General features: G+C 39.1%; 2 protein-coding genes and 2 non-coding genes across 11 annotated transcripts; all 4 read right to left on the bottom strand.

The window, feature by feature from the left end:
* Positions 1–31,304: 31,304 nt before the first annotated feature.
* On the bottom strand, positions 31,305–48,138 carry TTC5 (tetratricopeptide repeat domain 5). Of its 2 annotated transcripts, XM_007990632.3 has the most exons (10): positions 48,044–48,138; positions 43,939–44,071; positions 42,708–42,919; positions 41,361–41,511; positions 40,864–40,955; positions 38,929–38,985; positions 38,243–38,389; positions 37,840–38,054; positions 34,165–34,309; positions 31,305–31,917 (listed from the first exon to the last, which is right to left on the bottom strand). In XM_007990632.3, the coding sequence occupies exons 1-10, from the start codon at positions 48,092–48,094 to the stop codon at positions 31,798–31,800; spliced, it is 1,323 nt and encodes a 440-aa protein (XP_007988823.3). In that variant the 5' UTR covers positions 48,095–48,138; the 3' UTR covers positions 31,305–31,797. The 2 variants fall into 2 exon arrangements, with proteins under 2 accessions (XP_007988823.3, XP_037843556.2); XM_037987628.2 differs by lacking the exon at positions 34,165–34,309.
* A 2,557-nt stretch (positions 48,139–50,695) lies between these two features.
* On the bottom strand, positions 50,696–71,702 carry CCNB1IP1 (cyclin B1 interacting protein 1). Of its 7 annotated transcripts, XM_037987627.2 has the most exons (9): positions 71,648–71,702; positions 68,663–68,810; positions 66,180–66,257; positions 64,974–65,088; positions 62,568–62,646; positions 58,692–58,907; positions 56,653–56,986; positions 54,241–54,574; positions 50,696–52,191 (listed from the first exon to the last, which is right to left on the bottom strand). In XM_037987627.2, the coding sequence occupies exons 7-9, from the start codon at positions 56,947–56,949 to the stop codon at positions 51,989–51,991; spliced, it is 834 nt and encodes a 277-aa protein (XP_037843555.2). In that variant the 5' UTR covers positions 56,950–56,986; positions 58,692–58,907; positions 62,568–62,646; positions 64,974–65,088; positions 66,180–66,257; positions 68,663–68,810; positions 71,648–71,702; the 3' UTR covers positions 50,696–51,988. The 7 variants fall into 7 exon arrangements, with proteins under 7 accessions (XP_037843555.2, XP_037843554.2, XP_037843552.2 ...); XM_037987626.2 differs by lacking the exon at positions 58,692–58,907 and having other exon boundaries at positions 68,614–68,810; XM_037987624.2 differs by lacking the exon at positions 58,692–58,907.
* On the bottom strand, positions 63,226–63,373 carry LOC119620380 (small nucleolar RNA SNORA79). Its single transcript, XR_005236913.1, has one exon. It is a non-coding gene; the product is annotated as a small nucleolar RNA SNORA79 (small nucleolar RNA).
* Positions 65,914–65,990, bottom strand: LOC119620382 (small nucleolar RNA SNORD126). Its single transcript, XR_005236915.1, has one exon. It is a non-coding gene; the product is annotated as a small nucleolar RNA SNORD126 (small nucleolar RNA).
* Positions 71,703–72,089: the final 387 nt, after the last annotated feature.

Here is a 72,089-nt window from a genome sequence, read left to right as displayed (position 1 = left end):
AACTACCATATAATCCAGCAATTCCACTTCTTTGTATGTATCCAAAGGAATTGAAATCAGGATCTCAAAGAGATATCTGCACTTCCATGTTCATTTCAGCATTATTCACAATGGCCAAAACATGGAAGCAACCCAAATGTTCATCGATGAATGAACGGATTTTTTAAATGTGGTATAAACACACAATGGAATAGTATTCAGCATTATAAAGGAAAGAAATTCCAGCATTTGCAACAACAGGAATGAATCCGGAGGACATTATGCTAAGTGAAATAAGCCAGATACAGGACAAATACCACATAAATGATGAATGCAAAATAGTTAAATTCATAGAAGCAGAGAGTGGAATGGTGCTTGTCTGGATTAATGGGAGAGTAAAATAGGGAGGTATTAGTCAAAGGGTACAAAGTTTCTGTTATGTAAGGTAAGTCCTAGAGATCTACTATATAGCACAGTGCTTATAGTTAACGATATTGCTTTGTATACTTAAAATTTTGCTGAGAGGGTAGATCTTATGTTAAATGTTCTTATCACAAAATAATAATGATGATCAATAAGTGGATGGGAAGAAACTTTTGAAGTTGATGGATATGTTTACAGGCTAGAATATAGCAATGATTTCACAGATGTATACTTCTCTCCAAACTCAAGTTGTATATATTATATACCTACAAATGTTTGCATGTAACATCATATCTCAATAAAGTACTTTTTGTTCATCGAAGTTTGTTCTCCAAATAAATGAAAAAAAAAACTCAGCTCCGCAAATTTTCTACTGTATGACAAAACCTGGTCTTAACTATCTACCTGTGCTCTACTCACCTCTAATGGCCATTATGCTTCCGTGGTATGCCTAAGAATACACAGGAAAAAACCTCAACCCACCCAAAAGTAATATGAAAAGGAGTATAAGCCAGGTATGGCAGCTCATGCCTGTAATTCCAGCACTTTGGGAAGCCGAGGCAGGAAGATTACTTGAACCCAGGAGTTGAGACCAGCCTAAGAAATATAGTGAGACCCCATCTCCGAAAAAAAAAAAAATGTAAAAATTAACTGGGCATGATACACACGCCTGTAGTCCCAGCTATTTAAGAGGCTGAAGTGGGAGGATCTCTTCAGCCCACAAGTCTGAGGCTTGCAGTAAGCTGTGATCGCACCACTGCACTTCAATCTGGGCAACAGAGCAAGACCCTGTCTCAAGAAAAAAAAAAGAGAGAAAGAAAAGAAAGAAAGGAAAGGGGTATATTGGTTAATAGAATTTTCTAGTTAATTGCTGGCCAGAAAAAAAAAAAAAAACAACTTTGATACTGAGTGTTAAAGCATTCCAGGCTGGGTGCAGTGGCTTTTCCCTGAAAAGGGAAAATCACTTGAGACCAGGAGTTGGAGACCAGCCTGGGCAACATAGCGAGGCCCCTGTCTTTAAAAAAAAAAATTAGCCAGGCATGGTGGCGTGTGCTATCGTTCCAGTAACTTGGGAGGCTGAGGTGGGAGGATCGCTTAACCCTGGGAGATTGAGGCTTCAGTGAGTTGTGTTTATACCATTGTACTCCAGCCAAGGAGACCTTGTCTCAAAAAAAAAAAAAATCTAAAGTCTATTTTCCCACCTTTATACCTTATTATGTTGAAAATAATTTAATCTTTTACCCCACAAGAACTCAGGAAGTGCAACATATCCAGACAAGCAGTGAACAGGCAATCAAATGATGGGGGTGTCCAATCCCAGCTCAACACCAACTAGCTATGTGTCCTTACACAGGACGCCTGACCTCTCTGGTCTCAGCTCCCTTATCTGTAAGATAAGAAAGTTGAACAAAGTGAATTTTCTACGATTGCCTACACCCATGTTTCCTCAAAAATGTAATATGTCTTATGGTACATACAGTGTAAGGGAGGGAAAACAGATAAGTGAAAAACCAATTTTAATTTAGTGTGGGAAATGCTATAACAGAGTAAATACAGAATGCTGTCAGAGCACATGAGAGGAGCACATAACCCAGTTAAGTTCTAAGGTTGTATGGGGAGGTGATGGGGAAATTGTTAAGGAGAAGTAACATCTAAGCTGCTGATACCTACTGGGTGAAAAGGAATTATCTGATGAACTGAGATGGAAGAGAAGGAACAATATTTACAAAAGATCAGAAATGAAAGTGAGTAAGCATTCAGGAAACTAAAATTAGTTCGTTTTGGCTGGAATATGCAGTGTAAGGAAGAAATGTCAAAACATAAGAAAACAGGGGTAAGCATGGGCCAGCTCGCTGAAGGTAATATACATCAAAATGAGAACTTTGGACTTTATCCTAAGACCGACGAGAAATGTTTGAAAGGTTTGACTCAGGAATGATATAATCATTTACATTTTTGAAAGAATAATATGACTACAGGATAAAGAACACACTGAAGAATAAAGGTCAAGGTTTCTTTTGTTGTTGATTTTTCGGACAGGATCTCATTTTGTAGCCCAGGCTGGAGGACAGTGGAATCATCATAGCTCACTGCAGCCTTGACCTCCAGGGCTCGCTCAAGTGATCCTCCCACCTCAACCTCCCGAGTAGACAGTGCTACAGGCACACACCACCACATCCAGCTAACTTTTTGTATTTTTTGTAGAGATGAAGTCTCACTTTGTTGCCAAGGCTGGTCTTGAACTTTCGGGCTCAAGCAATCCTCCTGCCTTGGCCTACCAAAGTGCTGGGATTATAGGCATGAGCCACCATGACTGGCCAAAGAACACACTGGAGAAGAAAGGTCAAGAGTAAATGGAGGGGACAGGTTATAAGAGTATTGCAGCAGACAAAAGAGGATAGGACGGTGACCTAATCTCAGACAGTGTTTCTCAAAGTATGGTCTGCAATGAGAAAAGAACAGAAATTGAGAGAAAGCTTTAGAAACTTTTATAGCAATTCAACATTGTGGTAACATCCAAGCACACGATCAGTGGTCTCTTCTCCTTGAACAAGATATAAATAAGTTTGGGTATTGTAGTACTATCCATTTATACTAGTCATGCACAGTTGAACTGCATTAAAACATAATATTTTAAAGTTGGCTTGTAAACTATAATCCAAACATAAATAAAAATTGAGAAAACATATACTTTATTTTTATAGCTTATTTTCATAATCCTTTTAAATGTTTAATTAGTAGTATAAATTTTGGAAATATAATTTATGTTATTTATTTTTAATCCTAATTTATTTATGACAAAATAAACTTTACTGGACTCTTTTTCTAGAAAAGATACATCCTTTCTGAATGTAGTCATTGTAAAAAACCAAACGATAACAATAAAATGGTTCCCAAGAAATGAAGACTAGTCCATACTAGTTTTACTCAAAAGTGTGAGCCATCATGTGTTTTTAATGACATAGCTATAGTTGAGTGTGAAGTACTAAAACCACAGTGTGTTACTTGGCAGAGATATATTGGCCAATGATGCAATGAAACCATCAAAAATTAAGCATCTTTTGCATACAAAACATAGAACTAAGTTCAAAACCAAAGAATTTTTTAAGCAAACATTACTGAATTAAAAATTTTTTTAAAGTAAAGGCTCATTATTCCATATGAACATATGGAATATGTCCTTATGGAACATATTTGAGCAATATCTCTTAATAATGCTCAAATATGCTCCATAAGAGCTTTATCTCTTAATGCTTTGAGATCTTATATAAAGGCATTTGAGTTGCTAAACCTAAGAATACATATACGATTCTGAGTCATTAAAGATCTATCAAAGATGATTCCCAGCAAATCTTGGATGAATCAGTGGCAATGAAGATAGCTCAACTACTACTTTTTAATGACTCCATAGCTCAATGTGTTAAATAACTAGACCATATGATGGTTGTGCAACAGTATGAATTTGCTTAACACCACCTGAATTGTACACTTAAAGGTGGTTAAGTTGGTAAATTTTCTGCTATATGTATTTTACAACTTAAAAAATGAAAAAAAAACGACTACAGAATAAAATTAGCAAATTATATTCCATCAACTTGGTGAATACACAACTACTGCTAAAATAGCAATTATTTTTGTATATATGCAACCTGCTTTATTTTATTTTTTAATTTTATTTTAGGTTCAGGGGTACATGTACAGGTTTGTTATATAGGTAAATTGCATGTCACAGGAGTTTGGTGTGTATACTGTAATATACAAATGGCAAAAAAAAAAAACATGAAAAGATGCTCAACATCATGTCATTAAAGAAATGCAAATTAAAACTACAATTAATTGCCACTACACACCCATTACAATGGCTAAAATCCAAAAGCCTGACAAAAATAAATGCTGACAAGGATGTAAATTAGCAAATTCTCAATCATTGTTGGTGGGAATGCAAAATGATACAGCCATTCTGGAAGACAGTGTGGCAGTTTCTTATAAAACTAAGTATACACTTAACCATATGGCCAGCAATCATATTTCTAAGTATTTACCCAAGTGATTTTAAAACATGTCCACAGAAAAATCTATATACAAATGTCTATACCAGTTTTATTCATAGTTACTGAAAACTGGAAGGAACTAAAATGTCTTCAACAAGGAAATGGATTAGCTGTAGTATATCTATACAATGGAATATTACTCAGCAACAAGAAGGAATAAGCCACTGAATCATGTAAAAATACCGCCATAGATGATCTTAAATGCATTTTAGAAAGTGAAAGAATAATCTAAAAGACTACATATTGTATGAGTCCATTCATACAATAATATTCTGGCAATAGCAAAGCTATAGGGATAGAAAACATAATAGTAATTGCCAAGGGATAAGAAAGGAGGCCGGGTGCAGTGGCTCACGCCTGTAATCCCAGCACTTTGGGAAGCTGAGGTGGGTGGATGATGAGGTCAAGAGATCGAGACCATACTGGCCAACATGGTGAAACCTCGTCTCTACTAAAAATACAAAAATTAGTTGGGCGTGGTGGCACATACCTGTAGTCCCAGCTACTCAGGAGGCTGAGGCAGAAGAATCACTTGAACCCAGGAGGTGGAGGTTGCAGTGAGCCAAGATCATGCCACTGCACTTCAGCTTGGTGACAGAGTGAGACTCTATCTCCAAAAAAAAAGAAAAAAGAAAGAAAAAAAAAGAAGGGAGTGGCTGACGACAAAGAAAATGCACAGGAAAATTTTAGAGTGAAGGAATTATTTTGTATAGTACTGGGGTGGGTAGCAGATACATAACTCCATGCATGTGTCCAAACCCATGGAACTGTACATCACAAAATGTGAACTTTAATGTATGCTTCTAGAAAAGAATAAAGCAGGATGTAGGGGAATCCAAAGATGGGATAAAGACTGTGACAAATGAATCTAATCATATCACAAATAAGTGACATATCTGCACTGACAGGGATAGGGAAAAGAGGCACTAATCTAAGTAACTTCAAAAAAGGGTGCTTTGATTGGAAATTGTAAGGCTAAAGATAAAAGCAATTGTACATAAATACTGTGCTTTAGTTGGCTGATTTCTTTATAGTGGTGTGGTTAGCAATTCTGAAACTGCATCTGAAACTGCATCTGAAACATCTTCAAAAGTATGCTATGGTTAAACAAATAAGTAAATGATTAGTAGATGGTAGAATCCAGGTTCCTCAGTTTCTGATTGCTGCTGTGATATCATTTGGCTCTGTGTCCCCACCCAAATCTCACATGTTGCATTGTACTTCCTAGTGCTGGGGGAGGGACCTGGTAGGAGGTGATTGGATCATGGAGGGGGCGGTATATTCCCCCTTACTCTTCTCGTAATAGTGAGTTCTCACTAGATCTGATTGTTTGAAAGTGTGTAGCACTTCCCCCTTTGCTGTCTCTCTCTTCTGCCACGTGAAGATGTGCTTGCTTACCCTTTACCCTTTCATCATGATTGTAAGTTTCCTAAGGCTGTCCCAGCCATGCCACCTATACAGCCTGTGGAACTGTGAGTCAGTTAAATCTCTTTTCTTTATAAGTTACCCAGTCTCAGGTAGTTCTTTTTTTTTTTTTTTTTAGATGGAGTCTTGCTCTGTCGCCCAGGCTGGAGTGCAGTCGTGCAATCTCAGCGCACTGCAAGCCCTACCTCCTGGGTTCACACCATACTCCTGCCTCAACCTCCCAAGTAGCTGGGACTACAGGTGCCCGCCACCATGCCCAGCTAATTTTTTGTATTTTTAGTAGAGACAGGGTTTCACCATGTTAGCCAGGATGGACTCGATCTCCTGACCTCATGATCTGCCCACCTCGGCCTCCCAAAGTCCTGGGATTTACAGGCATGAGCCACTGTCCCTGTCTAGGTAGTTCTTTATAGCAGTGTGAGAATGAACTAACACATGCTGCAACAAATTACCACCAATTTAGTGGCTTAAAACAACAAACACTTATTTATTATCCTGTAGTTCTGGAAGTCAGAAGTCCAGAATCAGCCTCACTAAAGTAAGGATGTCCAGGTTGCCACTTGAGGCTCTGGAGAATCTGTTTTCTTTGACTTTGCCAGCTTCTAGAGCCACCTACATCCTTTAGCTAATGGCCTGTTCCTCCATCTTCAAATCTAGCAACATAGGATCTTCTAATCTTAGTATCTCTCTTCTCTCTCTCTCTCCCTCCTTCCATCCCTCCCCTGCCCCCCTTTAGTTATCACATTGCCTTGTTTGTCTTCAACTCTCCTGCCTCCCTGTAATAAGGACTCCTGTAAATACATTGACCCACCCAGATAATTCAGGATAAACTCCCACATTACAATATCTTTAGCCTAATAATATATGTGAAGTCTCTTTTGCCATATGAAGTAACACATCTAAAAGTTACAGAAATTATAATGCAGACATCTTGGGATGGCCATCTTTCAGCAGCCTACCAGCCCACCAAAGAGAGATATTACATAAAGCAAGAAAACAAAGCAAGAATAAACTCTGTGCTACCAGTTAGAGTCAGAGATACCCTTATAAATTCATATTTAGTGTAATATAATATAGAAATAACTATAGAAAATATAGATAAATATAGAAATAACTATAGACATGTGTATATACATGCATAATATATGTATAAAGACATATATCATGTAGTTCTGTCTGCCGAAAGTGCCTAGAAGCAATAAGCACACTCAGCACCCTGATCTTGGTTTTTAAATACCATTCTTCAATAAAAGGTAGTAGAGCTCCTTCAAGAAATGACTGTTTCTAGGGCTGGGACAAGGGAAATACAGAATGAACCCAGAGAATTTTGTAGTACCAAAAAGCACTCAAAACTCAAAAGGATAGAAACACATGAAGGTGATACAAGAGCCAATCTAAAAGAGCTCTCAAGATCAAAGCTGGAACAATTTGAGCAAGAAAATAATAATGTAGTATTGGATTATAATCCAAAGTATGAAATAAATATATGTAAGTACACACTGGTGTTAATAAATGACTGAATAAATAAACAGAAAAAGGGAGACAAGTTTTCCTTACAGATGACTTCCAAATAATATATGTATATTCTCCACCAGGAGATAGAGCTTAATCCCCTTTCCCCAAAGGTGACCTAGACTTAGCGACTTACTTCCTAAGAATATGAGGGAAAAGGGGAAATAGTAACTTTGCAGTGGAGACACATGGCAAACACTACATTGACCAAGTGATGAACACTAACATCACCAGTGATGTCATGTGATAGTGTTTACCTCTGTTATGGTGCTGATATGGTTTGGATTTGTGTCCCCACCCAAATCTCAAGTCATATTGTAATCCCCAATGTTGGAGGTGGAGCCTGGTGGGAGTTGATAAGATCATGCAAGCAGAATTCCCCCTTTGGTGCTGTTCTCATGACAGAGTTTTTATGAGATCTGGTTGTTGAAAAGTGTGTAGCACCTCCGCCCTCTCTCTCTTTCTTCCTTCTGTTCCAACCATCTAAAACATGTCTGCTTCTCCTTTGCTTTCTGCCATGATTGAAAGTTTCCTGAAGCCTGCCCAGAAGCCACGGTTCTTCCTGTGAAGCCTGCAAGACCATGAGCCAATTAAACCTCTTTTATTCATAAATTATGCAGTCTCAGGTATTTCTTTATAGCAGTGCGAAAACTAATACAGATGTATTGAGAAAGGCACTTCTTCTGCATGGTCTCTTTCCCCAGAATCCATAACTACAGTATAATCATGGAGAAAAACATCAAACCCTGAATGGGGATCATTCTACACAATACTCCTCTGGACTGTCAAGGTCATAAAAAAACAAGAAAAGACAGAAACTTTCACAGACTCAGATGGAGAGACATGACATCTAAATGAAATGTTGTATACTGGATCAGAGCCTGAAAGAAAGAAAGGGCATTAATGGAAAATTGGTGAAATCCAAATAAAATTCTGGAATTTAGTTACTATCAACATGCCAGTTAAGTAGTTAGCTTCTTAATGTACCATAGAGAGGGAAATAGAAGTTATTAACAGTGGGGGAAACTGGTAAGGAATATGTGGGGATTCTCTATATTATCTTTGAAATTTTTCTGTAAATATAAAATTATTCCAAAATAAAAAGTTTATTTTTTTTAAAAAAAAAGACTTACCTGATATTTCTGATCACGTGAATGATCTCATTCAAAAATACCAAGGCCAACATTAATTATATTAATGTACTGAAAATGTATATAAATTCAAAACAAAAGACAACTTTTAAAAAGTAAGCTTAAAGTGGTTTACTAGGCCGGGTGTGGTGACTCACACCTGTAATCCCAACACTTTGGGAGGCCAAGGTATACGGATCATTTGAGCTCAAGAGTTCAAAACCACCCTGGCCAGATGGGTGGCCATCTCTACAAAAAAAACCCATCTCTACAAAAAAAAAAAAAATTACCTGGGCATGGTGGCACACATCTGCAGTCCCAGCTACTCAAGAGGCACAAGAGTGGCTTGAACCCAGGAGCCAGAGGTCACAGTGAGTAGAGATCATGCCACTGCACTCCAACCTGGGCGACAGACCAAGACTCTGTTTCAAAAAAACAAACAAACAACAACAAAACAGTGGTTCACTAGTAATGTTAGTCACTTTTATTATTTGAATCCTGAAGATTTATTAAGACTAGTAGAGCAATACTGATGTGTGCCTGAGGGAAATCTTAGCCATTTTTTTATACTTGATATAAGAAAGTCTGATTCACTATTAATGTAACGTTAAAAGTCTCCTCACAAAACTCTTTAACATTACATTTGTCAATGACAGGAAAAGAAGAGCTATGAGACTTAAGGCATAATCATACCCTCAGCACAATCCATAAAAACTGATTTATCCAAGTTCTCATTAACAGAAAGATGTCCAACTACTATTATAGCAAAATATAAAAATCTAGAAAAGGCAATATATACCTTCTACCACTTGTTACCATGTACTTTAAGAAAAGTTCTAATCACTGGTGATTATCTAGAAGTTGAAGAGATCATTACTTGAAGTTTCTATCAGGAATTGTATGAACCAAACCAAGCATAAAAACTAATATTAAAAGTCACATATTTAAAACTTATGCCCAGGCACGGTGGCTCATGCCTGTAATCCCAGCACTTTTGGAGGGCAAGGTGGGCAAATCACTTGGGGTCACAAGTTCAAGAGCAGCCTGGCAATATAGTGAAACCCCGTCTCTACTAATAATACAAACATTAGCCAGGCATAGTGGCGTGCACCTATAGTCCCAGGTACTCGGGGGGCTGAGGCAGGAGAATCACTTGAACCCGGGAGGCAGAGGTTGCAGTGAGCCAAGATCATATCACTGCACTCCAGCCTGGGCCACAGAGCAAGACTATATCTAAATAAATAAATAAATAAACTTACATACATATAAACAAGCTCAGTTTTTATTGAAAATGTGGTCCAAGTAGATGTGGTCAGTGAAAAGAAAAAAAAATGGAAATTATTTTATTTACAAATTTTATAGAAATTTAAAATTTAATACATCTTAATTTTTGTTATGAATTTAATCATATCGTTATATTTTTCTTCTAATATAAAAAGAAGACATTTTTCAATATCTCTATAGAGATGCCTCCAAACCCCTTCTAGTTTACTCCACCATGTCAAACATCATTTGCTTAATGCACTATTTTCTAAGCACTGCCTTAAGGAACAGCAAGTCTGTTCAGTTAATGAGTCTCTATAATATCCTGGTGAAATTAAGTTACTCTAATTCAGTTTCTCCTCCAAGAATTGTTCTTAAAGATGAATACATTTATAGCTTTAAAACTTTATGAACTCAGCTGGGCACAGTGGCTCATGCCTGTAATCCCAGTACTTTGGGAGGCCAAGGTAGGTGGATGATTTGAGGTCAGGAGTTCAAGACCAGCTTGGCCAACATGGTGAGACCCCCCATCTCTACTAAAAATGCAAAAGTTACCTAGGCATGGTGGTGCATGCCTGTAATCCCAGCTATTCAGGAGGCTGAGGTAGGAGAATAACTTGAACCCAGGAGGTGGAGGTTGCAGGGAGCCAAGATTGTGCCACTGCACTCCAGTCTGGGTGACACAGTGAGACTCTGTCTTAAAAAAATAAATAAATAAAAGAAAACTTTATGAACACTCTTGGGAGGTTGATCCTATCCAATACAATTTGACTGTATTATTCTGATTCTGTGCTCTCCTCAGTTCTGTAAACATACTATCCCTGGGCAAGCTTTTTTTCTTTTTTCTTTTTTTTCTTTTTTAGACAAGGTTTCCTTCTGTCACCCAGGCTGGAGTGCAGTGGTGTGATCATTGCTCACTACAGCCTCCAACTGTTAGGCTCATGCAATCCTTCCACTTTAGCTTCCCAAGTTACCGGGATTTCAGGCACACACCGCAATGCCCAGCTAATTTTTTTTTCTATTTTTTCATAGGGACGGGGTCTCCTTATGTTGCCCAGGCTTGTCTTAAACTCCTGAGCTCAAGTAATCCTCCCACCTCAGCCTCCCAAAGTGCTGGGATCACAGGTGTGAGCCACCATGTCCAGTCTTCTATTTTCTCATAACAGTATTTACTACAACCACCAACTCAATGCATCCCTTGGTTTAATAAGATTTTCTCATATTTTTTAGAATAAAATTTGCCATCATTTTGAGGTTTGACTTTGACTGCTTACTTTTTCCTAGGGTCTTGAAAGATACTATTAAGGAAACTACCACACTGGTTATGTTCTAACAGTATGAATAACTAGAAATCCAAATAAATAAGTGGTTTACTAAAAGGCTGGATTAACACAGTTTTATCCTCAATTATATATTTTTCTATAAAACAGGAAAGTATAAACATCAAATATGTGAAAAACTGCATTTAAAAATTAAATCTAAACACTTAAGGAGAATTAGGCACTGTATTCACTAATCTAAATAGAATTTAATCTTTCTTGCATTATATTTTCATGGGTTTAAATAAGAAAGCAATTATTTTCACTTTCTTACTTTGACATAATAACCCCACAAAACAGCCTGGCATAAAAGTACTGACTTGGTGGCAAAAGACCCAGACTTAAGCCTGGGCTTACCATTTACCAGCTCTATGACCTTATTTCTCTTCAAACCGTTGTACGGCTATATCAAATACTAGAGAAGGTATTCCATAAACACTTATGACTTTACCTAGGAAGTAAAGTTCTCCTCTTTGCTCACCAACTTATGAGTGGTGCTACAGCAACAGGCAAATAAGGAAAAGGAAGGGTATAGTTCTCCCTCCCAATAGTTCAACCATCTGGCAGGGCAGATGGTTGACCAGAAACAGAAAATGACCACATCAGAAAAGGAGTACAAAAAGAAGCAAAACTAGAGAAAGTGAAAAGGATAGTGGGTTTACCCCCTCACAGGGATTCCATATATCCTGGGAAGCATTGCTTTGTCCTTATCCACACTGGTCAACTATGTACTCTCCCATTCAGTGGGACCATGCTCTAAAATCTTAACACCCTGGATCTATTTCTATATTTATCTGCTGAGATTCTGGTGTAACCTCCTCTACAGCCATCCTGCCCTGAGCAAAGATAAACAGGACCATGAAGCCTTTTCTGTTTGTTTGTTTGTTTATCCTGTCTATCAATATAAATATGTAAATGCATGAAAAAATGTGAGAATCTAATCTTATAAATCTAAAGTGAGCAGGTATAGAAAAATATGCATTCAGAGAATTATAATCCACAACAGAATAATGTTTATTCATTAAATATTTATTGTGTACTATAAATTGACACTACACTTGAATTAGACACACATTTTGGAAAGATATATTTTCTATCTAGAAGACACCACAGTATTGTAGGAGATCTTTATAGTTTACAAATTCCTTATACATTACATAATGAAAATGTATACATACGATTGCTTTATCCAGAACACAGTTCCCAATAAACACTGATGAAACTATGTATAGACTGAGATTTTCGTGTCTTTCTTGGTTTTTTAAGCAAGTTTATCTATGGGCTAAAAACTGCCCTATCATCCAGTAAAAAGATTACAATTCAACTCTCAACAAGTGTTTCCCAAACAGACCTTAACTGTGACCTGGCCAGAAAGTGTTGGTAATAAAGCACTCAAAGTCAAACCTACTGCATTGCTTGTCCAAGAACAGACTAAACTGGGTACCAAGAATATTCCTTTAATACTATTCATTTGTCAAAACAAAGGTTACAGGCCAAGGACAGTGGCTCACACTTATAATCACAGCACTTTGGGAGATCGAGGCAGAAGGATCACTTGAGCCCAAGAGTTTGAGGCCAGCCTGGTTAACATAGTGAGACCTCATCTCTACTAAGAATTTTTTAAAAATTAGCCAGGCATGGTGGCACATGACTGTAGTCCCAGCTATGTGGGAGGCTGAGGTAGGAGGATTGCTTGAGACCAGGAGCTGATGGGTGCAGAGAGCTATGATCATTCCACTGAACTCTAACCTGAGTAACAGAGCAAGACCCTGTTCCCCCAACCCCCCAAAAAGAGGTTACACGAATATGCTTGGGTCTGCCATAGATATATTTACCCTCTATTGTAGCTTTAGTATCATTCTAAAATCATTTTTAAATATCCATTTTGAAAGGTAATCCACGGAGTAAGGAGTCAACCTGAAAAGGCTACACACTCTGATTCCAACTTTATGACATTCTGAAGAAGGCAAAAGTATAGAAACAGTAAAAAGATAGAGGTTTCTGGCAAGGAAGCCCTGGGAGGCATAAGAAAAAAAAAAATTTTTAATTAAAAAATGAAAAAAGAGAGTGGTTTCCGGGGTGAGGGAGGAGAGGAGATGAGGACAGACAGGCAGAACACACAGGATTTTACAGCAATGGAACGATTCTGTGTGATAGTTTAATAAACACGTCAGGATACATTTCTCAAAACGCATAAAATGCACAACACCAAGAGTGAACTCCAAATAAACCATGGACGTGGAGTGACAATGATGTGTCAATGTAGGCTCATGAATTATAGCAAGTGTGCCACTCTGGGATGGGACACTGATAATGGGGAAGTTTGGGCATAAGGTGGGTGAAGAGGTATATAGAAACCCTCTGTACTTTCTATTCAATATTGCTGTGAACCTGAAACTGCTTTAAAATACAAAGTCTATTTTTAAAATAATTTTTTAACATGTAACCCAATAATAATATTGGCCAAACCTGCACAACTAGATTTACTTTCCTTTGGGCAGTGACAAACAGAAGCAGACAAGGTAAGTTTTCCACAAGGCCTTTTGCTAATAGAGAAGCAGTATGTAGACCAATACGTTGAGGCTCACCTTCCTCAAATGATAAGATTTTTCATCTACTCTTGTCTCCTATCATTCGCCTCCCCGGCTGTGGACACATGAACCAGATACCTAATCTTCTCCCCTCTCTGCCAGCATGAACAAAAAGTTTCAAGCTGAACACAATAGTTGCCAAAGTCTAGAAGATGTTGGCATTATTAAAGCCGTCTCTGCAAAGGCAATGCCCAAAGGAACTCCATTCTCCCAGGCCTAATCCAAAGGCAAAGTTTTTTTAACAGATTAGAAAAGAAAGTTGAAGCAGCAGAGTCACAATAGAACCTAGGGTCCCTGAGAGCCAGTTTAGGGCTCTCTGCAGCAGCTCTGCCTTGGTTGATTAGCAGGAGTTGGAGTCCCCTGAGAGCCAATTAGAGGAGGAAGTCAGGGTGAGGGAGGGAGAAGTGATTCTGTCAACTCCCAATTAAAAGTGAGTGGATCTCACAGCACAGAGGGACAGTGACTCACAGAGGGACTGTTTCATCAGCCAAAGTTCCAATACTAACTCCCTGAACACGAGGAAGGGCAAAGGGAAGGAGTGAAGGAGGAAGGTGAGGTGTCTCACACTCTGGCAAGCTTCCACTTCCTATCTCAAGTGAATAGATCTCTTCATTAGCCGTGAAGGAAACCCCAACGCACTATGAGAGGAATTAGCCAGGGGGCTGCTGACACACAGCCGGACTACCAATTCAGAATCAATCTTGTCAGGTCAGATCCCATGTGACTCATTGTCTTTTGTGTAGAACAATAAAACTTCCATGACTACCCTCCCCTCCATCTCACACTTACAAAATAACTGATGATTTTCAAAACATGTTCACAAACACTACTTGATCAATTTCTACAAAATCACTGAGTTTTTCCAGGTTTGTGTAAGTATTTTCATCTAGCAATTTAAAGAAGTTAATAATGAAGTTCAAGAGATGTTCCTAAAATCACACAGGCAGTGTTATTTGTATAGTTTTAAGCAATATACCACTACGCTTATATAGATAGAATATCTCCGGAAGAAAACAATAACATGGCGTAGTTACTCCAGTAAGGGAAGTAGAGGTCAGGGGTGAAAAGGAAGCTTTTTCTCTGTATAGTTTTTAATAACTTTTCGATTTTACACCATTGTACATATAACTTCCTGAAATAACCGAAAAAGAAAGTTACAATTAGGGAGCAGAAAACTGTAATCCAGTTCTCTTTCCCACTGTACAGCACCATCTCCTATGGGGGTAAGGAGTAAGAACGGTTTGCTTTTTCCTGTATCTTCCCACATATGCCCCATTCCATCACCTCCCTATCCACACAGACGTGTAAAATTTTCTATGAGAACTTTCCCATTATTGCCTGCTCTATGCAAACCTACCAGGAGCTGAGAGTGTGCTGAGAAAATCAACCAAGTCCTAGGAAAATTTAAAAGGTGACTCTGACTTCTACAGAAACTAATCTAACAACACAATTTTCATTTTGAAATTAAAAATAGCATCTTCATCCAAATATCTTCTGAGAATAAATAAATAAATTAACACTTCTTCAGCATAAAAGATCAAGATTAGAAAGAATGAAGGCAACAAACCTGCCAGTACCAGGCACTGTGGTTCCCCAGTACTCAACAGGCTGACAGGTCACTGACAGATGAGGAACAACCTGTCCTAGATATCATTAAAGGAGATTATTGGCTTGATGGAGACACAGGCTCCCACAAAAAGAAAAATGAGAGGATGTCATGGGAATATATTACAGTTTAGAGGAGCAATTTGAAAATGTAAATGAAATGGACAAATTACTATAAAAATACAAAATATTAAAATTGACTCGAGAAAAATTGAATAATTCAAATCAATAAACATCAAAGAATTTAAATCAGTAGTTAACCTTTCTATTTAAAAAATGTGCAGTACTGATGACTTTACAGGTAAATTCTACCCAAAAAAAAGAAACCAATTTTATATAAACTCTTCAAATAATCACACACAGGAAACACTCTTTACTCATTGTATGAGGTGAGCTTATATTCGATACCAAAATCAAAATAGAATACACTAAGCAATAAAAACTAAACTAAAATCGCTTGTCACCCACAGACACATAAACCTAATTAAATGAATACAGCAATGTATAAGAATATATATGTCCTAGGCCGAGTGCAGTGGCTCACACCTGTAATTTCCAGCACTTTGGGCAGCTGAGGTGGGTGAATCACTTGCAGTCAAGAGTTCGAGACCAGCCTGGGCAACATGATGTGAAACCCTATCTCTACTAAAATAAAAAAATTAGCCAGGCATGGTGGTACATGCCTATAATCCCAGCTACTTGGGAGACTGAGGCAGGAAAATAAATCGCTTGAACCTGGGAGGTGGAGGTTGCAGAGAGACAAAATTGTGCCACTGTATTCCAGCCTGCAACAGAGAGAGATCCTGTCTCAGAAAAAAAAAAGAATAAATGTATCTTGACCAAGTAAGGTTTGTAACAAGAACACAAATTTGATTTATTGATTGAAAGTTGAGTACTCTAATTCACTGCATCGACAGGTTAAAGAACAGAAAACAATCATTTGCCATTTCAATAAATACGAAAAAGCATTAGATAAAAAAAGATAAATTAGATAAAATTTAAAATTTTTTATAAAAGCTCATAACAAACTTAGTGTCTAAGAGCAATTGTATGTAAAGCCACATAACAAACATCTTATTTGACAAGAAAATGTTGAAAGTATTTTATTTAAGTACAGAAACAAGACACAGACGCTTGCTATCACCATTTCTATTCAGCATACTAGAGGTCCTAACTAGTACAGGGAAAAAAAACTAAACAAAAGCTAGAACGATTGCAGAAGACCCCAAGTGGTCATTATTTATATACAGAAAATCCAAATGAATCATCAAATTATTAGAATTAAAGAGTTCTAAAAAGGCTGTAGCTACAAAAAAAATAAAATACTAACTGTGTTTCTATTCTGAAGCACAGTTAGAAAATTTAATTCTTAAAAATGATACTACTACAAAGGACACAAACTCATCCTTTTGTATGGCTGCATAGTATTCCATGGTGTATATGTGCCACATTTTCTTAATCCAGTCTGTCACTAATGGACATTTGGGTTGATTCCAAGTCTTTGCTATTGTGAATAGTGCCTCAATGAACATACATGTGCATGTGTCTTTATAGCAGCATGATTTACAATCCTTTGGGTATATACCCAGTAATGGGATGGCTGGGTCATACGGTACTTCTAGTTCTAGATCCTTGAGGAATCGCCATAATGTTTTCCATAATGGTTGAACTAGTTTACAATCCCACCAACAGTGTAAAAGTGTTCCTATTTCTCCACATCCTCTCCAGCACCTGTTGTTTCCTGCTGGAAACCATCATTCTCAGCAAACTATCGCAAGAACAGAAAACCAAACACCGCATGTTCTCACTCATAGGTGGGAACTGAACAATGAGATCACTTGGACTCGGGAAGGGGAACATTACACACCGGGGCCTATTATGCGGGGGGTGGGGGAGGGATTGCATTGGGAGTTATACCTGATATAAATGATGAGTTGATGGGTGCTGAGAAGTTGATGGCTGTAGCACACCAACATGGCACAAGTATACATATGTAACAAACCTGCACGTTATGCACATGTACCCTAGAACTTAAAGTATAATAATAATTTTTAAAAATGATACTACTTACAATAGTAATCCCAGCACTTTGGGAGGCCGAGACGGGCGGATCACGAGGTCAGGAGATCGAGACCATCCTGGCTAACACGGTGAAACCCCGTCTCTACTAACAACACAAAAAACTAGCCGGGCGAGGTGGCGGGCGCCTGTAGTCCCCGCTACTCGGGAGGCTGAGGCAGGAGAATGGCGTAAACCCGGGAGGCGGAGCTTGCAGTGAGCTGAGATCCGGCCACTGCACTCCAGCCCGGGCGACAGAGCAAGACTCCGTCTCAAAAAAAAAAAAAAAAAAAAATAGTAGCAAAAACTATAAAGTGGCTAGGAATAAATCTAATAAAAGCCAAAACAAACTTTCTAGAGAAAGTATACAATTATATCAAAAGACTAAACCAGAAAGAAATAGAAATCCTGAACATATCAATAAAAAGTAGTAAAATTGAATCAGTAATAAAAAGCCTCCCAAGCACAACTAAAAATCCCAGTACTAGACGAATTCACAGCTGAATTCTATGTAATGTACAAATAATAACTGGTACCACTCCTACTGAAACTGCTCCAAAATATCAAGGAGAAAATCTTCCCTAATTCTTTCTATGGAGTCAGTATCTCCTTGATACTAAAGCCAGGTAAGGACACAAATAAAAAAGAAAACTACAGACCAATACCTCTGATGAACATAGATGCAAAAATCCTCAGCAAAATACTAGCAAACCAAATGCAACAGTACATCAAAAAGATGATACATCATGATCAAGTGAGTTCTACTGCAGAGATGCAAGGATGGTTCAGCCTGTGTAAATCAATAAAGATGATTCATCACATAGACATAATTTAAAAACAAAAACCCTATGATCATCTCAACAAATGCGGAAAATAATTTGATAAAATTCAGCCTCCCTTCATGATAAAAACCCTCAACACACTAGACATAGAAGAAACATACCTCAAAATAATAAAGGACATTTTTACCAAACCACAGCCAACATAATACTGAATGGGGAAAAACTGAAAGCAATTCACCTGAGAACTTAAATAAGACAAGGATGCCAACTTCTACCACTTTTATTTAACATAGTATTAGACATCATTGCCAGAGCAACCAGGCAAAAGAACGAAATAAAAGGCATCTGTGTTAGGTTGTTCTTACATTGCTATAAATAAATACCTGAGACTAGGTAATTTATAAACAAAAGAGGTTTACTTGGCTCAGAGGTCTGCAGAGTGCCCCAGCATGCCTCCAGCATCTGCTTCTGGTGAAAGCCTCAGAAACTTTACAATCATGGCAGAATGTAAAGCAGAAGCAGACATGTCATTGGTGAGAGTGAGAGTAAGAAAGAAAGAGAAGTGTCACACTCTTTTAAACAACCGGATTTCATGAGAACTCATTATCTCAATGAAAGCACCAAGTTATTCATGAAAGATCTGCCCTCATGACCCAAACACATCCCACCAGGCCCTACCTACAACATTGGCAATTAAATTTCAATATAAGATGTGATTAGGACAAATATCAAAGCTGTATCTTTCCACCCCTGGCCCCTTAAATCTAACATCCTTCTCACATTCAAAATATAATCATCTGCTCCCAATAGTGCCCAAAAGTCTTAACTCACTCCAGTATCAAATCCAAAGTTCTAAATCTCACCTGAGACTCATCTCCTTCCACCTATGACCCTATAAATTCAAAGCAGGTTATTTAATCCCAAGATACAATGGTAGTACAGGCATTGGGTAAACATTACCATTCCAAAAGGGAGAAATTGGCCAAAAGAAAGGGGTAATAGGTCCCACACAAGTCTGAAACCCAGCAGAGGAGTCATCAAATCTCAAAGCTCCAAAATAATCTCCTTTGATCCCAAGTCCCATATCCAGGGCATACATATGCAAAACGTTGGCTCCCAAGGTCTTGGGTAGCTCTGCCCCTGTGGCTTTGCAAGGTACAGCCCTCACGGCTGCTCCCACAGGTTGCCGTTGAGTGTCTGTGGCTTTTTCAGAAGCAGGGTGCAAGCTGCTGATGGATCTATCATTTTGGTATCTGGAGGGCAGTGCCCTGGTGGAGACTCTGTGTAGGGGTTCCAACCCTACATTTACCCTCCTCACTACCCTAGTAGAGGTTCTCCAAGAGGGCTGCACCTCTGCAGCAGGCTTCTGCCTAGGCACCCAGACTTTCTCATATATCCTCTGAAATCTAGGGGGAAGCTGCCAAGTCTCCTTCACTCTTGCAATCCATACGCCCACAGACGTAACACCACATGGAAGCCACCAAGGCTTATGGCAGCTTGCTCTCTCCAGAGCAGCAGCATAAGCAGTATTTAAGGTCCTTTGAGCCAAGCCTGGAGCCAGAGCAGCCAGGAAGCAGGGAGCAGTGTCACAAAGCTGCACAGGGCAGCAGTACTCTGGGACTGACCCACAAAACCATTCTTTCTTCCTAGGCCTCTGGACCTGTGTAGGAGAGGCTGCCTCAGAGATTTCTGAAATGCCTTCAAGGCCTTTTTTCCCCATTGTTTTGGATATTAGCACTTGACTCCCTTTTATTCATGCTGATCTCTCTAGCAAGGGCTTGCTCCACAACCTGCTTGGATTCTTTCTCTGCCATATGGCCAGGCTGCAAATTTTTCAAACTTTTACACTCTGCTTCCCCTTTAAATATAAGTTCCAACTTTAAGTAATTTTGCTCCCACATCTGATCATAGGCTGTTAAAAGCAGCCAGGCCATATATTGAACAATTTTTGCTTAGAAATTCCATTCACTGCATACCCTAAGTTATCACTCTTAATTTTAAACTTCCACAGATCGCTATGACATGAACATAATACAGCCAAGTTCTTTGCTAGGGTGTAACATGGGTGACCTTTACTCCAGTTCCCAATAAATTCTTTATTTCCATCTGAGACTGATACGGTTTGGCTGTCTTCACCCAAATCTCATCTTGAATTGTAGTTCCCACAATCCCTACATATTGTGGGAGGGACCACATGGAGATAATTAAATCACGAAGGTGGTTTTCCCCATTCTGTTCTCATTATAGTAAGTTTTACAAGATCTGATGGTTTTAATAGGGGCTTCCCCCTTTGCTGGATTCTCATTCTCCTTCCTGCTGCTCATGTGAAGAAAGACATGTTTGCTTCACCTTCTGCCATAATTATAAGTTTCCTGAGGCCTCCCTTGCCATACAGAACTGTGAGTCAATTAAACCCCCTTCCTTTATAAATTATCCAATCTCAGATATGTCTTTATTAGCAGCATGAGAACAGACTAATACAGTACATTGGTACCTGAGAGAGTGGGACACTGCTGTAAAGATACCCAAAAGTGTGAAAGCAACTTTGGGACTGGGTAACAGGCAGAAGTTGGGACAGTTTGGAGGGTTCAGAAGAAGACAGGAAGATGTGGGAAGTTTGGATCTGCCCAGAGGCTTGTTGAATGGCTTTGATCAAAATGCTATAGTGATATGGACAATGAAGTCCAACCTGAAGTGGTCTCAGATGGAGATGAGGAACTTGTTGGGAACTGGAGCAAAAGTGACTCTTGCTATGTTTTAGCAAAGAGACTGGCAGCATTTTGCCCCTGCCCTAGATATCTGTGGAACTTTAAACTTAAGAGAGATGATTTAGGGTATCTGATGGAAGAAATTTCCAAGGAGCAAAGCATTCAAAAGGTAACTCAGGTGCTATTAAAAGCATTCAGTTTTATGTATTCACGAAGATATGGTTTGGAATTGGAACTTATGTTTAAAAGGGAAGCAGAGCATAAAAGTTCAGAAAATTTGCAGCCTGATAATGCATAGAAAAGAAAAACCCAGTTTCTGAGGAGAAATTCAAGCTGGCTACAGAAATTTGCATAAGTAACGAGAAGCCAAATGTTAATCACCAAGGCAATGGGGAAAATGTCTCCAGGGCATGTAACAGGTCTTTACTGCAGGCCCTCCCATCACAGGCTCAGAGGACTAGAAGAAAAAAATGGTTTTGTGGGCCAGGCCCAGGACCTTGACACTATGTGCAAGTTTAGGGACTTGGTGCCCTGCTTCTTGGCCATGGCTTCAAGGGGCTAATGCGGAGCTCAGGTGAGTGCTTCAGAGGGTGCAAGCCCCACACCTTGGTGGCATACATGTGGTGTTGGGCCTGTGGGTATGCAGAAGTCAAGAATAGATGTTTGGGAACCTCCACCTAGATTTCAGAAGATGTGTGGAAATGCCTGGACATCCAGGCAGAAGTTTGCTGCAGGGGTGGAGTCCTCAGGGACAACCTCTGCTAGAGCAGTGCAGAAGGGAAATGTGGGGCCAGAGACCCCACACAGAGTCCCCCCTGGGGCACTACCTAATGAAGCTGTGTGAAGAGGGCCACAGACCTCCAGAACCCAGAATGGTAGATACACCGACAGCTTGCACACTCAGTGCCAGCCCATGAAAGCAGCCAGAAGGGGGAATTTACCCTGCAAAACCACAGCGGCAGACCTTCCCCAGGCTGTGGGGGCCCTTCTTGCATCACCATGACCTGAATGTGAGACATGAAGTCAAAGGAGATTATTTTGGAACTTTAAGTTTTAATGACTGCCCTATTAGATTTCAGACTTGCATGGGGCCTGTAACCCCTTTGTTTTGGCCAATTTCTCCCACTTGGAATGGGTGTATTTACTCAATACCTGTACCCACATTGTATCTAGAAAGTAACTAACTTGCTTTTGATTTTACAGGCTCACAGGCAAAAGGGACTTGCCTTGTCTCAGATGAGACTTTGGACTCGGACTTTTGAGTTAAATCTGGAATGGGTTAAGACTTTGGGGAACTATTGGAAGGGCATGATTGTGTTTTGAAATGTGAAGACATGAGATTTAGGAGGAGCCAGCGGTGGAACAATATGGTTTGACTATGTCCTCACCCAACTCTCATCTTGAAGTTTAGTTCCCACGTGTCATGGGAGGAACCTGGAGATAAATGAATTATGGGGGCAGTTTCTCCCATCCTGTTCTCATAATAGTGAGTGAGTTCTCACAAGGTCTCATGGTTATATAGGGAGCTTCCCCCTTTGCTGAATTCTCATTCTCCTTCCTGCCACCATGAGAAGAAAGATGTGTTTGCTTCCCCTTCCACCATGATTGTAAGTTTCTGAGGCCTCCCCAGCCATGCTGAACTGTGAGTCAATTAAACCTCTTTCCCACCCCACCCCCCCCCCCCCCCACAAATTACCCAGTCTTGATTACCAGTATTTTGGTCACAACCGTTGAACTAGTCTCTGAGAAGTTCCAAACTTTCCCTTATCTTCCTGTCTTCTGAGCCATCTAAACTCTTCCAACCTCTGTCCATTATCCAGTTGAAAGTTGCTACCACATTTTCAGGTATCTTTATAGCAATGTCCCACTCCTGATACCAGCTTTCTGTTAGGCCATTCTTGCGTTGCTATAAAGAAATACCTGAAACTGGGTAATTTATAAAGAAAAGAGGTATAATTGACTCAGAGTTCTGAAGGCTGTACCAGCATGGCTCCAGCATCTACTCCTGCTGAAGCCTTCAGAAACCTTAGAATCATGGCAGAAAGTGAAGCGGGAGCAGTCACATCACATGGCAAGAGCAGGAACAGAGAATGGTGGGGAGGTGCCACACACTTTCAAAAAGTCAGATTTCACAAAAACTCACTATCTCAAGGACAGCACCAAGCCGTTCAGAAGGGATCCACCCCCATCACAAAAGCACCTCCCACCAGGCCCCACCTCTAACATTGAGGATGACATTTCAATATGAGACTTGGAAGGAACAAACATCCAAACTATATCAGCATCCAAATTGGAAAACAAGAAGTCAAACTACTGGGTTGGTGCAAAAGTAATTGTGGTTTTTGCCATTTGCCTCAATTACTTTTGCACCAACCCAATATCTCTGTCCACTGATGATATAATCTTATACCTACAAAACTCTAAATACTTTTATTTAGAAACTCTTAGATTTGATAAACTAATACAGCAAAGTTTCAGGATACAAAATCAATATACAAAAATCAGTACCATTTGTATACGCCAATAACAATCAAGCTGAGAATCAAACTAAAAAAGCAATCCCATTTACAATAGCTACAAAGAAATAAAATATCTGCATCCTGGCTAACACGGTGAAACCCTGTCTCTGCTAAAAATACAAAAAATTAGCCGAGCGTGGTGGCAGGTGACTGTAGTACCAGCTACTCAGGAGGCTGAGACAGGAGAATGGTGTGAACCCGGGAGGTGGAACTTGTAGTGAGCCAAGATCGCGCCACTGCTCTCCAGCCTGGGTGATGAGCAAGACTCCATCTCAAAAAAAAAAAGAAAAAGAAAAAAGAAATAAAATATCTGGGGATATATTTAACCAAGGAGGCGAAAGATCTTTACTACAAAACACTGATGAAAGAAACTGTAGATGACACAAACAAATGGGAAAATATCCCATGCTCAGGGAGCAGAAGAATGAATAACATCAGAATGAGCACATTGCCCAAAGCAATATACAGATTCAATGCAATTCCTATCAAATTACCAATGTCATTTTCACAGAACCAAAAAAAAATCCTAAAATTCATATAGAACCAAAAAAAAAAAGAGCTTGAATAGTCAAAGCAACCCTAAGCAAAGAGAACAAAGCAGGAGGCATTGCATTACCTGACCTCAAATCATATTATAAAGCTATAGTAACCAAAACAGCATGGTACTAGTATGAAAATAGACACATAGATCAATGACATAGAAAAGAGAACCCAGAAATAAAGCCACATATCTACAGCCAACTGATCTTTGACAAAGTTGACAAAAATATATGTGGGAAAAAAAGGACACCCTTTTTAATAAATGTGTACTGGCAAAATTGGATTGCCGTATGCAGAAGAATGAAACTGGATCTCTATCTCTCACTATATACAAAAATCAACTCAGGATGAATTGAAGACTTAAATGTAAGATCTGAAACTCTAAAAATGCCAGAAGAAAATCTAGAGAAAACTATTCTGGTCATTGGTCTAAAGAATTCATAACCAAGACCTCAAAAGCACGAGCAACAACAACAACAACCAAAAAAATAGACAAATGGGACTTAATTAAACTAAAAAGCTCCTGCACAACAAAAGAAATAATCAACAGAGTGAACAGACAACCTGCAGAATGGGGGAAAATATTTGTAAACTATGATCCAACAGGGGACCAATATCCAGAATTTACAAGAAACTCAAACAATTCAATAACAACAGAAATCAAAAATATAATTTAAAACTGGGCAAGGGAAATGAGTGGACATTTTTCAGAAAAGACATACAAATGGCCAACAAGCATATGAAAAAATGCCCAGCTTCACAAATTATCAGAGAAATGCAAATTAAAACCATAATGGGATATCATCTTATACCAGTCAGAATGGCTACTATTAAAAAATAAATAAATAACATGTTGGAGAAGATACAGAGGAAAGGCAACTCCTACATACTGTTGGTGGGAACGGAAATTAGAACAACCTCTATGGAAAACAGTATGGAGATTTCGCAAAGAACTAAAAATAGACCTACCATTCAACACAACAATCCCACTACTGGGTAACTACCCAAAGGAACAGAAATCATGATATCAAAAAGACACCTGCACTCATGTCTCTAATAGCACTATTTACAATAGCAAACACATGTAATCAACCTAAATATCTATCAATGGATGACCAGATAAAGAAAATGTGGGATATGTGTTTGTGTACATATGTATATATGTATCCAGATAGATAGATAGACAGATAATGGAATACTGTTTGGCCATAAAAAAGAATGAAATCATATCTTTTGCAGCAACACAGATGGAACTGGAGACTATTATCCTAAATGAAACAACTCAGAAAGTAAAATACAGCATGTTCTCACTTATATGTGGGAGTTAAATAATGTGTACCCACAAGGATACAGTCTGGAGACTTGGAAGGGTGGGAAGGTAGGAGGGGGGTGAAGAATGAGAAATTACTTAATGGGTACAATGTTCCCAATTGTGTGATGTTTACACTGAAAGCCCAGGCTTCACTGCTAAGCAATACATCCATATAACAAAACTGCACTTGTACTCCTCACATTTACACAAACGTTAAAAGTAGGAAACAAAAGCAAACTGGGTGGAGAAAAAAATGCAGATCATTCCATTGTATTTAGGAAAATCAAAGAATTCAAATATATTTAACAATATCCAAATTCATTTTGACAATCAAAAATACGCAATGTTTTCATAGTTTGTTAGTTCTGCTAACAAAATACCTGACAGTGGATAATTTATTTAAAAAGAAAAAAAAAAGAACTTATTTCTGACAGTTCTGCAGGCTGAGAAGTCCAAGATGAAGGTGGCAGATTCAGTGTCTGGTGTCTTGCTGCATCCTCACTTGGCAGAAGGCAGAAGGGCAAAAAAGGTATGAATTTTAAAAGGACGCTACTCTCGTCCCTGACAGCTCTGTCTTCATAACTTAATCACCTCCTGAAGGTCCCACCTCTTATCACATGGGTAATTAAATTTTAACGTATGAAATTTGGTGGATACATTTGGACCATAGCAAATGCCAATTAATCATTTTTAATTTTTAAAATAATTTGAAATAATTTCAAATGTATGGATATTTATCCTTTACCCAGATTCCTCAACTGTTAAACTCTTTACCTTATTTGCTTTATAACTTTTTTTGCTTTATATATTATGGCATTTTATTCATTTTTTTCTGAAACGTGAAAGGGGCAGGCATGGTGTCCACCCCTAAATTTGCCATTGTGGTTTTCCCCAAGGCAAAATTTTCTCTACATAATCATGCTACCATTTAAGTCAAAAACCAATGTCAAAACATGGCTGCCTGAGCCACAGATGCCCTTCAAATGTTCCCTCATATGTGACAGTGTCTTGTTTTCCTTTCTGCTACAGGATCCCCACCCTGGAACATGTGTTGCATTCGGTCATACCATTTTCTTCTTCTCCAATCTCAAACTGTTCTTCATCATTCCTTGCACTTCTCACTCTCAATATCCTATAAATGAAATTGAATGATCCTCTACTGGGTCTTTCTGATGATTCTTCACGACCAGATTCAGCGACGTTCCCTTAGCAGGAAGAATACAGAAATGGTGCTGTGCCCTTAGTGCCTCCCACCAGGGATCACAGTTGCTATCCCTCCCACCCTAGTGATGTAACCATTAATGACTTGGTCTGGTTGGCATCTGCCATCCCTATGCAGCTTTAATTTACACTTTTTATTTTATATTGAATAGTATTTTGTGAAGAGATATTCTAAGGAAATATCAGTAAGCTGTTCCTCATCACATTTCCACTAACCAGCTTTTTTGTGTAACTCCTGTCTGAACCATCTAACACTACGATGATTGCCTAATGGCAGCTCTAGACATCCTATAGTTGACATCTACTCTAAGAAGGAGTATTCCCTTCTCCTCCATTTATCTATTTTTAAATTTATCTTTGTATCAAAAATACTCCTCATTTAGTATATTATCCAGTGGGCTCCATTTTGTTACAATCACTTATTTTCATGCTTATGTGCCAGATTTGGCCAGTGGGAGACTTCTAAAGCTCATATTTTTACACAAGAAGTCCTATGCTCAGCTTAGACAACTCCAGATGCCATGCTGATATTGGCAATTTCATCAAGGAATATGATTCCCTCTCATGGAACATGTTATGCAGACACCAAGAGTGTTCATACTTTATACCTTATGTGTTTCAAAATCCAATCTCATAATCACACCGCCAATGTTCCCTGCCTCTATCTCACATTCTCCTAATGCCTGCATGTCCTCAGATGCTAGCTGGCTGGCTAGCTGCCAACGTGCCTCCATGTGACTACTTCCCCACTTCCTATTTGAATCCTTAGGTGCTGGCTAATACACCACTAACCCACATCTCTGTTCACCTTTTCCCTCACTGCACTGCCTTCTAGGGTGTTCTTACCCTACTACTAAAGTAACCCAGCAACCAAGGCCAACTTCTGTGGCCAAAAGCAGATGGAAGGAAATCATAGGAAGAGAGAAAAGAAAGAGCAAGGGAAAGATACACATTTTCACTGGAAACAAAATTCTGGACTGGCCATTTTTTTCTTTCCTATTGCACCCTAAGATTGTACAACTCAAGGGGCAGAGCAGGGATTAAAAAAATTGATGGGTCTGATTGCGGTTAGTAAATGTAGAAATTAGAACGAAATTAGAATACCACTATTTGGCAACTACTACAGAAATAGTAAAATTATGTAGTCACAAAAAAAAAAAAAAAAGAGACAATGAAGACTTACTTACATAAAGAAAATGGTAAGAAGACTCAACATTATGAAGGATGCCTATTCTTCCTAAACTGATCTATAAATTCAATGCAATCCCAACTAAAGTCCCCAGGAATTTTTCATGAAAAGTTACAAGCTGATTTTAAAGTGTAAATGGGACACTTGTGAAGAACAACATAAAAAAACTTGTCTGATTAGATACTGACTTTTTTTTTCTCTTTTTTTGAGACAGAGTTTCACTCTTTGTTGCCCAGGCTGGAGTGCAATGGTGTGATCTCGGCTCACTGCAACCTCTGCCTCCTGGGTTCAAGCAATTCTCCTACCTCAGCCTCCTGAGTAGCTGGGATTACAGGCATGCACCGCCACACCAGGCTAATTTTGTATTTTTAGTAGAGACGGGGTTTCTCCATGTTGGTCAGGCTGCTCTCAAACTTCCGACCTCAGGTGATCCACCTACCTCGGCCTCCCAAAGATACTGACTTCTTATAAAACGATAAGGCAATATAGTACTTGCATAAAAATAAACAGAGCAGAACAGATCAGAAGAGGCCCAGGCATGGTGGCTCATGCCTATAATCCCAGCACTGTGGGAGGCCGAGTCTGGAGGATCACTTGAGTTCAGGAGTTCCAGACTAGCCTGAGCAACATGGTGAGATCCCATCTCTACAAAAAATATCTTTTAAAAAAATTAGTCAGGGATAGTGGCACATGCCTGTAGTCCCAACAACTTGGGAGGCTGAGGTGAGAGGATTGCTTGAGCCTGGGAGGTCGAGGCACAGTGAGCTATGATTGCGCCACTGCACTCCAGCCTGGGTGACAGAGTGAGACTCTGTCTCAAAAAAAAAAAAAAAAAAAAAAAGAATAGAGAACTCAAGAAAGTTGGTTAAGACAGGCTGGGCTTTAAAGATCAGTGTGTGGGGTAGGTGGAAGGGTGGAAGGATGGATGGATGGATGGATGGATGGATGGATGGATGGATGGATGGATGGATAGAAAGATAGGTAGGGAGAGAGAGAGAGAGAGATAGAAAGTTGGTTTAAGACAGACTGGGCCTTAAAGATCATTAGGGAAAGGATTGATTCTCTAATAAAAAGTGCTGGGCTATTTACTCATTATGAAAAAAATTATATCCGTACATCATAACATAAAGTCATACTGTAAGAAAAGGACAAAATGATATAACTTCATAAAACAAGAGAGGGAAAATGTCCTTATGACTTTAGGAGAGCTAAGAACCTCTTAAAACACAAAACGTATTACCTTAAAAGATGAATAAATTCAATGACATTGAAATTAAGAACTTCCATTCAGCAAAAGACCCAATAGAATAAAAAACAAGATAAAACTGTACACAGCACATAAAATGACAAAAGATTAGTACAGGGAATATATAAATCAATTTGACATCCAATACAGAAGTGTGCAAAGACACAAATAGGCATTATACCGAGAGAAAATATTAGTGGCTTGTAAATATACGAAAAGATGCTCAAGCTCATTAATAATCAGAGAAATGCAAATTAAGGCCACAAGGAAATAATGCTCAAATCTCCTGTATTTGCAATACCTAAAACATAAGATAATACCAAGCACAGAAGAGGATGGGGAGCATTGGGGTGACTCATCTATTGATAGTAGAGACATAAACTAATATAAACACTTTGGAAATGCTTAGTGCTTCTCAAAAAAGCTGAACATGTATATACTCTATGATCCAGCAATTCCATTCTATGTCAATACTCTTAAACAGTGGTTCTCAAATTTTCGTGTGCATCAGAATCACCTGGAGGGTTTGCTAAACACAGATTGCTGGGCTCTTCCCCCAGAGTTTTGAATTCAGTAAGTCTGGGTAGGGAGCTTGAGAATTTGCATTTCAAAGAAGTCCCAAGGGATGCTGATGCTGCTGTTCTGGGAACCACTCTTCAAGAACCATTGCTGTAGAAGAAACTGTTGCACTTACATATCAAGACATCTACAAGAATATTAATAATGTAGTGCTTTGATAGTAAAAAACAAAAAACTGGAAACCCAAATATCCTTTAACAATAGGGTGAATAAATTATGGTATAATCATACAATGAGATACTATATAGCTGTGAAGACAAATGAGATCACGGAGAGGTACACAAGGGCTTCTAAGTTATCAATGATGTTCTAGTTTTTAAGGCAGGTGGATATTTTATGGGTATTCTAGTTACTCCTGAAACCATAAGTACAAATTTTGCATACTTACTTGTTTGTATGCACTGATTCTCTCTGGCTACCACTTACTGGCCATTTTTCTACTCTCTAGCCCTACACAGAACATGTCAACTCATTTCAGAACTTGAGTAAAAGGGGAACAGTACTTGGGTCCCACATCTCTACTGCCTCAAATGCTTACACACACTACTATCCCCATCTTCCCTAGTTGCTTTCAGTCATTTCTCAAGATATTTTTATACCCCACAAGCTCCTAATCACTCTTCTATAACTGTAGGCCTCAAAATGACACCCAAAACTAAATTGACACTCCATATGTGGTATAACAGACAGTACTTGTAATAAAAACTGTCTCTTGCTACCACAGGTTTTTTTGGTGCAGTTCATGAATAGTGTTTTTGCAAACTATATCAGACTGGTTACTCATATTGACTTTAGCTTATCTACTAAAATTCTTAGTAATTTTCATACATGATGTTAAAGCTATGCCTGAGAAAGCCTTTTTGAACCAAAAGAATGGACTGAAAATTTTATCTTATTAGACTCAGCCTTTATGACTTCTTAGATAGACTGATAGATAGACAGATAAACTTCTCTCATCAATGGGTTACTATCATCCATTCTCTGAGGAGGCCTCTGCATTCTTTATAAATTTAATGAGTCATCAATTCAAGGCACTGATAAAGAACTGAACAGTACTGGACCAAGAACAAAGATCTGAGTTATTTCACTAGAAGTCTTCTAAATTCATCTGTATACATTTATGTATTATAGCCATTCAGTTATTTATTGTTGTTTGAGATGGAGTCTTGCTCTGTCGCCCAGGCTGGGGTGCAGTGGCGTGATCTTGGCTCACTGCAACCTCCACCTCCCAGGTTCAAGCAATTCTCTGCCTCAGCCTCCCCAGTAGCTGTGATTACTGATGCCTGCCACCACGCTGGCTAATTTTTATATTTTTAGTAGAGACAGAGTTTCACCATCTTGGCCAGGCTGGTCTTGAACTCCTGACCTCGTGATCCACCCACCTCAGACTCCCAAAGTGCTGGGATTACAGGCGTGAGCCACCGTACCTGGCCAATTCAATTGGTTATTAATCCTCACTCACATTTCTCCATTTTACCACAAGGATATTATGATAAACTGTTATAAAACATGTCACTAGACTCTAAAGAAACTGAATATCTATCTAACTCTCTCTGATCCTTCAGCCTAGTAACACTATTAGAACAGTATTGTTCTGTCATCTTGGACCACAGTGAAGACCACCCCTAGAGAATGACAGAATGGGAAAATGGAAGAAAGCCGGTCTCTAGCAACTTTGTGGAGTTGCCATTCCTGCCCTGGGCTGTCTATTGTCGGAATTCTTTTAACTGGGAGAGAAATAAACTACTTTGTATAAAGAAAAAAATGGGATTATTACTCCCATAAATTGAAGTGATCCTAAAACCAAGACTACAAGCCTAGGGAGAATAAAGCAGGCCAAACTACATGGTATTTTTTTTTTTCCAAACAAGTTTATTCTGTTCCAGCCCCAAAGAAGAGGAAGAACCTAAATTTTAAAAATAACAATAAAAATAGCTAAAAACAAAGCCATTATAAAATCAAGCCCCCTCCTTTAGCAATAAATACTGAACTGATATATACATACGAGGCTTAGGACGGAGGCAACAACAGGAACCTTGGGGACTCTGTCCCATGGCAAGATCCCAAGACTTCTACCAATTCCATGCTCTTTGCTTAAAACATAGAGAGCAGTGGAAGAGACAGGAGAGATATGCCAGAAGAGTAGGTGGCCCTGGAGAGAGCTGGAACATGATGAGGACAGAGGAGAGAGAAGAGATACAAAGTGTAATAGAGGCAGGGAAAAGGAAAGTTCATTTAAAACATTCCTCCCATTCCTGCTGAATCACTGGATGTGGCTGGACCAACTGCACAGGGCCTTGTCCCCTCTCCTCCAGTCCCTGTTGAGCATGCAAGTCAAAGAAGGTCATTCACACTGTGGTCGCGATGCCACTGTAGCAACAGCCTGGCTGCTGGATCCCTGAGGCTTCCCATTCACCACCAGCAGGAGGGGCGTCTCCACTCGAACACTGGAAAAGGAATAGTCCTAGAAAAGATAGACAAAGGTTCATTACAGATTCCAGGATGGAAAAAGCTCTAGCATGGGGATACACCACTTGCAACTTTCTGCACCACCTCCCCCATTGCATACCCCCTCTACTTTCATCTCACATCAGACAAAACTGAGCTAACAAAGGGGATGAAATTTTCCCAAAGTTTTCAATCTTCAGAAGGAAAACATGGAGCATGTAAGGTCATGCAGTGCCACTACAAGAATAAGACAGCTCTTTGATTCATAAAAGGCAAGTTCCTGGCACTGCCTAACAAAGAATGCAACCAACTCGCACAGAATCTGCCTTTTCCCACGGTGTTTCCTGATAATTAACTGGACACACATAGCCAGCCAGAGCCAGTGGGAATCCTGAGAAAATCTCAGTTCAAATGTTTATAAGGTCCTAATTTAATCCACCAAATACAAATTAAAGTTACTTCTCTTTTTTATATCAAGAGGAGGAAATAGAATATGTAACAGAATATAGCCGTTTTCCTAATCACAAAAAGGATATCAGCTCACTTTATCAGTTCAAGTGTATTTTAAGTTGTAAAACATGTTAAATAATCTTCATCCAAAAAATATGGCAATGAGAGGCAGGCTCTTCTAAGTCCAAGTAAATTTAAAAGTTCTCATAAACCAATTTTTTTAAGTCTTCACAGAAATATCAACAAGTGACACAAAAAAATGGCAATTTAAACAAGAAATACAAATTAAAATAATATTCATACTATATATTTCATGTAAAATTAGAAAACAACTTTTCAAAAGTTTCCAACCAGAGTTGAGAAAAAAACTAGAGAAACACTTATTTACATCCCTGTTGGTAGTGACAACTAACTAGTACAATTTTCCAAAGAAATATTTGGCAATATGTATCAAAAGCATCCGAATTCTGCATACCCTTTGGACCCAGGATTCTGCATTAGAAATTCATTTAAGGAAATAATCATAGATACAAGCAAAGATATAAAAATCCTCACTGTGTTTCTAATTCTTTTTCTATTATAAAAGTACTAATCTAGATCTGAGGTCATCAAAGTCTTTCTGTAAAGGGCCAGATAGTAAATATTTTAGGCTTTGTAGGTCAAATGGTCTCTGTTACAGAACAAGTCACCTCTGACACCACAGTGCAAAAACAGCCACAGACAATAGTAAGCAAATGAGTGTGGCTGTGTTCCAATAAAGCTTTATTTGTGGACACTGAAATCTGAATTTCCTGTAATTTTCACACATCACAAAATATTACGCTTCTGTCAATTTTTTCATTTAAGAACACAGAAACCATTCTCTTTTTCTTTTTCTTTCTTTTTTTTTTTGGCAAAGACTTTCTCTATCACCCGGGCTGGCATGCAATGAGACAATGATGGCTTACTGTAGCCTCAAACTCCTGAGATAAAGTGGTTCTCTGACTTCAACCTCCTCAGTAGCTGGGACTACAGGCATATGCTGCAATACCTGGCTAAGTTTTTAAACATCTTTTTGTAGAGACAGGGTCTCACTATGTGTTGCCCAGGTTGGTCTTAAACTCCTGGGCTCAAGTGATCCTCCCACCTCGGCCTTCGAGAAGTGCTGGGATTTTAGGCATGAGCCACCATGCCCAGCCTAAAAACCATTCTTAATAAAAACAGGCAGTGAACCAGATTTGGCCCATGGGCTTTGCCAACCCCTGATCTAAATGGTTAAACAGTGGTTAAATATCTACATTCATAAGGTTTTTGTAAGAATTGAATGGGGCAAGGCAGGCAATAAAAACTCTTAGCACAGTGTCTGGCACTCAAGTGTTAAATAAATGTTAACTATCATTACCATCTTCATCACCCTCTGTCTACTCAATGTGTGAAATATATAAAAACATAGGAAACATTCACTAACATTTGCATATAATATCCCACTCACGATTTAAAATATAGATATAAATATATGTGTATATATTTATGAAAAGAAAAAAGACTTCAGGTATATACACCAAACTGTTAACAGTAACAGTTAAAAAGTAGTAACATCTGAGTGATAATATAATACCTGAGGGATAATATTTCACTCCATTTTTTTATTTTTTTGCTTACCAGTTTACCTTTTTAGTAAAAAACAATATATATAACATATACACACAAATATATATGCACATAACCTACACACATACTCACATATAATTATTTCTATATCTTTTATAAAAAGATAAGCTTGGTTCTACTTTTACAGCCTATGAGTTGGAAGAGAATCCTCGCCATCGCTCACCTTTCCTTTGTGCTGAATTTGGTGAAGACGCAGGTTAGGCTCAGGGATGGCTACAGAGTCTCCAATGAGCACTCCCCAGCTCTGCACTATATTGTACACCATCACTGCATAGCAAGGTCCATCTGAATCTACCAGGCCAAATGTACTGCCAGGTAAAGATAGATTAGGAGAGAGGACAACAAAAAGGTATGCAGGTAGGAAAGAAGAGCAGAAAGAGTGGTTTAAAAATACTAGCAAAATACTGGACTTAAAGTCAGTGACAGGTAATTAAAATAAAATATAAAATTTAATTTAATTAAAGTTTAAAAATAAAATACTAACAAAATAAACAAATGCTTTTTCTCAGTTACTCAGAAAACCTATGAGAGGTACCATCCTCCACTTTGTACATCTGAGTCTTCATTTTTCTGAAACTCATCAATCTGTCACTTTGCTAAGAACTTAGGACAAAGCACACTGAAGTCATTCAACAAATATTAATGAAGAACTAGACCAAAATGTTACAGTTGGAACATTATTCCTGATCTATCAATTTAACTATCATACTCTTTTTTTTTTTTTTTTTTTTTTGGAGACGCCGTCTTGCTCAGTCGCCCAGGCTGGAGTGCAGTGGCGCGATCTCGGCTCACTGCAAGCTCCGCCTCCCGGGTTCACGCCATTCTCCTGCCTCAGCCTCCTGAGTAGCTGGGACTACAGGCGCCCGCCACTAAGCCCAGTTAGTTTTCTTGTTGTTGTTGTTGTTGTTGTTTTGTATTTTTAGTAGAGACGGGGTTTCACTGTGTTAGCAAGGATGGTCTCAATCTCCTGACCTCGTGATCTGCCCGTCTCGGCCTCCCAAAGTGCTGGTATTATAGGTGTGAGCCACCGCGCCCGGCCAACTATCATGCTCTTAACCAAAGCCTCTAACCATCACTGTCTGTGTAGTTTAATTCCACAAACTTTCACCAAACATTACATATGTGCCAAGCATTGTGTTTAGCAGTAAGATACCAATCAGCTATGAATGACCTATAGTCTAGCAGGAGTCAAACAATGAAGTCATCACTTACAGTAAAGTGTGATGGGTGCTAGAATAGCTTTTCCCTTGTGCTGAATTCAGTGAAGCCACAGATTGGACTGTGGGAGCCCAGAGGAGAACTATCTAAATCAAAACTGGAAAGCAGGAAAGATTTCCTGGAAGAGGTGATGCTCGAAGTGAATCTTAAAGGGTAAAAAACTAGCTGGTTTAAAATAGAAAAATTAATCCTCAGTAAAAATTTTAAAAACCTCTGAGGGGACAGGAACAGAGATTGCCTTGGAGGGAACATGAGGGAACTTCCCAGAATGGTGGTAATGATCTCTGTTTGGGTTATACAGATATTTTCCATTTGTTGAAAGCTATGAAATGTACACTTAAAATTGTACATTTCATTGTATGTAAATTTTACATAAAAAGAAAAAATTGAAATACTGAACTCAGTTAATGACTGCATGCTAAAGTATGTAAAGTATATTGATCTCTGCAATTTACTCTGATAGCAGGATAAACAGACCGATACGTAATAAACTAAGTAAAATAAAATGTTAATGGAAGAATATAAGTGATTGAGAACACAAATGTTCATTGTAAAATTCTTTCAACTTAGCTGTATGTTTAAAAATTTTTAAAACAAAACGTTAGAGGCAGAAGAGGATGTTAGCCATGTCAAGAAGAAGCCAGAGATTATCCAGGCAGAGTAACTGTACGCAAGACACAGAGGCGTGAAAACAGCTGTTCTAAAACCAACAAAATTGTTCCCTGGTTGAAACAAAAGGCACAGGTGGGAAAGAGACAGAAGATAATGGAAAGAGAAGTAGGAAGCAAATCATGAAGGACTTTGTATGCTAAGCTAAGTAGTTCACACTTTATCCCAAAAGCTACATATAGTACCAGCAAGGAATCTTAAAGAAGAAGTAGCAATGGTCAGATTTATATCTAAGAAACATTTCTCTGGCAGCACTGCGGAACACTGGAGGAAACCAGAGAATCAGGGAGACCTATGTGGAGAAGTGATAAAGGGGTGAATTAAGGTGGTAAACACAGAGAAGTCAAGTCTATAGAAGAAAAAAGGCAAATATTTTTGGAGAATGGAGAAGCCTATTCTTCCAAAAGTCTTAATCAAGTGACTGAGAGGTGATACCATTCATTCATGAGGAATCCAGGGAGGAGAAGCAGGTTTACAGAGAAAGATTTAGGTGAGTAATACTGAAATACTGAGTTAGAGATTTCTTATTGGAACCCAGAGGCAGTTGGTTACAGGGATCCAACACTTGGAAATGAAGCTTGGGCTGGAGATACACCTGTGAGCATATAGGAGGCTGCCAAAGCCTTGGGTTTACATGACATCACAAGGCAAGATGACCTATCGACAGGATGGAGAAGAATCACACTCATGCCATCACGCGACACACCTGAATTCACAAGAAACACTGCAATCAAGCAAAGCACTCTCCTGATGAATCCAGTCAAAGCCTCGGAATCCTTCTACACAGTATGTCAGGCAACCACTGACAAGTGATCAAAGTTGGCAACTATAGGCCATCCTGGTATAAAGAGAAAAAAAGGAAAAAAACAAAAATAGAGTCCTGGGAATCTAAGATTTAAAAGCTGGGCAGAAAAAGAGAAACCAAGGAGTGGCAAAATATCTGTTTGTTCTCAAGGTCTTCTAAAACCTACCTTTGTCTATATCCCTTTCTAATTCTTCTCAGCTCTAGGATTTGCTCTAGGTAACTAAACTGTTCTCAGCTACCTTTTTGCCCTTCAACTCATCAAACACACAAACCCCTAGAAAACGCCATGGAGAAAGCTGGGCCATATAATGGGAATTGTCAGTATTTCTGTTTAGATGGAACAGAAGGCAACTGTGAAAGGCAATAGTTACAGATAAGTCAGAATGCTTTGGAACCACGCAATAGAAGCTGCTGGATCCAGTGCCTAGAAAGACAATGGTGATCCTAGGAAAATAACAATTTCAGTAGAAAAGAGAAAGGGGAAACCAGTCAACCAGGGATTAGGAAGTGAGTGAGGGACCAAGGAAGTGGTGGCATTCACTAAACCCTAACTTTTCAAGATCCAAAACTTTTCTAAATAAATATTCTTAATTCATTTCCTCCGCTGCTAGCAGCACCTACACCTGGGTCCTTGACATTTCTTTTTTCTCACTCCCTATGACACATATACTACACACTCAACAAATATTTGTTGAATGACATCTAAGACAATCTCCCAACCAGACTTTAAATTATAACTCAAAGCTCACTTTTCAGAACTGCCTAAGTACACCTAAGTACAAACAGCACTAAGAATTTGTCCTCCTTCAACTTCTATGATCATGAAAATGCAAAGGGGCAGAAGAATTTTGAGGTTTCTGTCTTATAAAAAAAAAGTCCTGCCAAATTCCAACTATGGATATAGGAATCCACATAGCACCAAACTCAGGGATAAAAAACGGGCAGTGACAGAATCTACAAAAGCCTCTGATCAAAAGATTGTTAAACATCACCTAGGCAATATCTGCCCATGGGACAGTCACAGAAGGAAATCAGAAGTCACAAATCTGTGACCACTGACAGTCTCTTCAACCGCCAGGGAAAGAACAGGAAGTGACAGCAATTAGTTCAAAAGGGTGAAACGGGGGAAATCCAAGAGAAACTCACAAGGGGACTTTCTCTTCTGTGGTAAGGCTAAACACCACCTTTCCCAGGATGACGGCACCGCTGTTCACCCCAGGCTGAAGCGTACTCAGTGGCTTGAGCTCCAGGGTCACTTTCTGCCCAGAGGCTGACTGGTAGTGCCCATCACTGCAAGGGCCTAGATGGGCTGGGCGCAAGCTTCCCAGCATGCTCTGCAGCTTTTTGGTCTTCACCTTTCCCTGCAAAGAAGAGGAAATAGGTAAGAAGCTGGAAACTAGTCGCCTTCCTTGAGATTCTAATCCTTCCCTCCCACCCACTTCTATAGGGTCACGACCTCCTAAACCTATTTATTCTTATTTTATTGACCCACAGCAAAATAAAAAAAATAAAAAAATAAAGTAGAATTCAGCCCTTTAGACATGTTTACCTTACTCTCAAGGAGGCTGGTTAATCTATCCAGAAATTCCAGAAGTTGTTGCTCTCGTTGCCGGGGCTCTGGCCAGGCAGGGTCCAGGGCGGCAGCCCGAGAGAAGCCCTCCAGGGCCTCCCCATAACTCTCTTCATATTTATGCAACTGTACAAGAAGTATATCCCAATTATAAGTATATCCAAACAAACTATCCCGAGGGAATAATGGCACCATGGACCAGGAATCTAGAGAAATAAACTGTTTTCCCTCCTGGTTATTTTCCCGTGCTACAATAAACAGCCCCAAGAGCTGGTAAACGCCTTATATCCTTCTTCCTAGTCAAGATGATCACAATCCCAATGATGGAATCATTTCAAAGAAGCTAATTTCCAAACTCTAAAATAGTTAAGTTGTATACATTGGGTCACTTGACCTTTATATTTACTTAACATTTCAGAAGTCTTCTAAAAGATGCCCCCATTGTCTACATATTCTTCTACCTCCTCAGCCCCTTCTCCTTTCCCTCCAGTGACTACACCAGATACTGAAGCCAAACCGAGCTAGCTGTTTATAGAACAGCACGGCTTTCCTCTCGCAGTCTGTACCCAGTCTGTGTCCCTATGCACACTCCGTTATCCTCACAAGCTAAGACCTAGGTGTCTTATTTATTTGACCCTCAGATGACTATATCCCAAAGGTCTTACCGTCGCCCTGTTCAAATGAAGGTCAGGATTGCTAGAAGCTTTTCTGTCAACCTTCTCCTATAATGGGATAAAAGCAGGGGATCCTGTCTCAATGTTAAGGACTGACATGCCCAACATGTCCTACACCTCCTCTTCCTAGAGAAATGGAAGTTTCTTCCTTCCCAAAATGTAATCTATACCACAGAAGCAGTTACTGTATAACAAGTGTGGGTATCTTAGTCCCTAAAACCTTAGGGATATAAGTGTTTTTGTATGTGTAAGACTTGAAAATATTATTGTAATTTATCCATGTAGCATTACAAAGATAGAATAAATCTTTATAGAAATGAAATATGTGGCCCGGGCACAGTGGCTCACGCCTGTAATCCCAGCACTTTGGAAAGCCGAGGCGGGCAGATCACGAGGTCAAGAGATTGAGACCATCCTGGCCAACGTGGTGAAACCCTGTCTCTACTAAAAATACAAAAATTAGCTGGGCATGGTGGCACATGCCTGTAATACCAGCTACTCAAGAGGCTGAGGCAGGAGAATCACTTAAACCTGGGAGACGGAGGTTGCAGTGAGCCGAGATCGTGCCACTGCACTCCAGCCTGGGTAGCAGAGTGAGACTCCTTCTCAAAAAAAAAAAAAAGATTAAAAAGCGACTATTTAGCAGAAGCCAAATATAAAATGTTGAAGGAATATACCATACTACTCTTTAAAATGTAAACATTCACCAAATTAAGAAATCAGCGTAAAATATAATTGCTCTAAAAGTTCCATGATTGAAAAAAGGCAGTTTAAAGTTAGAGTTGCGGGGAGAGTGGCAGGAGTGGGAGAAAAACAAATTTAAAAGGGCAGTCCCTGAATTGCAAACATGAACGTACAGTAGCTGTGTTCTTTATTCTACCACATGGAGCAGAGTAAGTAATGATAAGTTAAAAAGCAATTCTCTGTATCAAGAGAAGCAAAAGAGGAAAGATAAATATGAGAGCTAAATAAAAAGTGCTCAGAGGACCAATGTGAAGTCAGAAGCCAATTCTAATAATGAGAAAAAAGGCACAAAGTCTGAGGGAAAGCCCTATGCAAATGCCTAGCAATATAAAAATGCTTGAAAACCTAAATAAATTTCTTGAAAACCTAAATAATCTAATTCACTTAATTCCTAGGAAATGACACAGAACAAGCTACACATTGTTTTCTCTTTCAGCCCATGGGAAATCCAGAGCCATATTGTCTAACGGTTAATTTGGGAATAGCACTTAGTTTACAATGAAGTATAAGTTTTCATTGTTCTTTAAAATGAATGTGGCCAGGCGCGGTGGCTCAAGCCTATAATCCCAGCACTTTGGGAGGCTGAGATGGGCGGATCACGAGGTCAGGAGATCGAGACCGTCCTGGCTAACACGGTGAAACCCCGTCTCTACTAAAAAATACAAAAAAACTAGCCGGGTGAGGTGGCGGGCGCCTGTAGTCCCAGCTACTCAGGAGGCTGAGGCAGGAGAATGGTGTGAACTTGGGAGGCGGAGCTTACAGTGAGCTGAGATCCGGCCACTGCACTCCAGCCTGGGCGACAGAGCGAGACTCCGTCTCAAAAAAAAAAAAAAATGAATGTACAAAAATATTAATAAGCATTATTTTAATAACTTTCTTCTCATTAAGAAAGATGAACACGTTGAGGCAGCTCTGTGATTTGGTTATGTATGTGTGTAAGAAACCCAGACAGGTTAAGGAGCTATCCAGTATCAACGCACCACAATGCAAGTGGTTCCTCACGCTCACGTTATAAGAAGTCAGTCATCTCTGCAGATACATCTTTGCAAAATCACACAAATGAGATGCCAGCAAACACTGCCACTGCCTGTGATTCTTGCTAAAGGGCCACAGAGAAGACTGAACAACGCTTTTGTTTCTGTTGTTGCCTATTCATCTGGCCTGGTGACCGTAAGTACTTACTGCTTGGGCATAGGCACTGAGGGCTTGCTGGGAGATCTTTGGGTTCTGGCCAGTAGAGAAGTAAAGGGAAAGATATGCATTCCCAAGGATATCTGAAAGAGAAACACAGTGACGAATTATCTCAGAGTCCAAGTTCAAGATATGACTTATTTTGATCATTCTTGAAAGTATATTTGAGAGGTCCCACATGAAACCCAAATCAAGAATGACACGATACTTAGTATACCCAAAATGCCCCTACAATAGAGCAACAAGGACCCCAAACTGAAATTTGAACAGACCGTACAAAAGCCCTGCCTTGCTTATGTGAAAACTAGGATCAAAAGATCGAAGAGTTCCTAGAAAAGCAGTTCACCAAAACGTCTTTCGTGTGTCTTCAAAACAAAGATGCCCTGGCTTAAACCTCAGAGGCAGACTCAAAAGATGGACTGCAAATGTGGCTCTGATTGAAAACATCTGCTCTAGAACCCTGTTGGAGATCTTTTGAGAGCACTCACACCAGGAGCGGCCATCATGGACATCCATCTGAACAGCCAGCTTAGCCTGTCGGACACTGTCCATGACATGGCGAGAATGTTCATCTTCAGTGCCAGTCTGCAGCTGGCGAAGCACCATTGATAGGTTTTGTAAGGAGACTTTGTTCCTGCACTGCAAATAGAAAAGGCACATACTCAATCTTCCCGATTCTACCTCCCCTTCCCAGATGTATTCTGAATTCAATCTTCTAAATCTAATTTTTTACCTTTTCAAATTTTTTGTTTTGGTTTGGTTTGGTTTGGTTTGGTTTGAGGTGAAGTCTTGCTCTGTCGCCCAGGCTGAAGAGCAATGGCGCAATCTCAGCTCACTGCAACCTTTGCCTCCCGAGTTCAAGTCATTCTCCTGTCTCAGCTTCCCAAGTAGCTGGGACTACAGGTATTGACCACCACGCCCGGCTAATTTTGGTATTTTTAGTAGAGACAGGGTTTCACCATGTTGGCCAGGCTGGTCTCGCACTCCTGACCCCAAGTGATCTGCCCACCTCAGCCTCCCAAAGTGCTGGGATTACGGGGGTGAGCCACCGCGCCTGGCCATATTTTTCTTTTTGAGATAGGGTCTCACTCTGTCACACAGGATGGAGTGCAGTGGCACGATCTTGGCTCACAGCAACCTCCACCTCCTGGGTTCAAGTGATTCCTGTGCCTCAGCCTCCTGAGTAACTGGGATTACAGGCACGTGCAACCACGCCCAGCTAATTTTTGTGTATTTGGTAGAGGTGGGGTTTCATCATGTTGGCCAGGCTGGTCTCAAACTCGTGACCTCAAACGATCTGCCCACCTCGGCCTCCCAAAGTGCTGGGATTACAGGCATGAGTCACCACATCTGGCATATATATGTATATTTTTATTATTATTATTACTATTATTATTATTATTATTTTTTAGAGACAAGGTCTCACCATGTTGCCTAGGCTGGTCTCAAACTCCTGAGGTCCAGTGATCCTCCTGCCTCAGCCTCTCAAAGTGCTAGGATTACAAGTATAAGCTACCACACCCAGGCTTAATTTTTTCATCTAAATTCTTGCTGCCATCTGTATCTTCAACCCCCATCTACAAGGATCAGCTTAGTTGCTAACTTTTCTTCACTTCCTTTCTCCCCCTGAACCTGATCCCATCATCATCTTCCTTTCCCAGGACCCTGCCTCTATTTTCCTCATTCAGGTCTGCTCTCCGACCTTTCCTCCCTCCTGATTCTGTCCTAGTTCAATTTCAGTTCTACTCTGGTATTCATGTCCTAGGGAAACTCATAGAACCAAAGAAATTCATCCTTCCCATCTGTGCTTTCCAAAAGGATAGGGGGCAGCTCACATGGGTAAGGGCTCCTGAGAAGCAGGTGTGGGCAGCTGCAATATCCCCTTTTTTCCAGTACACCTCACCCAGCTGGTTCCAGGCTTCCACCAGCTTGGGCTCCAGCTTCACAGCCTTTGACAGAAGCTCCTCAGCCTTAGGGCTATAGTCAGGAGTCACATTCAGTGCTTTCCCAGTTAGCATCAGAACTTGCGCCTTGCCCTGGACAGAACCTAAGAGGAAGAAAAAAAGATAAAGTGGGAAAAAAACAAGCAATCTTACAGTTAAAGACCAGGGCACTTTCTCTCAAAAAATAACTCCATGTCAGTTTTAGGAATAAAAAGAGTTGAGGAAAATATTTATCAACAAACCATTTATTAAAACCTCACCATAAGCAGAGTGCTATATTAGCTAATTGGGCAACAAAGAAAGCACTATTTCTAGAGCTTCTGCCATCTGTTTTTTGGGCCCCTATCTACAAGGATCAGCTTGGTTGCTAATCTTCCTAGAGGGATTTATAATCTAGGTGAAGACAAAGCATAAACATGGAAAATTAAAACCACGAAAAAGAGCATACAGCATTAGCCCAATGAATGGGCTTTAACAAGTCAAGAGGAGTCAGGACAAATAGCTATCATTAAAACAAAAGAGAGAGAGAAAGAAAAGACCCTCCAGATTAGAAAATGACATAAACAAAGACACAGAATCAAAAGTACATGTGGCCATGTTCAAAGGAGAATAAATGGTTCAACCTGGATGAAACAGAAAGTTCCTCTACAAGTAACTAGTCAGCGATAAGGTTAGAAAACAGAGTAAAACAATGGACACTTAAATACCAGGTTAAGGGGTTTAGACTTCAGCGAGTCAATAGCAGGAATCTTTAAAGATACCTGAGCAAAAAGGCAGACAAGAGGATCAGGTTAAATGCATGAAGTAATGATTTAGGAAGATGACCATGGCCATCGTGTTATATGAGTGGATTTGAAAGTAAAAGAAAGTAGAGGCAGAAAGTCAAATTACTGCAATAGTTCCAGTAAGTATGCGCTTTCATTTCATGCCATTTGCTATAATCAAATTTTAGAAAAAGTAGCTTAGGGAATGAAAAGTTGCACAGGGGCCCTGAGAAGTAATATTACATTATACTACCCTATAGCAGTAACAGATAGGATACCAAAGAGTCTACGAGGAGGGAGTAAAGGTCGATCACATTTCACTGAAGGATGGGGGGTTGTACAGTCTCTAGGGCTCATACCCACTACTTCTTCCATCTGCTGTAGGGTCTTCTCCATCTCCTTCCGCACATCCTGTTGCTTCCTCCCAGCATCCTCAACACTATGTGTCTCAAAATAGCAGTCTCGAAATGAATAGAGCTGATCCACTAGTTCCTAAAAAGTATGACAATGGAACCATTAAGTGGAGAGAGCACTGGACAGGGAAACTTGAAATTGGCTAGCCATACCGTCTCTTGGTCTAGAAAGACCAATTCTCTTATCTCACCTAGGAATGGCACAATAGGCAAGTGGACAGATTTACTAAAATGCCACAAATCATGAGGAAAAGCAGCCAGTACCCCAGGCCAGCTCTCATGGTCCCATGTTGTCCCATGCCAGTGTCTGTACTGTGATGACCGTTTTCTCTCCCTGCCCCAGCAGGGCTTCTAATATGACTAAACACTTCACATACCACAGTCATGAGGAGGGGAACACTGCAACTTAAGATAAACCAAAAGTTAGTAAGATCATTCTATATGGTCCTGGTCCTCAAAGAGTCACACTCTGAAATTTACCCTTAAAGTTGGACTTCTCAACTAAGACCATTTTATCGCTGATTTTTCATATGCTGATATCTGGAAATACAATACAACCTTTGTGAATATAACAAACATGTTAGAGAGTCATTGTTTTCCACCACAAACATCCCAATTTGAACTTGGTAACTGTGGTATTTTTGCAGCGTTTTGTTGTTTTAAATGCTTATTGTGGTTTTGTTTAGTTCGAATTTTTTGTCAAGTCATCTTCTGGGTGTCTTGGATCTTTTACAAGTAAATATTCTCTTTCCTCTTAAATGCCTCTGAGTCTTCCTGTCAGATGAGGCAAAGCTTTTCCACTACAGGTCAAGCATCCCTAATCCAAAAATCTGAAATCCTCCAAAATCCGAAACTTTTGAAATGCTGACACCACAAGTAGAATATTCCACACCTGATACACAGTCAAAATGCAGTCAAAGCATTGTTTCAGGCACAAAATCATTAAAAATATTGAAGCAAATTACTTTCAGCCTATGTGTATAAAGTGTAAATGAAACCATTTTTTTTTTCTTTTTTAAAAGACAGGGTCACCAGGCACGGTGGTTCACGCCTGTAATCCCAGCACTTTGGTAGGCCGAGGCAGACGGATCACGAAGAGATCGAAACCATCCCGGTCAACATGGTGAAACCCAGTCTCTACTAAAAATGCAAAAATTAGCCAGGCATGGTGGCGCACACCTGTAGTCCCACCTACTTGGGAGGCTAAGGCAGGGGAATCGCTTGAATCTGGGAGGCAGAGGCTGCAGTGAGCCGAGATCGCGCCACTGCACTCCAGCCTGGCAACAGAGTCTCAAAAAAAAAAAAAAAAAAAAAAAGAGAGATAGCCTTGTAGGTTACCCAGGCTGGTCTCAAACTCCTGATTTCAAGCAATCCCCCCACCTCAGCCTTCCGAAATGCTAGAACTACAGGCATAAGTCACCAAGTTTCATATTTAGATTTGGGCCCCATCCCCAAGTTATCTCATTATGTATATGCAGATACTCCAAAATGCAAAAAGATCTGAAATCCAAAAAACTTCTAGTCCTAAGTATTTTGGACAAGAGATACCCTATTCTTTCCTGAAACTGAACAGATAGCAGCAGAAATATATAATCACTTCCCATCGCGTCTAATCAACGGTCTTCACAACATATCCTGAATTCATCCACCTGACTCCGTCCCACTATGACCACTCCTGGATTACATCAGCTTCATTACTTGCCCGGAATGCAAGAGCTTCTTAACCAGTCATCTTGTTTCTGTTCTCTCTCATTCTCCTCACTGTAGTGGGAGTGATCTTATAAAAAATGTACATCGTATCACAAACCTTCAAATAGTTTCCCATTGCAGACAGAATAAAATTCAAGTCCTTATCATGGCCTAGAAGACTGTATGAGCTGACCTACCACCACCCATCCTGACACAAACTTCACTTCTCAGCACTCTCTCTCCTACGATACTCAAGCCAGAGTGGCCTTCGTGCAGTTTCTCAAACCCATCAAGCTCAGCCCACCCGGAAGCCCTTACACATGCTTTTCCTTATGCCTGGACACTTTCTCCAGATCTCTGCATAACTTATTCCTCATCATCATTTAGATCTTAGATCAAATATCAATTCCAGAGAGGTTTTCCCTAATTACTCAAACCAAATGAATATCTTCCTTCTCTCATCTACTGTTAAATCATACTCTTATTTTTCTTCATACTTATTTAAAATCATGTGGCCTATCATTAATTGTCTATTGTCTGCCTCCATCATTGAAATGTAACCTCCAGGATGGAAAGGACTTTATTCTGTTTTGTTTCAAGCTACACCTGAGCACCAGAACAGGACTTGGGATATAATAGGCTCTCATTCACTATACTTGATTGAATTAACTAACTAACTACCCCTGTTCTAACAAATGCATATGTGCTATACTTAATTTAAAATCCTATCCAGAATGAAGAGAACAGACTAGCACCCTCTGCAGTAATGCTTTTCAAATTTTATTGTATTATATCCAAGACCCAGCCTGCAGAGACTCTGATTTTAACAGTTTAGCAGAACTCAAAATTCTACATTTTTAACAGGCACCCCAGATGATTGTAACGAAACTGTAAAACACACTTTGAGAAATATCCTTTTATACATTCCTTTTACACTAAAATGTCTATAACAATGAAATCAAAGTTTACCACCATCTCCATGAACAGCAACACCATTATCTAATCCTTTTCCTCTTCTCTACTTCACTCCTTTATTCCATTCCTGCACCGACCCCACCCCAACATAACCGAAGTATCCTCTCCCAAGCTGCTTAGGACATTTACCACAAATGAACCTAGGAAAAGACAATTCTCATAAAAAATTACAACCAATTTCCTTTCGTCCTGAAATCAACATGGCTGCAAATTAAGAGTTTTAGAGGGGGGGCTTATTGATTGGTTTTAGTTGTTAAAGCAAACATTCAAGAACTTGTTTGGTTTTATTGTTTGGTTTTGTTTTCCCCTGGACTGAACGTTTTTAGAAACGTATTTTCTCATGGCAAAATCAATACATGCAAGTTGTTAAAATTCAAATAGATACATGTAAAAAACAGAAAGTAAAAAATTCCCCCAAACAACCTCAGTGATAACCACTGATTTGTATACCTTTTCAGATTCTTTTCTGTACATATACAAACGTATATACACCAATAATGTTTCTAATATAGAACCAGAATTGATTCTCTGATTTCAGTCAGTCACAATTAGGGAATAAAATGAAGTTAATCCAAATCAGTTGGAACACTAAAAAGTGTTAGTTACTATTTTAATCTACTCAAGAACGAAGAACTTTCACCAATATTTAAATTTGTGCGTTAAACACCTTTAGGCAAGTTACAAGCCTGTCATAGTTCTAATATTTAAGTTACAGGCTGTCTTAGAACGAAGAACTGAGTTCCTGAGGTTTAAGGAAAATGGTGGGTCCTTAAAGGCAAAGAGCCAAGCAATTAGTTAACGCCTTCCTACCAAGCCCAAAAGCCTAGTCTTACTCAGAAGCACAGTCATCTGTCGACTACGTGGAGTCTGGACCCCTCTGCATCAGACCCCAAAGTGGAACTACACATGTTGAAAGAAATCAAAACTGAAATCCTAAGGGGAGTAACCAGGACACTTGCAGTGCAGGTCATCAGTGTGATTGTTGCCAAATTCAAAGCAGAAAGGTGTTAAATGGCTTTTGTAGGGATCAAAACAACATGTGATAATAGTTCATGCAGATCTGCCATACACATGTATATGCTATTCGTTATGGATGAATCGAGAAAACAACGTCCTCTCTAAAAATGTACATGAATAGTTAGGAGCAACAAATCCTCTTCCATACAGGACTGAAATTAACCGTAGTCAAGTAGACAGCAGGAGGTTCCAACACACTGGGAGGCTCCCTCGCTGGCTGCGGCTGCACCCTCGAGGGTTGTTATAGTAACCGCACAGACGCACGCAGCTTCGCGTGTGTGCCGGAGAATTCGCGGGCACTACATAAACTGGACTCCCTGCTTCATTCGGAGTAACAAAAACACATACAGATTTTAATCTAAGGCCCTACCTGCAATTTCTGCAAGATCGGCTTGACTTCTTCCTCTTCATCAGCCATCATCTCCCGGCCACTCCACCCCCAACTTTATAACCACAGAGACGCACGCCCTCTCTCATCGCGGAACCACAGCGACATCTGGAGCTCTGGAGGCTTTTCTGCCCACGAAGGGCTTTGCTTCAAACCAACTTAACTATTTCCTACAGCACATAGATGCTCTGCAATCACTTTTGAGTTCATGAACTTGTTTCTTTCCCAGATCCTGGAAACAAAATGTCCTCAGCTTAATTTCTATATTCTTGTTTCATATCTTCCTACTTATTTATACTAAGATTATAATATTCCATGAAGAAGAGAGTTTAAGAAGTGCACACCTGTGTTGTTTGAAATTTTTAAACCCATGTAGTACAATGGCTACTTTACTCAATCTTTTCCAAACTTTGCAATAACTTTCTATGTATGATTAATTTTATCATTTTAATGCACTATTCTAATAAATACTACACTTGGGATGGCTCATAAAAATCACCATGCTGGGCCGGGCGCGGTGGCTCAAGCCTGTAATCCCAGCACTTTGGGAGGCCGAGACGGGCGGATCACGAGGTCAGGAGATCGAGACCATCCTGGCTAACACGGTGAAACCCCGTCTCCACTAAAAAATACAAAAAATTAGCCGGGCGAAGTGGTGGGCGCCTGTAGTCCCAGCTACTCGGGAAGCTGAGGCAGGAGAATGGCGTGAACCCGGGAGGCGGAGCTTGCAGTGAGCTGAGATCCGGCCACTGCACTCCAGCCTGGGCGACAGAGCGAGACTCTGTCTCGGGGAAAAAAAAAAAAAAAAAAAAAAAAAAAAAAACCACCATGCTGTACACTAATAATGCCTCCATATTTATAGACAACATCCAGAAGGATATATAAGAAACAATGACTGCAGAGGGAAACAGAAACTGGGGAGCTGTGGCTAAGCGAAGAAAATTTTCACTGCCTGCGCTTTTGAATTTTCTTGCCATCTATATGTATCACCTATTCAAATATAAACATAATTTTTAAATAAAAAATTATTTGCTTCTACATAGTCTCTGGAAAGACACAAGACACTGGCAACACTATTGCTTACTTTGCACAAGTGAGCAGCTGGAGCAAAAATGAGTGACTAGGGATAGACTTTTCACTCTATGCCTTTTTTGTAACTTTCAAGTTTGTACCTTGTGAATATATTAAACTTGTGAAGAAATCTTTTAAAGTGTCATGTAATATTCCTGACAGTTTTGCTTTACTTTTTTAGTTTTAATTACAGTTTCAAGTTGATTCTGTGAACCTAAGAAGCAAAACGTTCAAGGCAGAAATCATGAATATACATAAAATCATTTCCTCAAATCATTTTCCAAAATAAAGGAAATAGTTTGTATTGTAACCTATAAAAATCTATGTCACTAGCTATAAAATAGGGAGGGATGTTTTAAAACTTTTTTTTTTGAGACACAGTGAGAAAAAAGTCTCACTGTGTAGCCCAGGCTGGAGGGCAATGGCACGATCTCGGTTCACTGCAACCTCTGCCTCCGAGTTCAAGCGATTCTCCTGCCTCAGCCTCCAGAGTAGCTGGGACTACAGTGGGACTACAGGCGCATGCCACCACGCCTGGCTAATTTTTTGTGTGTATTTTTAGTAGAGATGGGGTTTCACCGTGTTAGCCAGGATGGTCTCGATCTCCTGATCAAGTGATCCACCAGCCTCGGCCTCCCAAAGTGCTAGGATTACAGGCGTCAGCCACCACACCCAGCCCTAAAACTGTAAAATTTTTCGTCCTCTTTCTCAGACATTTTAACTTGGGTGCACATGAGGCTGGGCTCAGTGGCTCACACCTGTAATCCCGGCACTTTGGGAGGCCAAGGTGGGCGGATCACTTGAGGTCAGGAGTTCAAGACCAGGCTGGTCAATGTGGTGAAACCCTGTCTCTACTAAAGACACAAAAATTAGCCAGGTGTGGTGGCGTGCACCTGCAATTCCAGCTATTTGGGAGGCCAAGGCAGAACCACTTGAACCCAGGAGGTGGAGGTTGCAGTGGGACAAGATGCTGCCACTGCACTCCAGCCTGGGCGACACAGCAAGACTCCATCTCAAAAAAACAGTAATAAATAACTTTGGTGCACACTAAGAATAATTTTTAAGAGATTTTATACTCTATATTCCTAGTGAAGGAAACACTACTTGCTTTTCAATTATGTAAAGCAGGGGTATTTAATTGCCTTTCTACAATGACTAAACATAAACTATCTTCAAATGATTTCAGTATAATTTTTATCACCTAAAAAACAATGGGATTTGGCATTTAGGGTAATTCCACTGTTAACAAATCCTAAACCATTAAGAATCAATCCTAAAATTTAAGAGTTAGAAAAGGCTGTAAGGATAACTTAATTCAATCCTTCATTCTACAGATACAAAGTCCAAGAAAGTTTAAACTAAGTAGAAACCAGAATCCAGATCTTCTGCCTCCCCAGCCAGTATGCTTTCAAGTCTTTCCTCTAGTAAGACATAAAGTTACTGAGAAGTCCTTCAAATTTCTATCATGGCTCTACATTTTAAAAATATATATGCGTAATTAAACAGAATTTAATTTCCATAATAATAGTCACAAATGCTCACTAAATAAAGGAAAACAAAGAATAAATCTTTTAAATTATTTTAATACAGTCTCTTGAGATCAATAACACATTGGTAAACTTTCTGCAGAAGTGCATTCCTAAATAAGTAAACCCAAGGCAACAGCTGACAAAAAGGTAAAGAAGTAGCTTTATTTTAAAATACAGTCTTCCTTTGGTATCTTTGGGGGATTGGTTCCAGGAACCCTCATGGATACCAAAATCCTTGGATGCTCATGTCACTTTTATAAAATGGCATGGTATTTGCATATAACCTACAGATTCTCCCAAATACTTCAAATCACCTCTAAATTATTTATAATACCTACAATGTAAATGCTATCCAAATAGTTATTATACAGTATTTTTAATTTGTATTTTTTATTGTTATATTATTAATTTTTTCTCAAATATTTTTGATATATGGTTGGCTGAATCTGCAGAAGCAGAACCTGTGGATACAGAGGGCCAACTGTAAACACCAAAAAAATTAACTTTAAAAAATAACTATCAATGTGAGTTATTTTAAATACAAATAGGGACATGCATCAAATACATGCATCAAATTGTACTCTCGTTCACTGGCATAAGCACACCTCCAAACAAGTTAATATGAAGGTAAATACATAAATATATACAAATAAATACACATACCCAAATAACAAGCCACACATCACCCACCATTTTCCAAGACCAAAATTTTCACATAAACATACTGACAAATACAGCAAAATATCAGTGTACATTAACATACTTACATATACAGATATGCATAAATACCAGAATTCAAAGCGACATGTAGCATATAACACAGGTACTTAAGGCATAAACAATACAGCTCAGTCAGAAACAGCCCAGGGAGAAACAGTTATCTATTGAAACAAATACTATTGTGACCTTCCCACCAGGGATGAAAATTCAGCAGTTCACAATGGAATTTAGATTAATAAAACGCTTATGCTTTAAATAATAGAAACAAAGAAACCAGACTCTAAACCACTCCCCACTGCCAATGAGTTTGTTATGTTGATAATGTGAAGACAACTTCAGAGATTTAAAAGCACAGGGAAGCTGAGGAGTCCTAACTAGGAAAAAGATTTGCTAAATGAAATCACTAAAGAGGAACATAGAAACATTCTGCAAAGTTAGCTAAATTATCTTTATTTTTTTAGAAACAGGGTCTCACTCTGTTGCCCAAGCTGGAGTGCAGTGGCATGATCTTAGATCACTATAGCCTCAGACTCCTGGGCTCAAGGGATCCTCCCAACCTCAACCTCCTAAGTAGCTGGGATCACAGGTGTGTGACACCATGCATGGCTCAAATTCTTTTTACTTTGAAGGCCCTGCTAGAAACTTGCTGCTGCTCTAATTCACGACTTGGAGAGGCAAAACTAAAAAAGCTGTTGCTGGGTTCGGGTGCTGTGGGAGAACCCACAAAAAATGGTCTGAACTGAAAATCTCCATCTCTATCGCCCCGATTTCGAACAGGTGTATTATCCAAAGGAAACTTGGAGTTGTTACCTAGCGGGGAAAAAAAGGGAAAAACATAATTTTATTCATTTGTTATCTACATAATCTACTTCAGAGGAATCATCAAATATACATATATATAAAAATATATTTTTTTTCTCCAGTATTTGTCTTAGAAAAAAACAGACATATAAAATCTTTTGCCCCAGGTTAAGAATAATCTTTTTAAAAAACATTGCAATAAACATTCTAGAAAAAATATAACGATGAAATATTGGCATATACCATGACCCAATATCAATTAGTATAGGATTAAGACAAAGCAGATAATAGATCTGATTAAATGAACATTTAACTACTTCCACTGAACCCTTCCTTGGCTTTTACAGGTTTTAAAGGGTCAAATAACTAAATGAAAATGCTGACTATATATCCTTCAAGCTAACAGTGGTAGCAGGAGATAAAGAGGTTAACTGTGTACAAAAAAAGGAATGGGAAAGAACTAGTGAATATGAAAAAAATAAGACAAGTGGACAGTGACAAGAAAAAAATATCTATAATGCCATTTACAGGCCGGGCGCGGTGGCTCAAGCCTGTAATCCCAGCACTTTGGGAGGCCGAGACGGGCGGATCACGAGGTCAGGAGATCGAGACCATCCTGGCGAACACGGTGAAACCCCGTCTCTACTAAAAATACAAAAAAAACTAGCCGGGCGAGGTGGCGGGCGCCTGTAGTCCCAGCTACTCCGGAGGCTGAGGCAGGAGAATGGCGTAAACCCGGGAGGCGGAGCTTGCAGTGAGCTGAGATCCGGCCACTGCACTCCAGCCTGGGCGACAGAGCCAGACTCTGTCTCAAAAAAAAAAAAAAAAAAAAAAAAAAAAAAAAAAAAAAAAAAGCCATTTACAGTAACTCTGACTAAATTACATTATGTAAGTAAAACTGAAAGTTAAGCAGATATTTAGGTTTTTATTCTTATATCTGATATTCCTCATCTCATCATCTCATACCTGCTCCCCACCATTTTTTTGTAGAGACAGGGTCTCACTATATTGCCCAGGCTGGTCTCAAACTCCTGGGCTCAAGTGATTCTCCCACCTCAACCTCCCAAAGTGCTGGGCCGCACCTGATCACCTCATAATTTTTCTAAGACATCATCTCCTCCCCTATTGAATCTTCTTCCTCAGCCTATAGTAAATATCCAAAAATGAGTATTAGGAAAGTCCAGCACAAGAAGCTTCACTTTTTTGTATGCCAAAAACAATTTCCATTAATAGCATAGCAAAAACCTATTGGATTTTGTTGCATAAAGAGTAGTATAAAGGAGAGAGCACAGGAAGATATGAGATTAATTTCATCTGCAAGGCACCTAACAAGCAGACAAGAGATGGCATCATGCTAGATTGTGATTTCCAGAAAGAAAGAATCCTATTTGGATAATCTTTATATCTTCATTAGTTAGGATCATACCTAACAACCTGGTACATAAAACATATTAGATAAATATTTGATAAATGGAAAAATGATTAAACAAAAGAACAAAACAACCAAACTGACAACTTAAGAATTGTACAATCAGTATTGGCAGGTGAAAAAAATCAAAACATGGCCTTCTTGGAGGATAGCAAATGGTTAAGAGTATGGGCTCTGAAAACAGGTTAGTGATATTGACCAAATTACTTAACTTTCTGTGCCTCAGCTTTCTCATCTGTATAAAAGGATAATAATACTTACTTCATAAAGTTTTGTAAATTATATGAATTTATATAAAACACTTAAAACAGTGCCTAGCACTTAGGAATCAATAAATGACAGTTAATATTATTATTACTACAACTACGTAGCTTTTAATTTAATGTAGCAATCTGCAAACTTTCATTTTGCAGAGATTAACTCTGCTCAAATTAAAGCTTTAATTTAAATGTAAGCAAATACAATAGATAAAAGCAATGATGTACAGGTTGAAACATGGGTGAAGAATTCATAGCCTACCACAACTCAAGACCCTTATCATCTCCACTGAATGCTTGGAAGTGGGCAGAGCAGTATAAAAAATCATTGATTTAAAGAATAGACACTGGATATCACATGTCCTTTCTTACCTAAGGGGAAGCCAAGAACACCAGACTGTGCAATCATGGATGGTTCAAGGGTGCCTTCATGGTTAGCAATAGTGATGTTTCGTAACCTAAGGCTATCATAGAGGCCTTGGAGCTTTTGATACTGACGATTGCGCTCCATAAGTTTCTCAGAGATGTCACTGAACTTTTTCTTGTATTCTTCTAGTACTTTCTTCATGGAGGTGACCTCCCCTTTCATAGAGGTCAATTCTACATCCTTGCTTTGTATTTGCTGAGTATATATCTTCTCCATCTGTTTCAGATGGCCCTCAGCCTTGCTGAAATTGTATTCTTGATAAAGACGTTCCTGATGTACCTGGTTCCAAAAGAAAAAAGATTTTTAAGGTATGGGGTACAAAGTTATACATTGTAAAATATTATACAAACACAAAAGGAAAAGAAAGATGCTTATATAGGGATGTTATTTTAACATTTAGAACCCAGTTTAAGAAGCAATCAGGATACACAATGAGGCACAGAAAACAATAAGTTATGTTATTAAATGCATAGAAAAAAAGTCTGGAAGAATACTCTCAAACCACTAACATTACACCACCAAAAGAACTGAGTATTTGTCTTACTTTAACAAGTGACATGTTTTCCAAAGGTTTTTAAGAAATATAATCCCATTTTTCAAGTCATCGAGAGCATGAAGAACAGACTCTAAGACAACCCCAAATTATCATTGTCTCCTGGTACATACACCCTTGTGTAACTCCCTATCCCCTTGCATGTGGGCAGGACCTGTGACTACAATACTACATAAAATGTGACAGGTTGTCACTTCGTAAGTGTATTACCTAAGACTATAAGGTCTGTCTTACTACGAGACACACTCCCTTGCTGGCTTTGAGGAAGCAAGCAGCCATGTCAGGAAGGTCCAAGAGGCAAGTAACTAAGAGCCTCTGGTGAATAGCCAGCAAAAAATTGAGGACCCAATGAATCTAGACAGATCTTACGCTTTTCACAAAAATAAACTCAAAATGGTTTAGACTTAAATGTAAAATGCAAAACTATAAAACTCCCAGAAGATAACACAGGATAAAATCTAGATGATCTGGGATTTGGCAGTGACTTTTAAAATACACCAAAGGTATAATCCATGAAAGAGAAAATTGATAAGCAGGACTTCATTAAAGTTAAAAATCTCTGCTCTGTGAAAGACCCTGTAAGAGAATGAAATGACAAGCCACGGATCAGAAGAGTATATTTGCAAAAGATAGCTCTGATAAAGGATCAAAGAATACTTCAAACGCAATAAGGATACAAAGAACACTTAAAACTCAACAATTAAAAAAATTTAAAAATAGACCAAAAACTTCATATACACCTCACCAAAAAAAAAGGCAAAAAAGCATATGAAAAGATGCTCCACATCGTATGTCATCAGAGACATGGAAATTAAAATGAGATACCACTATACACCTATTAAAATGGCCAAGATCCAGAACATGCACAATACCAACTTCTGGCAAAGATGTGGAGCAACAGGTTCTCACTCATTGCTGCTGGCAATATAAAACGGTACAGCCACTTTGGAAGACAATTTGGCAGTTGCTTACAAAAATAAACATACTCTTACCACATAAGCCAGCAAAAACACTATTTGGTATTTAACCAAAGGAGTTGAAAAATACAGGAGCATGTAAGAGAAATAACTTACCCAGAAAAATATAATAAAAAGTTACCTGACAGATGACAAACATCCATAATAAGTATAAGTGTATATGTAAGATATAACAATACATTCAAGGACATGCTTAAATTTATCACAGGGAGGTCTTTCAAAGGAAATACTAAAAGTAGAAATCATAAAGGAAAGAAGTTAAGGATGTGTTATTTGATAAGAATGCTTATCATAGTATTTTAATAACTTGGAAATAAATTATGCTAAAAACAATATAACCATTAAAATATGATTATAGAATAGTTAACTAAAAAATATTTAACAAGATATTCACACCCAGTGGAGCAAAGGCTACTCAGGAGGCTGAGGCAGGAGAATGGCTTGAACCCAGGAGTTAGAGACTAGCCTGGGCAACACAAGAAAATCCCATCTCAAAAGAAAGAAAAATACATACCAGATATAATATATTGTCAACTCTAACAATAAAACAGTGTGTGTGTTATTATCTTACTTTTATACAGAAGACAGAGTGTGTGTGTGTACCCAAAATATCAACAATGGTTATATCTGAGTGATGGAATTATGAGTGCTTTAATTTTCTTCCTTTTGATTTTCAACAATAAACATTATTGAAAACAAAACAAGCTAATAAGACAGTTTCTCACATACTCATAAAAAATAAATATAAAATAATGAAGAAAAGACACTAAAAGCTCCCACAAATGCCTGAAATTATATGTTCAAGAGAAACTAGACTAAGCACTAACCTGATAAGTCCAGAAGGCCAGTGCTCGGGAGCTAATGTCCAACACGATCTCTGGTCGCAGTCCTGCCAATACCATAGCTTTATATTCCTCTGATGGACTGAGTTCTGTGCGGACAATATCTAGCTTTCCAGAAAGGGTACTGTTGCAGGCAGGACAGATAGCTGGTGAACGACTAAACTCACCGCTGCCATGCTGATCACAGAAGATGTGAGAGCAGGCAGTGACCCATGCATAGCCAGAGAGTTTGATGCGACACTTTCGATAATTACAAAGCAGCATGTCTTCACACAAAGACATAATAGGATAGTGAGGTCTCCAGAAGCTGAAGAGAGTCCTAATAAGGGGTAAATAAAAAGGCCAAGTAAGTTAAATTGCAATAAAAATAAAATAAATAACAAGTAAAAAATAAATATAACATGCATGTTTTTATTATAAAATACTGCACATTTTATTATATTCCTTGTATTTAGTATAATTGATATATTGATTTCAGTTACTCAATAATATTAATTGTGCTCCTTGTTTGTCCGGTTTTATAAAAACACTTTAAGGATAAAGGCAAAGACAAAGGTGGTTACAGATCTTGCTAAAGTCAAAAATAATATATACGTGGGCCATGGGCAGTGGCACACGCCTATAATCCCAGCACTTTGGGAGGCCAAGGCAGGCAGGTCAGGAGTTCGAGACCAGCCTGGCCAACATGGGGAAACCCAGTCTCTATTAAACATACAAAAATTAGCCAGGCGTGGTGGCTCAAGCCTGTAGTCGCAGCTACTAGGGAGGCTGAGGCAGGAGAATCACTTGAAACAGGGAGGCAGAGGTCGCAGTGAACGAGATCGCGCCACTGCACTCCAGCCTGGGCGACAGAGCAAGAATCTGTCTCAAAACATATATATAGGCCGGACGCAGGGGCTCACCCCTGTATAATCCCAGCATTTTGGGAGGCCGAGGCAGACGGATCACGAGGTCAGGAGTTCGACACCAGCCTGACTAACATGGTGAAACCCCGTCTGTACCAAAAATATAAAAAATTAGCCTGGCGTGGTGGCGTGCGCCTGTAGTCCCAACTACTCAGGAGGCTAAGGCAGGAGAATCGTTTGAACCCAGGAGGCGGAGGTTGCAGTGAGCCGAGATCGCGCCATTGCACTCCAGCAGGCGATAGAGCGAGACTCCGTCTCAGCAAAAAAAAAAAAAAAAAAAAAAGTTGCCTTGGCCCTCCGGGTCGACAGAAAGGAACACTTGGACACGTTTATCCAGTAGCCCCGCTGAGTGAGGCTCCTCAGGTATGTCACCTGGCAGCCACAGTTAAGAGGCCTATTTTACGTCCGGCAGAGTAGGGGGCAGACGCGAAGCAGAGGAGCTGGGAAGCTTTAAAGCTGAGCCCTCGCTCAGGCAAGAGGCGCAGCTACTTCGAATCTTCCACCAGCTGGGAGTAAGCGCCTATCTAATGGCTGTACAAGCTGCGTGAGGGCCAAGTTTTACAGAAACAGCCCCACAGAAATTACACTCTGGAATTTTCAGTCAGCTTTCCGCGCTCAGTAGAGAAAATAATAATAACAAATGATACTTAATCTGAGACTGGAAGAAAAAGCGCGGAAAAACTCCGTTGCCTCCACAGCTCCACAGGCGAAGATTCCAGGATTCTCCGCGCGCGAGTGCTTCAGGGAACTACGCCAGAGCGCGCGTGCGTAGGGTTGCCCCAAAGCATCCTGGGACCTGCCAGGCCCTGTGGAGGTGTGGCCGGCAGCTCCGGCTTTCTAAGAATCAGGAGAAATTCCCAGAAACGGTGTGACAGCTGTAATTGGACAGCTGGCACCTCCAAGTTGGGGTAATCCACCATTTTATTTTTTATCCACCTTGGAATAGACATCTTTTCAGCTGTCACACATCCTCTATACACATTTAAGGAAGTTATAATTTTCTTTGAGTCTGCATTGCAAACATGCATTACAGGGCTTTACATTAAGCGATACAGGGCTGGGCGCGGTGGCTCACGCCTGTAATCCCAACACTTTGGCAGGCTGAGGTGAGCGGATCACCTGAGGTCAGGAGTTCCAGACCAGCGTGGCCAACATGATGAAACCCCGTCTCTACTAAAATACAAAAATCAGCTCCGGGCATGGTGGCGGACGCCTGTAATCCCAGCTACTCCGGAGGCTGAAGCAGGAGAATCACTTGAACCCAGCAGCAAAGGTTGCAGTGAGCCGAGATCGCACCACTGGACTCCAGCCAGGGCAACAAGAGCGACACTCCATCTTAAAAAAAAAAAAAAAATTAAGCGATAGTATTGAGGGTCACAACTTTGAGGTTACCTACCTACTTGCTCTCCTGGAACTGCTGGCAGTTCCAGGCATTACCTATAGCAGCTGCTGTAGGTAATTATTTTCTGCTTAATCTATATGGATGTTAGAATTCAGATTAAAAATTAACCCGAAGAGGAAAGCTAGAAGGGTCCTCAATATAAACCTTAATGAAGCTTTTTTTTCTTTTCCAGATAGGGTCTCACTCTGTCGCCCAGGCTGGAGTGCTGTGATACGATCTCGGCTCACTTCAACCTCAGCCTTCCAGGTTCAAGCGATTCTCCTGCCTCAGCCTCCCGAGTAGCTGGGAGTACAGGCGCCTGCCAACACACCCAGCAAATTTTTGTATTTTTAGTAGACACAGGGTCTCGCCATGTTGGCCAAGCTGGTTTCAAACTCTTGACCTCAAGTGATCCACCCACCTCGGCCTCCCAACGTGCTGGGATTACAGGCGTGCGCCACCATGCCCAGCCTTATACCATCTTTTGTAGCCATCCTTCCAGATGTTGTGACCCCATTATGACTTAGTAACAGATGCAATTAGCCACACAATGGACATCAAACCCTGCAAACCCCTTTCTGAGTAGTGCCAAACCGTAATATCAAATCTTTTTCCTTCAAACAAAAAACTGTCAAAAACTGTGCATCTTCCTACAAGGTTTGTTAACTGGTTCAGAGTAATTAGGCCTTTGTACATTTCCTAAAATATATTCTGATAACTTTAAAGTGGTAACTTAATTCTGGTATAAACCAGTTTCAAAACAATGAAATCTTCATGTGTGAACCATGTACTCCCTAACATCTGTTTTTGGCTGTTCAAGCCTTTTGTGTGAATTCCGGTTTTAACTATGCCAAATGTAGAAATATTAATACAAAAAAAAGTACAACTCATTTAAAGTTGAAAAATGCAAAATATTCTAATTTGACTAGTACCTAACTAGTACCTAGCCTTTGTACAGCACCATGATCACTTCCTGGAGATGTATCTAAGTTAATATATACTTAACATTAATTCATTTTAACACCATGTACTGCAAATATGCTACAATTTATCCATTCTTCTAATAGACATTGATTGCGGGTTTTTATAATTAAAAACAATACTGCAATGAACATTCTGTACATGTCTCCTTGAGTACACATGCCAAAAATTCCTCTAGAATATAACACTCAGAGACTGGGTTAGTATATAAGCAACTTCAAATCAACTAAATGTTGCCAAACCACTCTCCAAAGTAAAGGCATAAATTTCACTGCCACCAGCAAAGTATACCAGAGCCCAATGCTATAAATTCAGCAACATGCAGACATGTCAAGTTGTTTTATTTTATTTCATTGTTGTCTATCTGATGACAGTGAAATGGCATCTCAGCATTGTTTTAATGTACAACTCTTTCATTACTCGTAAGAGTGAGCATTTTTTCATCTGAATGACTACTCAGGGATCCTCATCTGTGATTTGCCTGTTCACATCCTTTGATGATTTTCTTGATTTATATGGAGTCATTTAACAGTAATATTGCATGCAAACATAAGTTTGAATTTTAGTGTACACAAATGTATCAACTTTCCCTTTTTGTACTTATGTCTACTCCAATATCATACTCTTGCTTTTCAATAGTTTTAAAGTTTTGCTTTTCATATATACAACTTAATTCATTCTTCCCAACATAAAGAGTCTCAATAACTTACAATAAGAGTTGTGAAGGCCAGAGTGACCACAACATTCAAGAAAGCAAACATTCCAACAACTTCACTATTTGTTGGAGTGGTAGTCTAGTCTATAACATTCCTAGGTTATATTTACCATGCAAGGGATACAATATGCATCAAAATATTAGGAATATTGTATTTCATTGTTTTTAGAATGATATTTAATCATATTTATTGACTATACAAAACAAGGCAAGCAACCACAAAGACAAAACTACTCAGAATAACAAAATCATATTCCAGCGCTTTGGGAGGCCAAGGCAGGTGGATCATCTGAGGTCAGGAGTTTGAGTCCAGCCTGGCTAACATGATCAAACCCCATCTCTACAAAAAAACACAAAAATAAGCTGGGTGTGGTGGTGGGCACCTGTAATCCCAGCTACTCGGGAGGTTGAGGCAGGAGAATAGCCTGAACCCGGGAGGCGGAGGTTGTGGTGAGCCGAGATTGCACCACTGCACTCCAGTCTAGGCAACAAAGTCAGACTCCATCTCAAAAAAAAAAATTATAGATATGAAACACTTTCCATGAGAATCAGGCCAGGCGCAATGGCTAACACCTATAATCCCAGCACTTTGGGAGGCCGAGATGGGCAGATCACCTAAGGTTGGGAGTTCGAGACCAGCCTGACCAATGTGGAGAAATCCCATCTCTACTAAAAATACAAAAATTAGCTGGGCGTGGTGGTGCATGCCTGTCCCAGCTACTTAGGAGGCTGAGGCAGGAGAATAGCTTGAACCTGGAAGGTGGAGGTTGCAGTGAGCCAAGATCATGCCATTGCACTCCAGCATGGGCAACAAGAGCAAAACTCCGTCTCAAAAAAAAAGAAAAGAAAAGAAATACTTTCCATGAGAATCTATATAGAGAAAAGCAATTTGAAGATATTATAATGAAGGAGAAAAGGCATTGAGTTTCAAGTAGTAGTTGTGCTATATTTGAACACACAGAAGTAACTTCCTGTTTATTTTGATACCTTGTTTTTATAGCCAAAAGTTGAGATTTGCAACAGACAGAAAAGTCTGACAACCTGAAGACCTATTTCTTGTAATTTATGAAATGGTTTAACTCAGTTGTTTACTATTTTTAGACAAACTACTGAATGTTCATGAAATGTATATTATTGATGAAGCAATTTCAAGAATCTTAATCTAAAGAATAGGTTTCATATTCTGGCCAACACAAGTTATTACAGTTGCATACCATTTGTGAGATTCTGGTATAAGCATGAGTATTAAATCTCATTACAAAAACAGTGAAGTATACCAGACTTTCAATATTTGGATTTTTATTTTGTACCCCTTGTATTTAAATATACCATCATGGATGTAAACACAGCATATAGGACAGTATACTTTAGCCAAAACAATTGAGAATATTTCAACATGAAGCAGAAATGAGTTTTTAACCATACCTGAGTGGTATGTGCAATTTAAGTCAATGATAAATATCAAGTAAGATTGTAAATAAAATATTAACAATAAAAGATTTTTAAATATCAGTAAGCTTTTATATATCTATTCCTCACATAAATAGATTGGTTTTGGCAGTCATTCTTATAATAGGCATTGATTCCAGGTTTTACAATTAAAAACAATACCACAGTGAACGTTCTATACATGTCTCCTTGAGTACACATGCCAAGAATTCCTTTTGGAAACCGCCCTGTTTTGTCAATCAGGGCTTCCCCTGCCTTCCCCCCCGCCCCACCCTGAATCCTCTATGGCTCCCACACCCAGAGACTAGGTTAGTATATAAGCAAATATTTTTTTGGTATCTCTTTTGGGCCAGGTCTTAGGGGAAAAGAAGGTATCCTGCTTTCAAGGAGTTTACAATCTACCAAAGGATCTAAGAATGACAGAAGAAAATGAAAATATTATTTTATTCTTTCCTTTGCCACCTCTTACATTTTTGCAGATTGATTCCATAAAGCCATTTCTGGTGAGAAAAGTCCATCTTTAACTTGAAGAATTATCTATCTTCATACTGCAAAGAAAAGTTATATGTATAATTTTTTTTTTTTTTGAGATGGAGTATCTCACTCTATCACCCAGGTTGGAGTGCAATGGCACAATCTTGGCTTACTGCAATCTCCACCTCCCAGGTTCAAGTGATTCTCTTGCCTCAGCTTCCCAAGTAGCTGGGACTACAGGTGCGCACTACCATGCCCAGCTAATTTTTGTATTTTTAGTAGAGACAGGGTTTCACCATGTTGGCCAGGCTGGTCTTGAACTCCTGACCTCAGGTGATCCGCCCACGTCAGCTTCCTAAAGTGCTGGTATTACAGGTGTGAGCCACCGCACCCAACCAAAAAGTGTATTTTTAAAACTGCCCTGACTTGTGTGAGCAACCACTCTAGAAAACCAAGTAAACCATTTAAAATTTGAACATGAATGACTTTATAGTATAATGTTTCAGTAACTCCCAGAGCCAACTGGCTTTCTTTCATAGCGCTAGATGAGAGCTATCTAATTACTATATGCTCATGTTTTGAAACTAGGCTGCTGCTTTTATTTTTTTAATCACAGGTACATTTTCTTAATCTAGAATCACCACCCGTTTAGTAATTGTTTGACTCCGCAAAAATCAGAAGGCACTAACGGACAGCCAGCCCATCCTCATGGTGCCCTGAGTGAAGATAAGCCATTTTTAATATATGATGGATCAAAATCCCACTGCCTAAGGCTCCAAGCAGTGAGAGGAACAGCCATCAAAGTTTACCTCCAACCACATTAATTTAAGAAACGTTTATAAAAAATAAAGACATCCCAACCTGGGCAACATGGCAAAACCCCATCTCTACAAAAAATACAAAAAATTAGCCAGGCATGGTGGCCTGTCGCCCCAGCTACTTGGGAGCCTGAGGTGAGAGAATCACCTGAGGCTGGGAAGCTGGGGCTTCAGTGAGCCCTGATTGTGCCACTGCAGTCCAGCCTGGGCAATGAAGTGAGTCCCTGTCTCAAAAAAAAATAAGACATCAAGAGACTCTTATAAGATAGGAATCATTACATCTAAGTAAGAACTAGAAGAGATCATTTAGGATCAATTGATTCGGCAAGGCAAAATGAGGAACTACATAAAAAGTTAGTACCAAAATCAAGATTAATCAACTAAAGAAAATGTTATTCCAACAATTATATAAAGATACACACTATAGTGCCTGTGACTAATTCTAGAACTTAATTAAGTTTTGAGGGGCAAGGTGAAGGTAATGAGGGGTAGTCTAATTAACAGAAAGATATATAAGCAATAAAAACAAAGAATTTCCTCTTTTTTTTTTTTTTGAGACGAAGTCTAGCTCTGTCACCTAGGCTAGAGTGCAGTGGTACGATCTCAGCTCACTGCAACCTCTGCCTCCCAAGTTCAAGCGATTCTCCTGCCTCAGCCTCCCAAGTAGCTGGGATTACAGGTGCACACCACCACACCCAGCTAATTTTTGTATTTTAGGTAGAAACAAGGTTTCACCATGTTAGCCAGGCTGGTCTTGAACTCCTGACCTCAGGTGATCTGCCCACTTTGCCTCCCAAAGTGCTGGGATTACAGGCGTGAGCCATCACGTCAGGCCAAAACAAAGAATTTTCGTCAATCTATTATGCAGATGTCAAAAATTGCCGGGTAGTACAGAATCTAAGAGAAATATAAACATGGATTCTGAAGACAAAATAGTTAACATCAAACTGAGCATTTACCATATGCTTTACCCACACCCTTACTAATTTAATCTTCAAAATAACCACCCTGAGTCAAATACTATTGCCATTCTCTAAAATATAAATATAAAATATAAAACTAAGACACAGATAATTAGGAAACTTGCCAATACTGCATAACTGGTGAAGTGATAGAAAGCATGGGTTTGAACCCAGTCTGACTCCAACATCTTTAATTGACTTTTTTGTTTTTGTTTTTTGGAGATGGAATCTCGCTGTCACCCAGGCTGGAGTACAGTTGCACTATCTCTGCTCACTGCAACTTCCGCCTCCTGGGTTCAAGCAATTCTCCTGCCTCAGCCTCCTGAGTAGCAGGGACTACAGGCGCACACCACCATGCCCAGCTAATTTTTTGTATTTTTTTAGTAGAGATGGGGTTTGCCATGTTGGCCAGTCTGGTCTCAAACTCCTGAGCTCAGACAATCCACCCACCTTGGCCACCCAAAGTGCTAGGATTATAGGCATGAGCCACCACACCTGGCCTCAACTGACTTTTAAAAAATGAAACTTATAGCACCTTAGCAGCTGGCCATGAAGTCACAAACCTGAATTTTCAAAGACTCATATATATGTCGAAGCTTCTCAATATCAACTAAGCCTTACCATAAAAGAAAAATGCAGTAATCATCTACTGTATATCCAGGATTTACAGCACCAAAGAGGTCCAGACTGGAACAGTGAGACTCAGATCTGATTTCAGTCTCTTGAAATTTTACTTCTGCAAAAGACAACAAATGCTAAAAAATTATTTCAAGTCCTGATATACTTTGAGTTGTTTATATTTCCTGTATTTCACCCTTCTTTCTACCTAATTCTCTGCTGAAAATGCAGGCATAGGTAAAGAATACAAGCTTTCCTAAGTTACTTAAAATAACTTTTAAAATATTACAATACATGAATACAATAAAATTAGAAAATAGGTTTATAATAATACAAGATTACTTGTAGAACTCAATTCTAGAGAAAATAACCCCTAGTATTTTAGTATATATATCCTTTCCGATTTCTTAAGCAAACATATGCATATAAAAATATTTAAGCAGAAACACATTGCTCTATAATGTTTTTCGTGTATAATGAATATCATTCTATTTCAATAAACATAAACCTGTATCATAACTTTTAAGTGACTATATAGTGTTGTATTGTATAGTCTTCACAAAATAGATTTAACCAACTCTGTGTTTCCCTTAATCTATATGTATAGATTGATAAAATAGTGATTGGTTTAAAATTGCCAGGCTAAATTGCCTATAGAATTATACCAGTTGCCAGTGCTTTTTCTGTAGTGTTTGAACTTTTAGATTAAGGATTCCTGACCCTAGTTCTAACTCACAAAAGTGATTTTTTGGGATTATAGAGATATCACAAAAGATCAAAGCACAATAAATTAGTCCCAAATTCCTAACTTATTATTTATATAAATTTATTATATATAAATTCATAATTTGTTAAGGTTTAAGAATCACTTGGGATTACAGACTAAATCCCAGTATGAATTCCAACAAGCAGAATTCAATTGCAGGTGTTTGCCCCTAGCTTTAGTCTGCTCAGAGCATGTGTTTAATCAGGCTGATCAGCTGAAACACGGACTTAACATGCATTTCATCATGGCAAACTGTAAATGACTGGGGAAGGGCAAACCAGCACTGGCTCCCTATCCCTAAACAGGAAAATTCTCTTAAGGTTAGAACTAGGGATTTTTTTCAATTACCAAATTCCATCCACTAATAACACTGAGTCCCAAGTCTTGCTAAGTGATTAGAAATCCAAATGAGGTAAAAATGAAGATTTTGCTCTTACTCTTACCTCTGGCATCACATGAATCCAGCTTCTATCTAGAAATCCAGTTGAACCACAGGATCTATCAATTACCTAGGATCATTTCTGGAAAATTTTAACAAAATAAATTCACAAAGGTTATGATTACATGACAACTCACACCAGCATGTTCTACACCAAGTCACAAGATAATTTAGAGTAACTGTTCATCCTTTATTTAACTCTCCATTCATTAATATAAACTATTGACTCATCTTTCGGAGAATGTCACCAAATGCCCAAGTTCAATATCAAATAGGGCAGGATCAGGAGTTCAAAGTTACAGTGAGCTGTGATCATGCCACCGTACTCCACCCTAGACAACAGAGTAAGACCTGTCTCAAGAAAAAAAAAAAAAAAACAGAGCAGGACCTGTATGTACACAAGCTTAATTTTGTATAAATTTACAAGTTTGGATAACACTGCACAATAGTCTAACCAACTTCTGAAAGGCTATAAAGGTCAACAGTCTCACAGTAAGAAAATAGTTACACAAGAGAAAGGAGTCAAGAACTTGTAGGATTCAGCTAACTGAGAAAATAATCCAAAATAGTCAGTTTTTTCAAAGCATGTTTCAATTTCATTTGAGCGAATGCCGGACTGTGTTTAACCTTTACTCTTCGTAGTCCTTTGTCAAAATAATCTGAAGAAACTCTTCCCTTTACATAGGAAAATTGAATTAGTAACATTTGGAACCCAAGTCTGCCACAAGATGGCAACATAAGAAAGAGGCTTGCTTTAATTTCCTCTTCCAGCATTTGAGTGTAATCTGAACTTTAAGGTCAAATACATACTAGATGCGCAGTTCATCTTTGCAGGCAACCTTCACACTATTCCCTACTCTTCACCTAATTACTAGCTAGAAGATTTTTTTATTTACTTGTAATGATCATCTAAAACTTGTTAGCTAAAAATACTAGTTATACTTTTATCATTGTGTTCTTTTTCATGCAGCAATGTGGAGATTTAAAAATCCATAACCTCAGATACAATCTAGCCAGAAAGACAAGACTCATAGAAATTAACATACCACCAAATAAGTGGTAGAAAGCAAGTAAGGTTAAGAAAAAAAGTAGGATTGGTCAAGGAAGGCTTCATGAAGCAAAAACAGTGGGTCATAAGTGGACCTTAAAGTTGCATGTCCAATAAGCAACCACTTAGACTTAAAAATTAAATTTCTCCATTACCCTACTCACATTTTCATTACTCAATAGCTATATTGGCAGTATAAACATAGAACATTCCCATCATAACAGAAGGCTGGACATCAGTGCCTTTAAGAATGGGTCTAAAATAAGCTGACAGAAAGTAAGTAGTAGCTATCATTCTTTGGAAATCCTATCGGTCAAGCTGTATAGAATTTGTATCACTTAAATTTTACAACCCCCTATTTACAAGGAAAATTGAGGCTCAGAAAAATTACATAAATGTCCTAAGGTCACCTAACTAGTAAGAGCTAGGATTTAAATTCAATTCCATCAAAACTCCATACGCTTTTCACTTCACCATGGTACTTCCTACAGAAAATAAGCAGAGCTAAAGATGGTTTGCTTTAAAATGTAATGCAGTGACATGCTAGCTAGCTCAGAAGGTTGGAAAGAAACTGAAGCATTTTAAATATCTCAGACAGATATGATCAAAATGTTATTTTACTCCTTCCTTGCCCTACATTTCTATAATGCTTTAACTATGTAAAATGTTTTCAGATCAGCAGGATTCAAGGTTAACTAAGAGAATGAAGACAAGAAGCAAGACATGGTGTGAAAGGTTTCTACAGTTTTAACAATGTCTACCTTAAAACTCCTTGATCTCTCCAAACCTAAAATCAATTTTTTTAAAAAGGAAATAAAAAAAAAAAACTACCTGATCTAAGTATTCTTACAGGATAATAATTATAGGTTGAAAGGAACAACTTCTCTATTAATCTCAACTCACACACAAAACCCAGATTGCAAGAGGCCCGGTCTTTTTGTTTTGACACACAGCACAAAGCCTGGCACATAAATCCTGATGTTAAATATGGGATACCTTTCCCAATGGGTGATGCCCCCTGCAGGATTCTAGTCATGCATGCTTCAACAAGTGTCATTCCAACATACAAAGGACATTTCGTATTTACTAAGTATTTTGGAAATGCTCCATAAACAATCAATGATTCCAGCATTTTGTTGACTGTGGGCAGTAATCACTTCAAAGTACTAGTGTTCATAGCCAAAAAGTACATTTTATATGTGTGAACAGATGCTTCATGAAGGCCTAATACAAACTACAAATTGATACTAAATCAGCAGATACTTGTGTTAAGATTTCATTACCATTCCATTTGACTCTATTCTACTCAGTGCCACCTAGCATTATAGGATACGATGGTAACTCAAAGAATCTCTAGGCTAGGCTTTTTAGATAGAAAAGACACACATACATGTAATAAAGAGAACTTAAGGCAGCTTATGTGATCAAAATTCAAGTACCAGGCTTTAGGTCCCATCAGCCTTTAACCCTTTCTGTTGAGAATATCCAAATCCAAGCCCATGATTTTCAGGGGGTCTACAGATGGGCCAGTTCTGGACTGGCACACAGGGTGCTGGACTTCCCTCCTCAGTGGATTTCATCTTCAACCTGAAACAAAATGAAAACACAAAATTTTGTTCATACGAAGTAAATACTAAACTGATAGCTTGGCATAGTTTTCCTTTAGAGATAGTTATATAAGGTACTGCTATCAGAACAGACTCCAAGTTTTAATTCCCACTCACTATCAGAGTTTCCTTCCTTTTTAAGGCAGAATAGTATTCCACTGTACATATGTATCATATTTGCTTTATCCATTCATCTGTTGATGGACCCTTAGGTCAATTCCACATCTTGGCTTTTGTGAATAATGATGCAATGAACATGGGAGTACAGATATCTCTGACACACTAATTTTATTTCCTTTGAATATACCCAGAAATGGGATTTCTGGATTATATGGTAGCTCTATTTTTAATTTTTTTGAGAAATTTCCATACTATTTTCCATAATAGTTGCACTAATTAATATTCCCTAAAATAATAGATTTTGAAATCATACAAAACTAGATTTTAATCCTGGTTCTCTCATGTATTTGCTGTGCCCATGGGTAAGTTATGCAACTTCTCTAAACCTCAGCTGTCCCCTCTTTAAAATGAGAACAAATACTACATACTTCTTAAAACTTCTGTGAAGACCGAGGTAATAAATACACTTTGCACTGTAGCTGGCATGGTGTTAAATGTTTAATATGTTATTTTTATGTCTTGCCCAAGCTCAAGCAGCTAGTGAGCAGAAAGGCAAATATTCTGCCTAAAAATTTCACACTTTTCCACAGCCATTTAAAAAAAAATTTTTTTTTAAATCATGTCCTTTGCAACAACTAGAGCTGTTGGATGCTGCTAGAGGCCATTATCCTAAACAAATTTACGCAGAAACAGAAAACCAAGTATTGCATGTTCTCACTTGTAAGTGGGAGTTAAATCTTGGGTAGGGAGCTAAATACTGGGTTCACAGGGACATAAGGTTGGGAACAATAGACACTAGGTACTCCAAAAGGAGGAAAGGAGAGAGAGGGGCAAGAACTGCAAAACTTCCTATTGGGTACAATGTTTACGACCTAGATGGCAGGATCAATAGAAGCCCAAACCTCAGCACCATGCAATATATACCCTGTAACAAACCTGCACATGTACCCCATGAATCTACAATAAAAACAAATTTAACAACAAAAAGTCACACTTCTCACAATAACCCAGAAGCCAGAAAGGTCACTCATATAGTACTTCATAAGGGCCCTTCCAACTCCAAGATAATGGGTCTTTTTTTATTTTTTATTTTTTTGAGATGGAGTTAGTTTACCCAGAAAATCTACTGAAACAAAAAATATATCTTTTAAAAAAAATAATTTTTAAAGAATACTATGTGACCATTATAAGGAATGTGGACACTCTACTCATGGAACTTAAGTGGAAAAAGTAAGACACAGAGTAGAGTAGGTACAGTAAAAGGGAAGGATACCCACACATATCTGCTTATATGCATAAAATATTTTAGTAACACTGTTATGAGGGAGAGGAATTGGATGGCTTAGGGAAGGGGATAAGAAACTTTGACATCTTTTGAATTTTGAATCATGTGAATTTATTACCTATTCAAAAAATATATATATGTATATATATGTATTCAAATATATATATATAGTATTCAAATATATATACACATTTTTTTTTTTTTTTTTGAGACAGAGTTTTGCTATTATTGCCCATGCTGGAGTGCAATGGCGCCATCTCGGCTCACCGCAACCTCCACCTCCCAGGTTCAAGCGATTCTCCTGCCTCAGCCTCCCAAGTAGCTGGGATTACAGGCTTGCGCCACCGCGCCCCAAAAAATAAATTTTAACAATGCTTGAGAATTATAAAAATTATGGGAGGCCTACAGATACCTATTACTACATTCGATTAACTGGTTTATTATTTGTCTTTCTCACACGTTCTGCCTGTATGGATTTCCAACACATACATCATATAAAAATTAACATGTATCAAAAGAAAGGAATTCAGTGAAATTACATTCAAGGTCACTAGGCAAAACTTTTTATGAGAAAACAGATATCCAAAATACTTACTGTAAATAAATAAGTACTGCTTACTTCTAAAGGTACCTAACATTTATTACATACCAACTAGAGCCTAGTTTTTATATATTTTATCTGATCTTGGAAAGCTAAGCCTCGGAATGGCTCACTGCTTCTCCCAAGGTCACCAGAGCTGTAAACTGTGGCGCTGGAATTTGAATCTAGAGGCTTGCCCTAAACTAAGGTCCCTGATCTTGTTCCATAGCTTTTAAGGACACACTCACCACAGTGGCAACATTAAAAATTAGCAGCTCCTCTTACGGCTTATCTGTCTTCAGAGTTTGCTGTCCAGGTTCACCAAGAAAGCCGAAATGATCTGAGCAAAGGCCGGGGGAAAGACAAGGTCCGCTACAGTTTCCACAAACCCAGTAAGGACCTGGGCCCTCTAGACACTCACCGGAGAATTAAAATCTACTGAGCTGAACGCCTTCTCCCGAGATCTGACCTCACCCAGAGAGATATAAATCAAAACAGCATTGGGATGATAATATCTTTCCCTCAAAGCAAAATGAAGTCGGCGTTTTCCAAGAACAGACCCGCTATGCACATGAAGCACAGTCTATTGTTCCTGGGTCACCAGGACACGGAGATGGAAGGCAAACCCCAGTACTGCAGAGGCCCACGTGGAAACAAGCCAGGCAGAGCATTTCACTGCCTTCTCCCAACCTCCACACAGCCGACATTAACCTCCTTGCGACTCACACACACTGCAATGCCGACTTGAAATAAAGGCCTGCCACCTGGGTATATAACTCAAATGGAAGAGAAATTCAAAACAATTAGAGAGCAAAATTAAGTGCACACTCACCAGCCCACCAAAACGGAGAGGGAAAGAAACTGGAGAGACAGGAAGTCGCCTTGGGAAGTGTCTTCAGAACCTGATTGGCTAATGAGTTCAAGAGGATTCCCTCCTCCTTTACCTTAAAAGGTGCTGAAATGACGTAACCCACTCCACCCCTCTCTATGGACCAGTGATGCTTCTTGCACTATTTTTAGAGTGAACTTCTTAAACCAAGTTTCCTTTTGAGTTAATGTACTTAGGCAAAAACAGGCTAATTTTATACACATTCTTGTTTGCGTGGGCCTACTGTATTCTATTCCAAAGAATTTTCATCCCTTAAGAGTAATTTCGTATCCTTTGTGACCTCAACATGGTTAATTTATGCTAGGCAACAGATTCCATTATAAACGGTCTAGATGATTCAAGTTAAAATTTACCTTCATTTTTCCCCCCAGATCCAAAGCTGTCC

Source organism: Chlorocebus sabaeus, chromosome 29 (genome assembly GCF_047675955.1).
Source record: "Chlorocebus sabaeus isolate Y175 chromosome 29, mChlSab1.0.hap1, whole genome shotgun sequence".
Classification (NCBI taxonomy): domain Eukaryota; kingdom Metazoa; phylum Chordata; class Mammalia; order Primates; family Cercopithecidae; genus Chlorocebus; species Chlorocebus sabaeus.
Note: the sequence above shows the minus strand (reverse complement) of the source record. Positions and strands in the feature narration are given on the sequence as shown.

What these genes read in the sequence shown, in the direction of transcription:
- TTC5 (XM_007990632.3), bottom strand. Translation starts at nt 48,094, where the DNA reads ATGATGGCTGATGAAGAGGAAGAAGTCAAGCCGATCTTGCAGAAATTG. An exon ending in TCTCAGGAGCCCTTACCCAT is followed by an intron (nt 41,512 to 42,707) that starts GTGAGCTGCCCC and finishes TTCTATTTGCAG; the next exon opens with TGCAGGAACAAAGTCTCCTT. An exon ending in AAATTCAGCACAAAGGAAAG is followed by an intron (nt 31,918 to 34,164) that starts GTGAGCGATGGC and finishes TATCTTTTCTAG; the next exon opens with GACTATTCCTTTTCCAGTGT.
- CCNB1IP1 (XM_037987626.2), bottom strand. Translation starts at nt 62,596, where the DNA reads ATGGCTTTATGGAATCAATCTGCAAAAAT. An exon ending in TGGAATCAATCTGCAAAAAT is followed by an intron (nt 56,987 to 62,567) that starts GTAAGAGGTGGC and finishes ACCCCTTATTAG; the next exon opens with GACTCTCTTCAGCTTCTGGA. An exon ending in TGTTCTTGGCTTCCCCTTAG is followed by an intron (nt 52,192 to 54,240) that starts GTAAGAAAGGAC and finishes TTTCCCCGCTAG; the next exon opens with GTAACAACTCCAAGTTTCCT.